This window comes from Spinacia oleracea, chromosome 2 (assembly GCF_020520425.1).
Source record: "Spinacia oleracea cultivar Varoflay chromosome 2, BTI_SOV_V1, whole genome shotgun sequence".
Classification (NCBI taxonomy): domain Eukaryota; kingdom Viridiplantae; phylum Streptophyta; class Magnoliopsida; order Caryophyllales; family Amaranthaceae; genus Spinacia; species Spinacia oleracea.
Window position 1 is genome coordinate 101,599,418 of NC_079488.1, and position 72,089 is coordinate 101,671,506.

The 72,089-nt window shown below is 35.9% G+C and overlaps 6 protein-coding genes and 1 long non-coding RNA gene across 7 annotated transcripts; 2 read left to right on the top strand and 5 right to left on the bottom strand.

Moving 5' to 3' along the window:
• The first annotated feature begins 454 nt into the window (after positions 1–454).
• Positions 455–2,518, top strand: LOC130467678 (uncharacterized). Its single transcript, XM_056836264.1, has 2 exons — positions 455–1,164; positions 1,252–2,518. The coding sequence occupies exons 1-2, from the start codon at positions 455–457 to the stop codon at positions 2,516–2,518; spliced, it is 1,977 nt and encodes a 658-aa protein (XP_056692242.1).
• A 3,196-nt stretch (positions 2,519–5,714) lies between these two features.
• Positions 5,715–8,371, bottom strand: LOC130468050 (uncharacterized). The gene is made up of 2 exons (XM_056837533.1): positions 7,239–8,371; positions 5,715–6,691 (listed from the first exon to the last, which is right to left on the bottom strand). Exons 1-2 carry the CDS (start codon positions 7,572–7,574, stop codon positions 6,377–6,379), a joined length of 651 nt encoding a protein of 216 aa, XP_056693511.1. The 5' UTR covers positions 7,575–8,371; the 3' UTR covers positions 5,715–6,376.
• Positions 8,372–11,102: 2,731 nt separating this feature from the next.
• LOC110798120 (65-kDa microtubule-associated protein 3) lies at positions 11,103–15,901 on the bottom strand. The gene is made up of 13 exons (XM_022003270.2): positions 15,616–15,901; positions 15,396–15,489; positions 14,335–14,541; positions 14,002–14,253; positions 13,597–13,806; positions 13,362–13,517; positions 13,102–13,261; positions 12,817–12,968; positions 12,610–12,697; positions 12,266–12,339; positions 12,104–12,178; positions 11,774–12,011; positions 11,103–11,689 (listed from the first exon to the last, which is right to left on the bottom strand). The coding sequence occupies exons 2-13, from the start codon at positions 15,432–15,434 to the stop codon at positions 11,223–11,225; spliced, it is 2,118 nt and encodes a 705-aa protein (XP_021858962.2). The 5' UTR covers positions 15,435–15,489; positions 15,616–15,901; the 3' UTR covers positions 11,103–11,222.
• Positions 15,902–17,728: 1,827 nt separating this feature from the next.
• Positions 17,729–21,533, bottom strand: LOC130467138 (uncharacterized). The gene is made up of 5 exons (XR_008927298.1): positions 20,943–21,533; positions 20,334–20,394; positions 18,519–18,600; positions 18,294–18,420; positions 17,729–18,003 (listed from the first exon to the last, which is right to left on the bottom strand). It is a non-coding gene; the product is annotated as an uncharacterized lncRNA (long non-coding RNA).
• A 1,783-nt stretch (positions 21,534–23,316) lies between these two features.
• LOC110798111 (uncharacterized) lies at positions 23,317–25,825 on the bottom strand. Its single transcript, XM_022003254.2, has one exon. The coding sequence runs from the start codon at positions 25,520–25,522 to the stop codon at positions 23,564–23,566; it is 1,959 nt and encodes a 652-aa protein (XP_021858946.2). The 5' UTR covers positions 25,523–25,825; the 3' UTR covers positions 23,317–23,563.
• Positions 25,826–27,041: 1,216 nt separating this feature from the next.
• LOC110798099 (LOB domain-containing protein 31) lies at positions 27,042–32,069 on the bottom strand. The gene is made up of 2 exons (XM_022003239.2): positions 31,616–32,069; positions 27,042–27,632 (listed from the first exon to the last, which is right to left on the bottom strand). Exons 1-2 carry the CDS (start codon positions 31,967–31,969, stop codon positions 27,228–27,230), a joined length of 759 nt encoding a protein of 252 aa, XP_021858931.1. The 5' UTR covers positions 31,970–32,069; the 3' UTR covers positions 27,042–27,227.
• Positions 32,070–55,394: 23,325 nt separating this feature from the next.
• Positions 55,395–60,150, top strand: LOC110798098 (LOB domain-containing protein 18). The gene is made up of 2 exons (XM_022003238.2): positions 55,395–56,131; positions 59,446–60,150. The coding sequence occupies exons 1-2, from the start codon at positions 55,784–55,786 to the stop codon at positions 59,848–59,850; spliced, it is 753 nt and encodes a 250-aa protein (XP_021858930.1). The 5' UTR covers positions 55,395–55,783; the 3' UTR covers positions 59,851–60,150.
• Positions 60,151–72,089: the final 11,939 nt, after the last annotated feature.

Below are 72,089 nucleotides of genomic sequence, written 5' to 3' on the forward strand. Positions count from 1 at the left end.
AAGGCTGAAGAGACGTGTGATGAAGATACTCCTATCTTTGTGGGATTCTCTCAACCGATTAGACCGTTGAGAATACTCTATAAAAGGACGAAGATAATGATAAGCAAGCCACGTTCACTCAAGCACCGAAACTCTTAAAGTGATAAACTGTTTCATTATTCATTATTGTACTCGAGATTTTAGTTATCGATTCTCAGAAAGAAAAGCATAAACAATCATATAGAATACTTAGTGGATTGATAGCCTCATAGCTATCCGCGGTTTTTTACCTTGTTCCTGGGTTTTCCGCGTCAACACTCCTCTGTGTCGTGCCTCTTTATTTGTGTCGTTGATTCTTTGCTTAGTTAGTGTCGACCCTAGCCGAAAGTCGCCCCCATACGAATTTTGGCATAAACAGTTTGGCGCCGTCTGTGGGGACATTAACTAGGTTTTACACAAAAGCACCCCTCTCACCATGACTACTGGAGAGATGACGATCGCAGAGATGAAGGCGGCTTACGAGAAAGCCCAAGCCGAACTAGCCCAAGAGAGGGCATCCAATGAAACCCTCCAGAAAGAGCTCGAATCTGTGAAGAGCAACAAACACCAGTCCCGCTACAAAGGTGGGAAGCCAAAAAAGCTAACGTTCGAGATGCCCGATGACTTTGAAGACGTGACCGACGATGAGGAGGAAACCCGTGAGGAAGAAGACAAAGAAGCTCCCGATCCGGTGACCCAACGCCTGAACAAGATGGATGCACGCATGACAAAGCACTATTCCCGCCTGATGAAGTTGATGACCAGGTTCCCCGGGGCACCTACACCGGTGGAGACCGAGCCGACCGACGGATATGCCGCGTCGCCGTTCTGCGAAGCGATCGCTAGAGTGACAGTTCCACACACACTCCGGCTCCCAACCTGGACCACCCTGTACGACGGGACATCCGACCCCTATAGGCACGTCAACTTCTACAAGCAGCGCATGTGGCAGATCGGGATTCCGCACGACCTAGTGGAACCTGTTATGTGCAAATCATTCGGCGGCACCCTCGATGGAGCAGATTTGGAATGGCTCACGAACGTCCCTCCCAGATCCATCTCCTGTCTGTCCGACCTCATCAACGCCTTCTATCAACAATTCGCCAGCAGTCGCCAGTTAGAAAAACAAACCAGTGATCTCTATCGGTTGGTTCAAGGGCCAACCGAGTCGGTACGCGATTATTTTAACCGTTTTAATTGTGAAAAAATTGGTATAAAAAATTGTGATGTCAGGACTGCTATTGAGGCGTTCAAGAGAGGCCTCATCCCCAATTCGGAGCTATACCGGGAAATAACCAAATACCCCTGTGCAACTTTCGAAGAGGTGCGATCAAGGGCCACCGCCCAGATGCGAATCGAAGACGACGAGGTTATCCGAACAGCATCTCAACGATCGACGGGGGGCAGCAGCGACAGAAGATCGTACACCCCAAGGAACAACAATTGGCGACACCAACCGTATGTTCGGCAAAACCAGGTACAAAGTGTCAATCAGTATTATGATACTAACAATGTTTACAGGAACGAGCGGGTCGAACACCCCAACATCTCCGACTACGGCTTCAACGTCGACATTGGAGGTGTGGTGAACGCCCTTCAAAATGTAGGTGGAACAGTCAGATGGCCCCGGAAGAACGACAGACCGGACTCCATGAAGGACATGAGCAAATGGTGCGACTTCCACCGCGACAACGGACACACAACCGAGGAGTGCATCTCCCTCCGAAAGGAAGTCGCATACCTCCTGAAACGGGGGCATCTAAAGGAACTGTTGAGCGACAAGGGAAAAGAAACATTTTCCAAAGAGCAAACCACCCTGCCCGGCCCAGCGACAAGCAGCGAGCGACCAGACCCACCACCGTTCAATAAAGTGGTAAATGTTATTTCCGGTGGTTCAGATATTTGTGGACTAACCTCTTCTGCAGCTAAAAAAATTAACAGGGGAGAATCTGAGACCGTAGAAGAAGGACAAACCGAAGACGAGGTCGCCCTACACAGGTCCCTGACCGCAATGGCTATTACTTTCGACAATTCAGATTCTGTAGATACACAGCGGGAGCACCACGACGGATTGGTAATATCGCTCCCAATAGGAAACGCATTGATCAAAAGGATACTGGTCGACAACGGAAGCTCAGCCAACGTACTGTTCTTGGAAGCACTACAAGAGATGGGATTAGAAGAGAAAAACATAGTAAGAAGATCAACAGTCCTGGTAGGGTTCAGTGGAGAAGCACTACGGACGGTAGGAGAGATATCGCTGCCTACATACGCAGAAGGCGTCAACATGATGACCAAGTTCAACGTCGTCGATTGTCCATCAGCGTACAACGTCATCCTAGGACGACCATGGATCCACAAAATGAAGGCAGTACCATCAACATATCACCAATCAATCAAATTTCCAACCAAGTGGGGGGTCATGGAAATCAAAGGGCAGCAAAGGGATGCGAAGAAATGTTACGAGACAGCACTGAAACCATCCAAGTCACCCATCTAGCAATTACAGCCAGGGTCGACGTCGGACGACCCCGACGACCAACAAATCGACGAGATAGTACTAGACCAGACAAAGCCAGACCAAGTCATAAGGATCGGAGCCTCACTGCCTGACAACATCAAAAGTCAGATAGTGTCGTTTCTAAGAGAAAACTCGGACTGTTTCGCTTGGTCACACGAGGACATGACAGGAATTAGCCCAGACGTGATTACCCACAAGCTCAACGTCGACCCCAGCTTCAAACCGGTAAAACAGAAACGACGTAAGTTCGCACCCGAAAGGAATAAAATCATAGACGAAGAAGTACAAAACCTGATAGATTCAGGGAAGATCAGAGAGGTCAAATATCCAGACTGGTTAGCAAACGTCGTCGTCGTCAGCAAAAAGAACGGAAAATGGAGAGTATGCATCGACTTCACAGATATCAACAAAGCTTGCCCCAAGGACCCATTCCCTCTGCCGCACATCGACGCCCTGGTCGACGCCACAGCCGGACACGAGCTACTCACATTCATGGACGCCTACTCAGGATACAACCAAATCCTTATGCACCCAGACGACCAGGAAAAAACATCTTTTGTAACGGATAGAGGAATTTATTGTTATAAAGTCATGCCTTTTGGTCTTAAAAATGCAGGTGCGACGTACCAAAGATTAGTCAACAAGATGTTTAAAGACCAACTCGGAGACACAATGGAGGTATACATTGACGACATGCTGGTGAAATCGAGGAAGGCTGACGATCACGTGGAACACCTACGACAATCCTTCGACATACTAAAAAAGTACGGTATGAAACTTAACCCGACTAAATGTTCTTTCGGAGTGTCCGCAGGAAAGTTCTTAGGTTACATCGTCACCCAACGAGGAATCGAGGCCAGCCCCGACCAAGTGCGCGCGATCATCAACATTCAATCCCCGCGGAACATAAAAGAGGTACAACGCTTGACATGGAGAGTGGCGGCACTGAACCGTTTTATATCACGGTCGTCGGACAAGTGCCGATTATTTTACGATGTCCTACGCAAAAACAAGGGGTTTAACTGGTCCGACGACCACGAAGCAGCCCTGCAGAACCTCAAAAAATACATGATGTCTCCGCCCCTCTTATCCAAGCCAAAAGAAGGAGAAGTCTTACAACTCTATTTAGCCGTTAGCTCGACGGCAGTGAGCGCGGTCCTAGCTCGAGAAGACGAAGCACAACAACTACCCATTTATTACATCAGTAAGTCACTACTGGAAGCAGAGACCAGGTATTCCTCCCTCGAAAAACTCGTCTTAGCACTCGTTACCGCAGCCAAAAAACTAAGGCATTATTTTGAAACTCACCAAATAGTGGTGATGACTAACTATCCAATCAAGTCTGTGATGCGTAGGCCAGAACTGACAGGTCGAATGGAGAAGTGGACAATGGCACTAGGAAGGTTCGACATCAAGTATCAACCAAGGACGGCTGTAAAGTCGCAGGCTCTAGCAGATTTTGTGGCAGACTTCAGCCCCGACTTAGAGAGAATAGCAGACGACGAAGTCAAACTCATCAACAACATAGAAGAAATATGGACACTCTTCGTCGATGGCTCATCTAACTTTCGTGGTGCAGGTTTAGGCGTCGTACTGAAGTCACCACAAGGGGACATGATAGCACAGGCAATCTGCTGCGACTTCAAGGCAACTAACAACGAAGCAGAATACGAGGCGCTAATCGCCGGAATGACATTAGCTATGGAATTAGGGGCAAGCGGACTCAACATCTTCAGTGACTCACAACTAATCGTCAACCAGATTAACGGCGACTACGAAGCTAAAGACCTAAAAATGACCTTGTATCTCGAGAAAGCAAAAGAGTTAACTTCCAAATTCAAACCCTTCTCCATCAAACAAGTCCCAAGAGACCTAAACACGCAAGCCGACGCTCTTGCCAACCTAGGATCCGCACTCAGAAAATCACCATTCTCGACCATACCTCTAGTGCACCTACTATCGCCCGCCGTCGAAAAAGACATACCACAAGACGCCAGCCTCGTCCTATCAACCTTAAACACAGACAGTTGGACCAAACCCATCTTCGATTACCTAAAGCACGAAACTCTACCCGACGACAAGCTAGACGCCAGAAAGATACTTTTCAAAGCTTCACGATATGTTATTTTGCAGGACGTACTATTTAAGCGATCAGCAAACGGAATGTTGATGCGATGTGCCGAAGAGATCGAGTGGGAAACGCTATTGAAACAATACCACGAAGGAGAATGCGGAGGACACGAAGGGGGACGAAGCTTATCAACCAGAATCAAAAGAAATGGATACTATTGGCCAACAATGCTTAAGGACGCCATGAGGTACGTATCCAAATGCGACAAGTGCCAACGACACGCAGGTATGACACATAAACCATCCGAATTCTTGCATCCAACCCTAACTCCGTGGCCTTTCATGAAATGGGGGATGGACATCGTTGGCAAATTGCCCGTCGCCCCAGGACAAAAGGTCTTCATGTTAGCCCTAACAGATTATTTTTCCAAGTGGATAGAAGCAGGTGCGTTCCAACAAGTAAGGGACAAAGAGGTATGCTCGTTCATATGGACTAACATAATATGCAGGTTCGGAATACCGTCAGAAATCATCTGCGACAACGGATCACAATTCATCAGCGACAAGACAAGAGCTTTCTGCAAAACATGGAACATCGAGCTAAGGACGTCGACGCCCAGATACCCCCAAGCAAACGGACAGGCGGAATCCAGCAACAAAACGATCATCGCGTCGCTGAAAAAGCGGTTGGACGACAAGAAGGGGCGATGGGCAGAAGAATTGCCATCCATCCTATGGGCCAACAGGACGACGCCTAGGACGGCGACGGGGCAGACTCCCTTCTCACTCGTTTACGGGTGCGAAGCGGTACTTCCCCCTGAAGTGACGCTGCCCAGTGCACGATATGGACTCATGACGCCAGAGCAAAACGACGTAGAACTCAGCGAAAACCTCGACAACACAGAAGATCTCAGGGAAGCAGCATTGATAAGGATGGCGTCACAGCAACAAATCGTGGCAAAGTGCTTCAACAAAAATGTCAAAGTGAAAATGTTCAAAGAAGGAGATTGGGTACTGCGCAGAGTATTTCAAAACACGAAAGAATTGAACGCGGGTAAGTTAGCACCAGCTTGGGAAGGACCGTACTTGATCGACAAAATCGTCGGAAAGGGGGCATACAGACACATCACCAAAGATGGCAAGTCGGTCCCCCGAAGCTGGAACGCAACACATCTTAAACTCTACCATTTTTGAAATCTCGTCGTAACCAATTTTATCAGTCGCCGTATCGTCGTCTTTACTTTTCTTTATCGTTTTATTTTAAAAACCATTACTGACTTAGGCATCGGAGGGCCGTTGGCATCCCCAACGGCCAATCCTCCTAGCAACCCCTGTTTTCTTTTGCAGAATGCAAGACGCACGACGAATGACATCCACAAGCAACAACGTACGACTCAGAGCGAGACCGCAAGAGACAACGAAGTAACAACGCAGGTACGATTTTTACACATCAGTCGGTTCAATACTTATTACTTGCAAAGCATCTGCTACACGAAACTAAGACATCAAAACGCAACGGGACAACCATAAAGAAAAACAAACTTAACACACACGACGCGCGACCCCTAAGGCCACGACTTCCGAGATTTCAAACACTAAACATTATCCACACACAGCGTCGCCACTACCGACGACGAATAAAAACATTCCAAACACAAAAACAAAACACAAGTCATCCAAACCACCTCGTCGCCGCCATCGACGACGAGTAAAGAAGTTCACCAACAAAACACAAAAACCAACAGAAAATTCGAAAACTACAAACTATTACATCCCTTCTTCCTGGGTAGAGACCACGACTTCCTGCTCCGGCTCTTGCTCTGGGGGCACGACTGGCACCTCCACCGACGCCACGTCCACCGTCTCGTCTTGAGAAACGACGGCAAGGGCCTCCTCTTCGCACCCAACAGCTAAAACCTCCCCCTCTTGGTCCGAAACAGGCGCACTCACCACCAACAAAGCCGCATCCACCTCCGTCGCCTCAGTACTAGCAGTGTCAGCCGTCTTCGCCAACTCCTCCGAATCCACCACGGGCACCGACAGGTCAGCCATGGTACCGCCATTAGCCAGATAGTCATCCACCTCCTTTTGACACGGCCAAAGGCTAGTCTCCCCAATCAGGCAGGAATACATCATCTGCGCCCGCGTCCTCCATATAGCAAGAGCCTCGACGTCCTTCGCCTCCTCCTGCAGGGCGTCGTACAAGCTCCTCAATCCATCCAACTCCTCTGTCGTCGAGGTCAACTCCTCCTTCACTTTCTCAAGATCTTTAGCCACGTCGGCTAACTGCTTATCCTTACCTTTCAATTGATCACCCTTGGCCTTAATCACCGCAGCAAGATCCACGACCTTCTTCTCAGCATCTTTCCACTTCGCTTCCCACGACGCGGCCGCCTTCTTCGCCGTCGCCGTCAGCTGCCTTGCATTCGTCACCTCGTCGCACAGCAACGAACACTGCCTACGTACAGCCAAGGCAGCCTGCGACGCCTGCGCAAAACCAATGCCAAAACAGATTTACACAACATACATCTTTCACAAACAAAAAAAAAAAAAAAAAAAAAAAAAACTAAATAAAACTCACCCGCAGACTAAGCTCAGCGGCGTCCGACGCGACAGGAAGAGGATCCACCTCGTGGTATCGTCGATACGTCGTAGGCAAGATCAAGCGATCAGCGAAAGGCCATATAACCGACGCCTCTTCATCACCCAAGAAGCTTGGGGGCAAAGTGATAACCGTATCCTCGACAGGATCCGTCTCGACAGGTCGCTTCTTGGCCGACGAAGTAGACACTTTACTGACGTCGACAGCAGCAGACGACGCCTTGAACGGCTGTGGAGGCGACGACGAAGCAATCGGATGAAAGCCTTCGGCTCCTATGACGACAGGCGTCTCGGCCGACGAACCTATCGCAGAAAACCGAGGTACAACCGTCATACCCCTCTGGACAGTCAAAGGCTTCCTCATCCGAACCGGGAATCTTCACTTCCGCCGACGGCGGCAAACCAGCAAGTTCAACAAAAGCCGCCGGATCCACCACAGTAGAATATATCGGGTTAAGGGACTTAACCCGAGTGGAACCCGACTCCCCCTTTCCTCTCGCTACAACCGACTTAGATCTACCCATCTCACCTACAAAAATCTACAAGGAAATCGAAAAAGAAAGCAAATTTTACCTGAAAATCGAACAAACTCAGTGCGAAAATCGACTTCGCTTTCTCCCTCTTCTCTCTCCTGCTTTCGGATCTAGAAATTTTTCGAAAAACTTGGTGTGAGGAACTTTATTGCATGTCGTGAATTGGTATTTATTACTCTAGAATTTTGAACGGTTTTATCCCACGAACTAGGCAGTTGAAGACGGTTTTTTAATTTGAATTGTTTCTTTTGCTTTGTGTGACTCCGCAAATTCACAATTGGGGGCAAACTGTTATCCCACTTTTTGGACTAACGACATAACCGTTCTAACGTTTGGTCATGTCGTGTCAGCCAGGTCATATCGTGTCGCAGGTAAACACAGCTCCAGGGAGACACGTCCGACGTAGCATCATACAACGAGGTACAGCCGACGAAGGACAGGCGACAAAGTACAAGCAACTGAGACGCGTCCTCGAGAAACGGGCTGATAAGTTGACCTAAAGCCCATGATAGGCAGCGCCGTCAAGCTAGCAAGAACGAGTCCAAGACTCACGCGAGAAGCGCGGAAGCAGTTGAAGGCTGAAGAGACGTGTGATGAAGATACTCCTATCTTTGTGGGATTCTCTCAACCGATTAGACCGTTGAGAATACTCTATAAAAGGACGAAGATAATGATAAGCAAGCCACGTTCACTCAAGCACCGAAACTCTTAAAGTGATAAACTGTTTCATTATTCATTATTGTACTCGAGATTTTAGTTATCGATTCTCAGAAAGAAAAGCATAAACAATCATATAGAATACTTAGTGGATTGATAGCCTCATAGCTATCCGCGGTTTTTTACCTTGTTCCTGGGTTTTCCGCGTCAACACTCCTCTGTGTCGTGCCTCTTTATTTGTGTCGTTGATTCTTTGCTTAGTTAGTGTCGACCCTAGCCGAAAGTCGCCCCCATACGAATTTTGGCATAAACAATCACCTCATCCCTTATAAAGGCAACATTTTTGTTATAACTATAAGCAACTAGAGCTGTCAAAACAGGTCATCGGGTCGGGTTTGGGTCGGGTCATCTCGGGTCTCGGGTCATGATCAGGTCGGGTCGTGTCGGGTCAATATTCCATCCGGGTTGACTTCGGGTTCGGTCGGGTTGATTTCAAGTCGGATCATGTCGGGTTTTTTCCTAAACCAGGTTCAGGTCGGGTTCGGGTCGGGTCACATTTCGGCCAGGTTTGATTTCGGGTTCAGGTCTTATCAGGTCGGGTTTAAGTCGGTTTGTAGCAGGTAATTTCGGGTTCGGGTCTTATCGAGTCGGGTTTAAGTCGGTTTGCAACACAGTTATTTTCGGGGTTGGGTCTTGGTTTGGATCGGATAATAATCTTATCAGATAGAATTCAGGTCGGGTCACTCTCGAGGACGGGTCAAACTCGGGTCTGATTATTTTATATTGTAAAAAATATTGTTTAACTTATTTTACAGTTAAAATTTTCAGTATCTACTATCTAGTAATAAATAATTGAAATAAGATTTATCGTTGAGGTTAATATTTGGTCGTGTCAATGACAAGTCGGGTTATCAACAGGTCGGGTAAATGGGGTAGCGGGTTGTCACAGGTTGGGTCAATAGCAGGTTTCATCGAGTTACAATCGGTTTCGGGTTGATATCGGGTCGGGTATCAAATCGGGTTCGGGTCATTGTTCGGTCGGGTCAGTTCGGTTATCGGTTATCTTCGGGTCGGGTGTCGGGTTCGGGTTCGGGTGTTATAACATCGGGTTAAAATCGGTTATCGGTTTTTTCTGGTCGGGTACAGGTCGGTTTTCGGGTTACCTATTTTACCGTAATTTCGGGTCATGATCGGTTACGGGTTCGGTCGGTTCGGGTCGGGTTTTCAGGTCGGGTCAGTTTTTGACAGCTCTATAAGCAACCCCGATGAGGAAAACATGTGTGACCCCCTTAATAGGGACGATGTGGTTGTTAATGATCCTGTTAATAAACCCGTTGTCGCCTCGTTTGAGGTGTTGGACACCAATTCCAACGCTGGAAATGGAAAGTGGGAGGTCCTCCCTGATCCTCCTTTTCCTAATTATAACAATCGACGGATCGAGAGGGTATGAGGTCATGTCCTATACCGTATTCAATGACCTCATATTTTTTGTGTTTGACAAGGTACGTACTTTTAACTCTCTTTCCGTTTAATTAGTCTCTGTTTCAAATTCATCTTTACACTTTCCGTTTCATTGACCTTAATTGTATTAATGTAACAGGATTATCAAAGTTATTACAAGTATGGCCAAGTTGATGTTGATGTTGATGTTGATGTTGATGTTGACGATGACAGATGACGATGACGATGACGATGAAGAAGAAATTGACATTCCTTCGAAAGTGTTGGCGTTTGATCCTAGTTCAAAGCAGTGGGTGACAGATATTGATAAAAAAATTAAGATGGTACATAGACCTTGCTGCCCATTGCACCCAAAACGGTAACAGAATGTTACAATTTATAGACTCATCTTTAAGATGTTTCTTAAATCTTAATGGATCCTCCCGGAAAACAACAAGACTCTTAATTTATCCGTACCTCCATGTTTCTACACCTTTGATTACTCCTCATGGAATCGCTCCGGTGCACGTGCACCACCAGAAGCATTACTAGAATACTCAGCTCCCAGCCGCCTTGTTCTAACCCTCTTCGCATGACACCCTTTCAGTACTTAACTCCTGTTATAGGTTTATCCAACGTCATGAGGGGGCTCTCGTATGGTAGCATCACCGCCACTTCAACTCCTTTTTCATCCCTACATATCACCAGGATGAGGATGCCGACTACTGGACTGTTTGCCTTGTTGCTTTCACCACCCAAGCTCGTGGCTTGTGCTGTCTTGTTGCCACCTTCAAACTTCACCAAATTGCTTGCAATCTTTTTCAAGCCAGGGACGTCATACAACATGTCCAGCATCTAACCAACATTTCCGATCCTTTTTCGGACTCCGCTTTCGCCAAATTTTACAGGTTCTCGTGATCAATCATACTTCATTCAACAAGGACAAGATCCTACAATTACCAAAATTAACCTATATATGCTTTTGCTCTTTCTTTTCCTCCCTTGCTTGTACTACTAGCACTAGTATAAGTGTATAACACAAAAGAAAATCAACAAAGATTTATGTTAGCCAAGTCTACTTTGTTATTTCTTCTCTAATATTTCTTCTATAATATATATACATTTTTCTCTTATCTTACTTTCATTAATTGCACCTTCTTAGTGAATATTATACTAGCATATTCATCTCACGTTCGATCAACGGTTGGACAAACAACATAATTAACTTCAAGAATTGGTGTCAAAATTAAGATGAAATCCTGTACATATCTGTCAAATTTCTATAGCAGATAACATAGTTTTAGCATTGACCATGCACACTATTCAGAAAACCTCCTTACCTACTATTATTATTATAAGTATCAAAATCATTTGATAATCAACTAAAAAACTGGTGAAGCTTCTAGAAATTGCAATGCAGATTTTAGCGTCCTCTGAGGCAGGACATAGCCAGCTCTGATTTCTTCAAAGGAATACTCAAAGTCGCCATCTTTTGCAACATCTTGAACTCTAACAGAAGCAGGAGTGTAGGGAGAAGCAGACTTGTTTGACAGCGTTGATGGACTGACTTTCACAGGAGTTGCTAGCTTCTTTGGAGTGCTCCCATTTTCTCCTTTCCCATCAGATTTTAACTTGGTTGGCGTGCTAATTGGAGTATTTCCAGCAGAAAGTGTTTTTGGTGGTGTCCTATTCTGTTTTTCTGGAGTATTATTTGGGTGGACAGTGGCAGTAACAGGACCTCGAATGAGAGTAAAAGGCTTGCGTCTCTTTGGTGACCCGAGATCATTTGGATTTGTGGCTTTGGCCTGCTTCTTGTGTAGTTGACCAGAAGGTGTGTTGTTTCTCTTGCCTGCATCATAATGAGTTCAGTTCCGGAGTTGATTTCAAGCACAAAAGTAATACCAAGTAGAATTCTACAAGTATAAATAAATACCTCCATCTTGAAATTGGGCTAATTTTTTGATAGGGTGTGAATGAAGAGCACTTCTTTCAGGTTTTAAGTTTTGTCTTTGCAACATTGGGCCACTAACAGAGTATCTCCTGTTAACAGCAGCAGTTGCACCAGCCATTGAATATCTAGGAGCCTTCTTAACACTCTTTGTTGGACTTGGTTTTGAACCGAAAAGTGCCTCCTTCTCTGCTAGAAGTCTTCCCTGAAGTTTCTTTTGATCCTGAACAAATGTTACTTCCATGATAAGTTACTGAATCTACAAACAACTTAATCTCAACTAAAATACAATGGTGGGAAGGGCCAAGGGGTTACTCTTTGTCTCTGACGCTCTTTCTCCTTCTCTTGCCGTAACATGCTGTAATCTTCAAGCATAGAGAGTAGCTGAACCTGAGGATTGAAAGAAAGACAAATTTGTCACAAGCTTAATGGAACCCCGATCCAAATAAAAATTTAGTTATGAAGCTGAATGCAAACCCCGTCATAAAAGAACTCTGCTTCTCTTTCTTCCTCCCATGCCTGGATTTTTGAAGTCAAGGTCTCTACCATTGCTGTTCCAAACACAATTCAAAGTCATGATTTCATATATCAGTAAGGCATTTGAATCTTGTGGCACCTCTTGCCTTGGGAATTTTATATTTTGATCATGAAGCTTTATACTGTACTTCATTTGAATTTGACCAGTTAGTGAAGTCAGGTCCAAATTTGTGAAGCTCAAAAAAATCAAACAATCACGAGGGGAAGTGGGGATCTTTAAGTCAAACAGAACTTTGTGTTTGTGGAGTTGTAGAGCTAAAAATGAGTCAAAGCAGATTGGGTACCAGGAATTTTGTTGACCAGTATACGAGCCTTTTCAGCACGCTTCAAACTCAGATGTCCGCCTCTTCCACCATAATAACGGCATTCATCCTGAGAAGAGAAGCATCAGGTTGAGTAGCCAATGCCCACATTCAGCAATGTGAAGAACAAAAATGTAAACAGAACAAAGAAATTAAGGAAATCAGAAGAGTTGCCAATGCCACACTCACCCTACTGTATTCTTCTAGCCAACATTCCTCTTCACATGCAGCCTTCCATTTCTCAAGTCTTTCGAGTACATCCTTCCTGCTAAAAGCTTCTTCCTTGGCGTTTGAGATTTGAAGTTCCATTTGTTCTAGCATATAGGAAAGGTCAATGGCTCCTGTAAAAAAACAAAATCATGATAACTTCTTATGAGTAAATCATGATAACTTTATTGCAGTTGGAAATAAGTACAGCCATAAGAAACAAGAAGCTGAAATACTGTCATTTATAATTCAAGCTCAAATTATTACCGGAATCTATAGCTTCAACTGCAAAATGCTTCAGACTATGTGATTCTACGACCATATGTGCTTGCCGGCAAATCTCCTCCAATTCAGACTTCTTTTTCAGAATAAGTTCCTTCATTTTGCTCGATTTCAAATTTTCAAGCCTTTTCACTTCAGCCTCGACCTGAGAATATGCAAAAGCTCCCGTATTCAATAATATAAATAACTCTAGAAACGTGTATAAAAAAAGTAAAAACGCACAATATTTCAGAATAACAACATACATAGTTGATGAAATCCATGGAAAGACAGTTGGGCTCAGTAATTTCAGGTTCTGAAGCAGCTATCTTAGAGGTTACATTATGAAACATATGCTGCTCATCTTGTGGAGTATCCATCAAGTTCCATAACTCCAACATCGTACTAGCAAGATATTGAAGCTAGCATATCACTGCACGTTAGTAGTGGCCTAGAAACTTAGAAAGCATAAGGTAGTCAAATCAACCAAAAAATGCTAACCTTTTGTAGCCTTTGTATCTTGTTTTCTCTCAAGTTGTGTCTGGCAGTAGATAGCCTTTGAATTGTCTCATCGCTAATGTTTTTGGACCCTTTAGATTCATCAAGAGTAGGATGTATGTCACGTATCTGGTCCTTGAAGTCCATGCCAAGTACCATGCACAAGGAATTCAAAGTATTCAAGTTGTCAAGAACCTGCTTCAGACGGTCACTCTGCCGAAGACAAAAAAGGTGCTCAAAACTCAGTATAACTTCGAGTTTAATCACTTTTGGTTTAGGAACAGTATCAACTAATCAAGTCATGTAATTCCAATAACAACTAGGTAACACAAAGATAATGGACTAGTCAATCTTAGGTAATTTTCATTGGTAAGTTTGTTAGACAAACAAGAGTGCAAGAGAGGAAACCTTCTCTTTCTGCAGTCCAAGAAGCTGGGAGTGCAGATCTTCTAGTCTCTTCAAACTCAAATCATTCTCATCCACAGCCCTATGGCAAACATTATCAGCCGCAGACCTATAAATCTCGGTCGAGATGATGCTGATTTGATCAAGAACTTCAACAAATTGCTGTTTTCTGTCACTCTTTCTCTTCCTCATTTCCTCCAGAAAAGGAATGATCATGTTCAATTCTTCCTTTAAGCCAAGATCTTTCTGATCAGGCTGAACATCACAAACACTAGTTACAAAAGATGATTGAAAAATATCTTAGTTAATTCATATTTTATGGGAATTTAATCTAACCTGCCTTATATTGATGGGTCTTTCACCCATGGAAGAACAAATCTGTGCAAGCTCTGCATCCGCGTCAGCGATTGCTTGACGTAACTGAGCCCTGCACTTGTATGCTTGATCAACCTTTCTGGTATATACCTCCAAACACTCTTGCTCAATTTCCAAAAGCATAGTGTCCCTTCCACTTTCATCTTCTCCCATTTCATCCCATATTTCCTATTTTGCAAGGAAATAAACAATAACAAACAATTTATGATGACCAATTGACCATTCATCAATTATAGATGCTACTTCAGAGGACAGAACAGCTTTGGAATAAGTTTCTTGAAATAAGGAAATAGAGTAAAGTATTTCATGTAACTATAGTAACACCTAAACAATCACATATAGCCTTAAAATAGTTAGGAATAGTTTTTCGATGGATTTCGGTTCAAGTTATGCAACTAGGACTGTTCATTAAAACCTCAAAAACCCATGTCTAATCCTCAATACTCCGTTCATTAATTTTAGACCAATTCCACTAAGTCTTTTCATAAAATATAGCGGAATCTCACACTTGGACAAGTGAGTACCCAACCCAAGTCCAAGAGTTGTTGATTCAATCAATATGTCTGCTTATTGAAGTCTAGTTCATAAAGTAAAAGAAAGTTGAAAGACCCTAATGCATACAAACAACAACAACAACAACAACAACAACAACAACAACAACAACAACTTTTCATGGATTAATCGGGTAAATCTTGTGTGAGACCGGTGCATTCTATTATTGGCACAACATGTGTCACTCTTATAAGTCAATTAAGTGACTTTTATGAGTTACATTTTACCGAGGTCCAACGACATTTTCATCTGGTACGCGTACGATTGTAATTTTTAGACATCTTCTTCTACAAGACACGATACAAAGAACACTAATCCAGCATTAATCACTACACTGCACTGCACTGAAAATCAAAATTATTAAAATCTAAACACTTTAATATAAAGTTATGAACTTGCATCATAGCATGCAACTACAGTAAACAAAGTAATAGCGAAAATAAAATAGAATTAAAGAAATTAAGGGAAACCTTCAATTCAAAGAGAAGAGATTCGCAAGTGGTTTCCATTCTAAGAAACACGCTACTTTTCCGAATATCTATTGATTAAAAGGCCCAATTTTCTCTGCAAACAAAAAAATATCGATAAAATTATGCCAAGAAATCGAAAATTTCAGTCACGTACCAACGATCAAGTACACAAAAATGAAATTCAAAGAAAATGAAATTATGAAATGATCAAGAAATTTACGTGATTGTGAGACGTCAACGTTGAACTTTGAAGAAATTCGATTGAGGATTTTCAGCGAATTTTTAGGGTTTTGATGAAACCCTAATTTTTGGAAAATGTAAATTTTAAGTAGTGATTTAAGCTACTAGAAATGCAGTAATGGTAGGACAGAGAAAGGGGGATGGAGAGAAGAGCCGTTAGAATATTAGAAAGGAAATAGGAACGCAGAGGTAAGAGGTTTCCGTTATACCCCGTATTTACGTTTTTTTTTTGGGTTTAAGAAAGTTTAGGGAGGGAAAATTAATGTATTTTTGTGTCATTTTAAAATTCAAAATGTTTATAGGATGCGTGATTAACTGATTTTATGTATTTATACGGCTTACGACAAATTTTTTTTTTTTTAATTTATTTTTGCAACTGAGCCACACGGGAAATAATAAGTTACAAGATGGGAGGTGATTTGAACCTGAGACCTATCGTACACAGCTTACGATAATATGAGCAGGTTAACGAGAGAATCTGAGTTTAAATTTCATCTCTGTGGTACGTCTTAATGTTGTATTACTTTTGCGCCTCTTGTTAGACCAAAAGGTCAACATTTTACGGCCATCAGTCCACAAGTCAACATTTGATCCGATCGTTTGCTTATTAGTACTCCCTTCGTATTTTATTAAATTATACATTTTTCATAAACGATTGTATTTTATTAAATGTCACTTCCAATTATATTAATATTTCTCTCTTTTTTGTGGTCCACACTAATTCACGTCATATTTTTACTACAACAAATAATTCACTCACTATCCAACATAGGGATGGCAATGGATCGGACTCGGTTCGGATGTAGTAAACTCTGAATCCGATCCATTTAAATTTCGGACTCCAAAATTGTATTCATATCAAAATTCAGACTCCAAAATTGCATCCATATCCATATCCAATCCATTTCAAATTCGGACTCCAAAATTGCATCCATATCCATATCCAATCCATTTAAAATTCAGACTCCAAATCCGAATCTATATCCATATCCAAATCCGAATCATGCGTTAACTTTACTTGCATAGAACTTGTATTTCTTAATTTTAAAATAAATTAGAAATCTTACTTCTCATTTACCAAAATCTAATCAGTTTCTAATACATTAATAAATTACAAATATATGCGCTTTAATTAAATATATTAGATTAAATTGGGAACTTTCCTTTTAAAAAAGTTATGTACGAAAAATAATACACTTTGAAATAATTTCGGGTCGAATTTGGACTCGGGTCGGATTCGGATTCGGATTCGGTTCGGAGTCTCTGCAGACTCCATATCCGATCCATATCAATTCGGATTCGAATGTTTTTAATCGGATTCGTATTCGGACTTTTTTTCTCGGCTTCGGATCGGATTTTTTTCCTTCGGATCGGATCGGATCGGACTCGGTTCAGATTCGGATGTGATTGTCATCTGTAATCCCACATTCATCTTATTTTAATAAATTCAACACACTCTCCTAAAATTATGTGGCGGTCAAAGTGTATCTTTTAATAAAATACGAATGAAGTATTTTTTGAGTTCCTTTCAAATAAAAATTGAATTTGTGGCTTCCACGTATTTGATTTACTAAGTGACAATCGCTTAATACTGATATTAAGAGTCCGTGTTTAATTTAATATTATTTGATCACCAAAGATGGAAGGTTGCCGATTGTAGTAGGAATGGGTAATAAGTTGAATTATGTGATTTATTGTAAAAAATGCGTTACGAAATGAATAATTTTTTTTTTTGGCAAATGAGCCACTATTCACAAGGGTGAGAATGAGAATCGATCACAGGATCACCTGAAATCGGGATAGAAGCTCTAACAAACTGAGTTATCCATCACTCTCGTTATGAAATAAATTGTAACTAGTTTCATGCCCGTGCGATGCACGAAACTCCTTATTATTTTATAGTTTGAACAACCAAAAATATTAAATGGTGCCTTTGAATTGCTAAAGGTGACACTAAATTTATCACAAAAAAGTTGGTGTATTTGAAGGCGGGTGATGAAAATTATAAAAATAGTTACAGGAGTGGTTTGTGAGTGGTTTGTTTTGAAATTTTTCATTTGATTGATTACTAATTTGTATAAGTTACAGGAGTCTTTATTATGTCTAATAGTTACATGGAAGCTAAATCCTTTGTACAATACAGAAATAAATTTTTAAAATTACATTGTTTTGAAGTTATACCAAACTAATAGATAAAATCAAATTGATTAGTTACAATCTAAAAAGTAATATATCCAATGTGTTTACAACACCTAATATATAAGAAACAAAAATATTTTATCCTTGTGGTGTTGATGTCCTGCATTCCACACCCACGAGCCTATTCCTTTGCCATGTTCTTGATGACTCTTATTCTTTTTCCTTTAATCTGCAACAAAGTGGTATTAGTTTTCCATTTCATACATCAAGCTTTGTCTTGCAAACTCAACATGCATGATTCATATTTCCACCCAAAATCTCTCACATGAACCATTTCGATTTGTGCCTTGCAAGTGTATGTCATTTGTATATCCTGTGGAACGAATATAGTTTATTTCTGGGTTACATAAAGTGTTTTAGAGTCATGTGCAATATTAAAATATCAAATAATTTCCCTTTGAGTGACAACTTATATATGAGATAGAATGAGATTGTAAAAATGAATAAATTCAAAATTACCTGGTTATCTTCTTGTTCCAAATAATTTGTTGGAGTTCTTTTATGCTTTTGCTATTTTTGCTCATTATCTCCATTTTGGCTTTCTGGCTGTGGTATTTGAAATTGTGTAACTTCAGGAATAAGTTCCCTACATTGTAATTAAAAAATAATTTTAATTTTAATGATAATGATGATGATATGGTTTAACAAATTTGCAGCACTTTGTATGTATTAATATTTTCTTACGCCTTTTTGAAATACCCGACTTCTGCAATATTCAAGTTCCTGTAAATTTTTGTTCCACTTGAAGATCCCAACTGGTAGTTTCCTGTACCAAAAAGATATTTGTATTAGTTACCAGTTATATGTTTTTTATCGTTAAAAAATATTAATATAGTAACATAATCATTAAGGACTTCTTCACTAGTTCCTTTACATGTCTTATACTTCAGAAGTGGCTTCCCTAAACCACTCAGAGTGTTAAAACTCAAATAAACAATTTTGATGTGCCAACTTTGCAAAGTTTGTAAAACAGTAGGTACTAAGTCCAACCTTGACCAAGCTGCTAACCTTTTGCATATGAGACTAAACTACCATCATATGTATTCATCACAAGTATCATTGGACCAAATGTATCAAGAAGTCTAAAGAATAAAGTATTCAAATTTCTAAACAGAACAGAAAAAGTGTGAAGGGAAATAACAAAACCTTTACAAACACAGAAATGAAATGCTTATGCAAGCAGGATAGGCCATAAGCTAAAAACAATAGCTAAGTTTTAAAAATAAAAGGATAAGAGGCACACATAGCATGGAGCCAACTAACTGATATACTAACAGACTCAAGGTTCACTTCAACCACAAGAGAAAACACAACACAGAGACCATTACAAACTGGAAATGTGAAATAAATGAACTTCAGAAATAGAAATATGCATACAGAGAAGAAAAACTGATTAAAGAACTTTATTAGCATAAACAATACACTGATGAGCAGTGTCATATGATTTTATCATTCTGCAGAAATTAATCAGATCATTGCATGACCTTTTATTGCTTGTGCTTGGAGTTGATAAACCAGTTGTTAATATGCTTGAGTTGACAAACGCCAACATCTAATTCACCATATTGAGATACACTCAGACAAAAATTAAAATTCTTATGATTTGAGTATTTGACTGATAAGAAAAAAAAGCTCAATAGACAACAACAAATCACTCATTATAATTTATCAATTTATAGTATCCGACAGACTAAATATAAACATCACAATTTATAGGTCAAAGGTGAAAACCTATACCGGTTCAAAATGTTGTTAAGATGACACATGTGACATCAAACTAAAATAGTTAAGGTTCCTCGAAACTTGAAAGTATAAACGTGTCTCACTGTTTTGGCTTTTGGTATTCAACAATCTGAATAATAGGAAAATAGTCTCCCAGTTCCTTCAGTTTGTTGAAGGGGCTTATCATTCATATACCCCCAAGTATGTTCCTAATTGTAGATCAACCATATTTTGGAAAATGCCTAGAACGTTCATAAGCTAATTCAACCAAAAGAACAACTTCCCTCACATTTAGGCTAAGTAAAGACATTATCCATACAAATCCGAATTTACTCGTCAAAGTCATATTCAATAATAATTGTAATAACACTTCATAAAAGTAAATTAAAAATAAACCCATAATATTCAACTATGGAAAAACCTAGTATAACTTGAAAAGGCTATGAGTCTATGACATATTATAATCTCACAAAATTTGACATTTTAGCAGTAATATCCTCAATCACCGGTCGGACGAAAATCATAATACCAAGCCAAAACTAAATTACATACTATATAACACGAATAAAAGGCAGAAGAAATTAAAAATAATATTCATCAAACATGAAAACACTATGCATAAGAGGCAGAGAAGAATTAACATTAATTATCACTCTCTTAATCAAACCTTCCAATAATCTAGATTAAACTTTCCTGCTTTGTCATATACACAATACAACATTCAAGATTGATATTTAAAATAAGAAAATATAACAATTAAAGAACATAAATACTCACATTTTGAGGCAAAATGCCGCAAATTGGTTTACAATGCATGATAGCGAGGAATACCAGTAATCTGTAATCCTTCAACCATAAACACAAATTAGTTTAACCAAAAAACACAAATTAGAACGGAAATTCGAAAATGTAAATTTCAGAAAATCATACCATAATTTTGGCCCAATTGAATAAGAAATTTGGCGAAATTGTTCACAAATTATTGCAAAAGAACTGTGAATTAGCCTCAAAAGCTTTATCAAATGCAGAATTGGAGGAACGCGAGGGGTAGAGAAATAAAATATAGATGTGAAATTGAATTAGGGAAGGGATTAGGAAAAGAGATACTCAGTAATGGAAGTTAAAGCGAAGTTTCATATGAAACAGAAAGTGAACTTTCGTGGGTAAGTAAGGAAAAACTACATTGGAGGCGAAGTGTCGTATGATCAGCGATTGATGATTTAAAAAAAAATTAATAATTAAAAAAAAGAAATGAAAAAGAATTGGATGAATTTCACAACGTTTGAGGCTGACATGATGAAGTCAGTAACCGGCGGGATACACGAAGAGTATGAATATCCAAAATAAATTATGAATAACCTAGAAACAGAATTGGGTAAATCGAACCTCGAATTAACATCACCATCGAAATAGAAGTCGAACATCTATGGAGATGATTCCAACAGAACGCCATGGTTGGTGATGAGCAGCGATGTCAGAGGAGCGAGAATGGCGGAGAAGAAGCGAAGCGACGCGACGAAATCCAAGCAGATTTTTTTTTTTTGAAATTATACTCGTAATTTGAGATAGGTGTTGATGCAGATAATCGACGATCGAATTGATGAATTGATGTTTTAAGCTTGAAAATAATCGCTGTTTGAGCCTTGATTTGATGAATTGATGCAATATGAAGGTTAGAGGAGAGAATTGGAGAAGAAAGTGACGGTTGGATTTTTTTTTCCGGTTTCTTTGTCGCAAGCGTTTCCTTTTTCTTTTCTAAAATAAAAAATGTATTAAAATATTAAAATTCTAGGAGGGGCCCACGTGGCTCTCCAACCTCCCTGCTATTAAATATTAGAATAGATAAGACCTAAAGACCTATGAAATTATGAATAGCAATAAGTTTCAAATGCACCCTTGTAACAATTGGAAGCTTGTGCATTGTTGGTCACAAGGTTTTCTACGAAAAGAGACAATAATCGAAAGTGTCCATCAATTGTAATCAACTCATAGTAGGACCCCGTCAACTTATTGACATCGGAAGCTTCCGAACTAAAAGTTACATATACCCATATACTCCGTATGATTATTGATTAGTTACAATGAAGTTAGATCTTACATGGCTTTGTTTGACGATCAACTATTTTGAGGGTAGGTTTTTCATATTTGGTTAACTTAGCCGCTGTGTGCGGGCAAGAAAAAAATAAGCAAAATAATGTGTACAAATTAAGTTGTTTGGTATCACAACACGTTAATATCATTGAAACATAAAAGTACCATGAAACACAACATAAATACAATTATACTATTAATAATATCATTACAATGTTTTGGATATCGATAAGATATTGATCTAGTGACTAAAACTGAAAGCCTATGAATGATAAGTACCTGATTCAAACCTATGCTTAATGGCATTGATTTCAACGTTACCAAAAGTATCATATTAATGGATCATTTTACTTCATAATGATATTGATTTAAATTTTCAAATAGTAGCACCAAAAGGTAGACGGATCCTATTATTTTGTGCGAGAAGACGAAGACACTATCCCTTTCTTGTGCGAAAAGACGAAACACCCCCCTATAACAGACTTTGGGCTCTATTCTGATCGACTTATTTTGACTTATTTTAGACAAAATAATTTCAAATAAGTTCATATAAATTAAGATAATATAAGTTCAGCAAAAATAAGTTTTTTTCAGACATTTTTACACACAAATAATTTTATTTCAGACAAAATAAGTTTTTATCAGATAAAATAAGTTCAGACAAAATAAGTCGAATAGAACAAAGCCTTGGTCGAAAATAGTGATATTTGAGGCGGTTACAGTGGACCTTCAAGCCGTTTAATCGAAGGATATGGGAAGCTTGACTCAATTACGCCCAGTACCAGTGGTAGGGGGTTCTTCGAGCTCGGCAAGAGGGTGAGTTTTTGGTGCACCTCGTATATTGAATAAAATGTACTCTCTAGGGGTACATTGGTAACTCAGTAAATGATTAAAAGATTAGTAAGAAAATAAGTTTTAAATTACTGTAATATTACCAACTGATATAAACACACTACAAGCACACTGCATACATCAAGACATAACAGTAAGTTACTAGCTTTCTGCAGCACGAATAAGATTAAAAAAATATATAATACCCCAAGACCAAAGCTAATCATGGGCGCAAATTAGATCATGAACAGGGTCTGAGTCATGCTTAAGGAAGTTGGTAGTAGAGTCATTTCGGCTTGAACCCAAGAAAATAAGGCCCCGGTTATACTTGATCAGCTCAGGATTTATCGAAAAATAACCACAGGCTGACAGCTTATTCAAAACAACTACCTGCACACCCATTATTATTATAACAGGAAATGATATCAACATCATCTTCTCAAGACTACATTCTACTCCACTGAGTTCACTCTCAAAGAATAACCACAACACCTTCCTAACTCATCAACAGGAAATGCAGAGTACACTAAACAAGAACTGATCACTGATAATTGGGATATCAAGGTCGATGCCTACCAAACACCTTAACTGAAATACATACCAGCACCACACTAGTCGAGGGCCGCTTCCATAATACAGACAATTGGATACAAAGTTTATAAATGTTCGACAATCTTCAGGCCTCAAAACCAAGCTGTTGCTCCAAAACACATCAGATGGAAAACTTAATGTACATGTATCTGAATGTTTCCAGAAAGCAAGAAAAATACATATGCAATATATACTTGTAGGCAAAAAAGAAATCCATACAACTTCTGAGTACTAACTTGACATGATGTAATCAATTGAAAGGAAGAGGATCATGAATCAATCATATGCAATACCTATAAAACTAAAAGCACCCGAAAATTACAAACAGGGTCAGGAGTAACCAGAACAAGGTATGTGCAGTCATAATTTACATCACTACATTGAACAAGGCACCTAAAATCAAAGTTAAAGGGTCTGGATTTGTCCTTGTGTATACATAAATTACAACCCACCCTCAATTGAGCTAAAACTCACCTCAACAGATGGGAATGAATCTATATAATCTCTCCATGTCGGAATTCACTATCCCCGCAATCTGTACTGGAATCCAATCCACATGGAGAATCATACCATTTCGGATTCTCCGGATAGAAACTATCTACCTGCAGGCTAACAAGACCTACATCATCTAAACAGTCATGCCTCATTGGCTTCGTTAGCTTTGAATCATCGCAACTTAGAATACTCTTTTCATCAAACTCACTGCTGTTTAGCCACTTGTCTGGTTTACAACTCTCACTAATCAAGTCCTTGTCACTCCTACAATCTGTCCTCATTTCATCCCATGGTACAACATCCCCCAATGACCGTCCAAAACTGTCGTCATCTTCCTCAATCAGATCAGTATCCTTCCCATCCCCGTACAACCTGTCATCATGAGGGTCATTCCAATGAGGCAAATCGCCGTCACCAACCAGCATAACATCAGAATTATTATGCTTATCACTGTCCAATCCAACCAACTTTGAAGTTTCATATCCTAACGCCCTAACCTTATTAACAATATGATACAACTCTTGAGAAACCGAATCCAATAACTCCTGAGGGAGTTTCAATATCCGACTTTCCAACAACCCAACTTCTGATTTCAACTCCTGAGCTTGCTGCAGCACAGTGTGACTGAAATCACCTTCATCCCTACCCAGGTAAGAATCACTCTCCAACTCCTCATTCACCCCATATTCTGTCTCTTGATCATTCAAAAACACCCCTTTATGCCCAACAACCCGATGCATAATCCTCGCATTCCCATCCAATGGACCAGGCTCGTGCCCTGTATGAACAGCATACAGCTTAAATACCGCCATTCCTTCCTCTTGATACACAAAACTCTTATCCTTGTCATTATAATTCGCGATAGGGACAATCGCCCTAATCCGAAACCCACACCCACACCTCTTAGATGCATACGGTTCCCTCTTCAAAACCTTTGAGTTTTTCTTACTCGAAGCGGGCTCCCCAGCCCGATGACAAGCATAATCCTTCACCTCAGCCATGAAGGGCTTATACCTAATATACTTCTGCCTAATACAAAGCACCACCTTATGCTTCTTAGCAAGCTGCTGCAACTTGTTAGGCACCTCTTTCGCCGGCACATCAAACGACTCTGTATACTCGAACCGCCTCCGTTTTGTCCTCCCCCCGGAAAACCCCCCTCCTCCGCCATCAGAAACACCAGAACAAACAAGACACGAGGAAATACAAACCCGAATAAAACTCTCGGGAATGCCATAAAACTTAGCCCCAACAGTCCAAACCTGCTTAATTTTATCAACAGTTTCTCTAAGTCCTAAGTGTTTCAAATCACTATCACAATGAGAAGATGTAACAATATCCTGCCACTGACTAACATGAGAAACAAATTGATTTGAATTATTCTTAAAGCAAAGATAACGGACACCGTTACCGTCAACGTGTGCGTTCAGCTTGTCTTGGATACGCTTCCACGCCGTTAAGTAAGCGGTGTCTTCATTCCGGTCCTTCCAAACTGACCGCCACGATTTAAGCACTTCGACTGGAGTGACTGACCGGATCTCCGCCGGAGAAGCAAGACGGTTTTCCAAAAGGCAGGAAATCATTAGGTCATGCGATTCACTGTTAAAGGTGTAAAATTGGGAGGAAATATGGGGCTCCGGATTGATTTTGGGGTCGATTGAAGAAGGATCCGCATCGTTTGAGATGGGTAGGGTTTGGGATTGAGGAATCGGTGGAGGAGGAGAGTCGGAGGAAGAAGGGGAGGAAGATGGGGAAGAGTGATGAAAGAGGAGAGAGAAAGAGGGGTTATTGTGATTGTTATCGTTGTCGATGTGGTTGTTAGTAGTGGTGGTGGTGATGGGGGAGGGTGAGAGAGAGTTGATGATTGGACGGTGGAGATTGAACGGGGGGTGATGGTGGTGGAAGTGGTGGTGGAGGAAGAAGGGATCTGGGTCATCTTCGACTTTGCTGGGATTCATGGGGGGAGGAGGAGGAGAGAGAAAGAGTTAAAGTGGTGTTTGGGTGTTTGGGTGTTTGTAGGGGAAGGAGAGTGGGGTTGATGTTGGTTGAGGAAGAAGAACTGAAGAAGGGTAGTTTCAGTTTGTCGTGGTTTTTGTCTTTTATCTGCTGATATGTAATTTGGTGTCTGACATAAGAGTGGGCCCCATGGGGTGCTTACTTTTGTGAGTCTTTGTTCATGGCTTTTCCACTTTGACTTCTTCCTCCATGACAGTTTTGTTTTTGGATAGGATCACTAGTTCACTACACGAGAGATGATATGAGAAGTGATTCAAGTGATGTACGGGGTTGAGATTATATCCGCTCAACTTGATTAATAAATCAGTTAAACATTATTCCAATCTAAGTCATAAAAGCTTAAGTATATCCAATATAGATAGATTTTATTGCACATCTAAGACTTTAAATATTTTACGATAGAACTCGATTGGTTCTCACGGACACGGGTTTTGTTTCTCTATTGGAGCAGGTTTAAGTCACTAGGTCAATAAAATACAAAGTAGTTGCATTAGTATTTTTTTATTATTTGTACTGTCTTCATTCTTTATCCACTCTGTTCAAAAAATTCAATGATCTCTAACAACGTATACCCTACTTATTTCATCTTAAAAAAATATTCATTAAAATAAAGTTTAATCAATAAACATGAGCTCCAATAAAAAAACGGAGTTAGTAAAAATAAATTCAATTCACCGAAAAACAAGCAAAGGGAATACGTAGTATAATTTACTATTTATCTTATGTAGATGCGAACTAAGTCATACAGTTAAACCTTGGAGTGTTATTCAATAATAAATTGAGAACGAAGTTTTATATAGTTATAACACCTCCCTTACATTTACACCATAAACAAGAGAAATGATTTTGGTACACCCGCTGTGAGAGCAAATCAAATTAAATCTACTTAGTAGGGTGATGATAAAGGTTACAAGTTGTCGCAAACTTATTTATTGGAGTTTAATTGGTACATATAGGTGCCACGTATGCTATGAGTCATCGTAATATTTTACTATCAATGCAATATTTTACTATGAAAATAATGTAAACAAGGTAATCAATCTAAATAAAGGAAACAATTTAATATTTTAAGATTCTCCTACCTTTTTTTGAAACATATATAATATGTTATATAAGTTAAATATTTTAATTTTCAATCTAAATCATGACACATAAGCATGTCATGTCATCGTTGTGACACGGCTTAAAGATTGCATGTTGCGACCTTTATCATTTTCGATCTACTTAAAGGTGTGTAGAAATAAAGAGAAAAAAAACGATTTGCCAAAATTAGTATAATTGTATGAACTTGGTATCATCGTATCAACTATCAAGTTATCAAACCATGTAAAATAGCCAACAAAACACGGGATGAGTCAAAGGCCCATCAGAACCAACATTTATATGGACTTAGAGCAGGATCCAATGGGCCATCAACACAGCCCAAAAGCCAAAATGTGAAACCACTTATTCCAGTCTACATGAACAATTAACAAGGGGGGTTATAATACTTCATTCCGGTAGAACATTTAGATTAGTTTGTGACAACAAAGATACAGGAGACTTAACTACTACCATTACAAAAGATTAGCATAATATGATACCCAAAAAATTTATCAAGATCATTTGCTAATTCTTCATGATCAATAGTGTGTTATTAGCAATAAATTAGTTAGGCTCGGACTTGAACTTGACTCCGGGGAGATACTTGGATACAAATTCACGAGTCAATGTTTGGAGATCACCGTCTTCAAAAATCAGATCGTGGTGTTGAAACTGCTGATAATCACTTATGTTACAATAACTTGCTAATTCTGCTGCGGTTACTGGTGGTGCTGCTGCTAATGACGATAGTGTGGGTTGCGAATGTAATGCAAAGTTGTCGAATAAAGGCATAGAAGAAGTAACTGCGTTAGTAGTGCTAGTATTGATACCAGAAGATGCTGATATTTGATCTAAACAGCAAGGAGTCGTAGGAGTCTGATGGTCTACTGCAGGGTATGTTGCCGGAAGGCGTTGTAAGGTGGAAAGTCTGGCTTGGACAAAGGCTAATTCTGCTTGCATATTCAGTACCTGCCACCAGTAAGAAACACAAATTAAAATACAAAGGACAGTGATATAAACGTAAAGGTACCGGGAATTAATGAGTCTTTGGTACAATTAAATTAAAATACTAGAAATACGTAGTCAAGAAACTAAATTAGCAAGGTAACAGTACTTTACATGAACTCCAAGTCACTCAACTACACCATTCAAATGCAGGTAAGTGATGGGTCTCATTGGCCTACTTAATTTGGAAAAGATTAAGATGCATTTTGACAAAAACAGGTGTTTCTTTTCCTTTTTTTTTTTCAGTTGCTAGAGTGGCATAATATATGGTTAATCGATATGTAGACTAGGTTCGATTCCAAGGTCTTTTATGTGAGCCTCCAACGACTAACTACCTCTTGTACGAAAACAAATTAAAAAAAGGTTGTTTTAGTGGCTTCGCCACTCCACACATTTTAAATTGATAACGAAATATCAACGGAAAAAATACTAATCCCTTTATATCTATTTGTTCTTCTTGTTTTGACTTTTTTTTGTCTCACAAAAGATTTCAAACAGGAACAACAAAAAGAGACGGAGGAAGTACTTCGTATACATATTACGAGTATGCATTACATCAAATCTGCAATATAATAAACATTATGCATTGCAATTTGAGTAAGCAACTACACAACTTTTCCACATTCTAGATCAACGTACATTCTAGTTCGTTCATTCCCCCTTCCTTTTTCTATTCTTTTATATTATTCTTTTGCCTACAATTTTGAAGAACCCAATTATTAATTAAGCAAGTGATTTTGTCAAATTAAACCGCCAAAAGTGAAGTGGCAATTTACCTAATTATAGCGGTAAAGCCTTGTTCTAGACATATACACTCTTATTTATTATAAAGGTCGGCTTGGACGGGCCATGTTATGATAAATACGGAGTACTACTTACGTAGTAGATTAAGCCAAATTAACAAAATTCAAACCAAAATCAAAGCAAAAGATGCACTTAGCTAACAATAGAATAAGCCAAAACAATGCCATAACACATTTCTAATCAAGCTCTTAAAACAATGAATAAACATTGCATAAATTTTTTATTATTGTAAAGGTTAGGACTTAGGAATGTTAAAATGTTTAGTGTTTTCCCTATAAGCTTCGTTTAATAATTTCTTTAGCCCTTTGAATTGCATGCAATTAAGAAAATTAATCGTAAAATTAAGTTAATAAGAAATTGACTAGTTTAGTTTGCGTGTTTAGAATTTAATCGTATAATTCCCTTCATTAGCTCAATGTATTTTGTTATCTTATTAAATAATTTCAGATCTTTTTATAGATTAAAAAAAAATCAGTGACGAGCATGATCCAAAATTAAAGTTAAAAAATACGTAGTACTTGTAAACAACAATTGTCTACAGCCAACAATACACTCGTTTTCCCTAAAATCTTGTTTATGTCAATGAATAAACCAGCATTGGTGTAACAAAGTCAAATTAATTAAACAATTAGTGATGACATTTTAGATTGCACGTAGAATATAATTAATTAACGATTCTCGAGCCACCAAGTTTAGCTTGATACTTCCGGCAAGTAACATATGACCTTTATCATTCATTTTTAAATCCCTAACTTAATACAAATCTAACAATAACATACTCGATCCGATAGAGCCACAAATGACAAATGACAAATGATCGACAAATGATATGGACAGATTTTGATTTAGTAAAAATTAACACAAGAAGAAGAAGATCGTAGACAAGAATGTCAAACGGAGGATTAGTAATTAAGTAGACTTTGCTAATTAAATGTTCTAGGAAACAACAAACGTACCAAACCAAAATTTATGTGCTGTACAAATTAACTAGATTTATCCAATTGCATTAACTTGGATGTTTCATGTTTGACCATGCTATTCAATAACCAAGTACAACCCAGCTAGCTACTCTTACTAGCTAGGGAGAATGGACTACCTCTTAGTTCACTGATCGTTAATGACAAAGACACACTACTCATCTCTTTAATTCGAAGATTGCTACATCTACTTAGTGTACGTTATCCTCTGTCTATTAGATGTGTACAGAATAGTCCTTTAATTCGGAGATTGCTACATCTATCTAGTGTGTGTTATCCTCTTTCTATTAAATGTGTTATGTGTACGGAGTAGTCCTTTAATTCTGAGATTGCTACATCTACTTAGTACGCGTTATCCTCTGCCAATTAGATGTGTACGGAGAAGTCACCTTGGCTCACATTAGCTCATTATTTTAATGAGTCACTGTTTATTCTTTTATTTCAGTAGAACCGAATAGATCAACCCGTTCTCATGTTGCATTGACTTAACTGTTTGGACATTATGCATGGTAAATGAGTAAAAGTTACTGTTCTTCCCTTGCTAACTACCGATTGAAGTGACAAAAAAAGTTTTGCTCGGTCCCGGTTTTCATGAATTATATTAAGCTTTACCGTTTTCGTTAATGACGATACTAATCATTAAATTTAACTTGTTTAGATTAGTAATCATTAGACTTAGGCCAGGAAAAAAAATGGAGAGAATCTTTGAATATTTCCGTTATGGGAATTTTGTAGGACATGTCAAATCTATTGTCTTACTTTGATTCACAATTTTGGTTAAAAATTATTGTCATTCCTAACAACATCACCCTTATCTTCAATTTTGACAGGAAATTTCTTACATTATCATCTGTCATTTCTCATACACTTTATAATAAGAAACAAATGAAATTTTTTATTTTATTATTTTATAAAATACTATGGACCGTTAAAATGCATTTTTATTTTTTTCCTCTTGTTTTTTTGATTAATTAATTATAATCATTTGAGAGAAAATCTATATATTAATGAGCCAATTTGTTTTTTACTAATTAATGAAAAAATGGAATAAAATCATAATTTCCTTCCTAATCCATTTTTTAATTTATATGGATCAACTAACCTATTTAATGATGATCATCAACTTAATTTTAAGAAGAATGGTCAATTATAAGTTCTTAATTCTTACCCTAATATAGTACGGACTAGTAGTGCTTGAATATGTTTGTTTACAAAAGTAATCAAGTGTAATTAATCGCCGGGTATGTTTTGAATGTTATTTTGGAGGACAAACCTCTTGAACTCTCATGTAGAGCTGGCAAAAATTGACCCAACCCACCAACCCAACCCGAACCCAACCCAATAATAAAGGGTTGGGTCAAGATTTTCAACCCGTTTAATTAAATGGGTCAACCCAACCCAACCCGTTTAATTAAATGGGTTGGGTCAGGTTGAAATTTTCAACCCGAAAACAACCCGTCTAACCCGTTTAAGTGCAAGCAAGTATGTAATATATATATGTATAATGTGATTTGAAAGATTTTATTTCTCATTTTCCCTTCAACATTGAATAATTATTTGACGTTTTGATTCATGTCAAATACATATTGAAAAATTACTTTTTGCAATGAGATATGCCATAACAAAATCACCTCGCAATTCTATAGTCAAATCAATTTACAATTAAAAGTGGGAAAAAAAAATTAAACGGGTCAACTTCAGGTCAACCCGTTTATAGTTGGGTTGGGTTGGGTTGAAAATCTCAACCCGTTTAATTAAACAGGTCGGGTTGGGTTGGGAAAATCTCAACCCGTTTATAAATGGGTCGACCTGATTTCGACCCAACCCAACCCGTTGCCAGCTCTACTCTCATGTAAGTATGTAACCTCCTAACTCTTTTTAATTAATTGTACCACGCTTACATTAAAAAAAAAAAAAAAAAAAAAAAAAAAAAAAAAAAAAAAAAAAAAAAAAAAAAAAAAGACAGTAATCAAATGTATTGTAAATTTTTCCGGTACAATTGCCATATTACTAATTCAAATTACACTACAGTATCACCTGCTTACCAAGTACTAAATTGACTTATATTTAGAAATTCATTTTCATAATAATAATAAGGATAAAAAGGTTAATGTAAAAGGGAAAGTGGAAAAGAAGTTTGAAAAGAGGTTAATTAGAAATAAGAACCTGTTGTTGGAGAGTGAATATGTGAGCAACACAGCCATAGACAGGATCACGAACCCTAGACAAAGCCTCAAAACAAAGAGTAACAACGGCGTCGAGACGGCGGTGAGCGGGGATGCGGAGGAGGAGCTTGGAAGCATTACTAGCACCAAACACCTTGTGTACGGCGGCAAAGTGGGCGGTGCCTTGCTCGGAGTCAAAGTAAGGTGCAAACACACAACCTTTTACACATTTCCTTCTTAGGTACTTGCATGCTCCACATGGGCCCCCAAGTCCCCCACCATTATTACTACTTCCTCCACCGCCATCTCCGCCGTGCCATTGGTTGTTGTTGTTTTGTTGTTGGTGGTTGCTCATTTGTGTTGCCCTCTTTAAGTTTGAGGGGTGAAGAAATTAGGAGAGAGATTGGGAGAAAGAGAAATAATGTGGGATGTGAGTTGGTATTTAAAGATAAAATAGAATGGTGGAGAATTTAATTAATTATTTAAAGGGTGTCAAAACTCTCAAAAGGGACTTTTTGTTTAATCACTATAATTTGATTAGCTTGTGATTTTTTTAAATTTTTTTCAATTTTTTTTTTTTTTTTGCAAGGGAAATAAATATTGGTGGTGGGTCATGAAATCATTTGTGGAGTTGTGCTATCCTTTAACAATTCATTTTAGTGTATTTAATTGCAATTTCACTTAAGTATTACGTCAATAATTGATTTCTTGGAGTAGGAGTTGCTTTGGCTACTATGTTTTCTTCAATTCGATTTATTTCTATTGTATTTGATTCCTTTTGTATAAATAAGTTTGGATAAGTTAATATTTCATATTGCTTATAATATTGTCAATTTTAATTTGCTCAACTTAATTGATAAATTTTGGCTATTGTCCTTTTACTTGATTAACTTTGCTCAACTTTGTACTTCATATATCCTAATATTGACAATTCCTGCAAGTGTTTTTGCTTTTTTCTACTTTTTACTTATATAATTTGGTATGATCTGATTTTGATAAGAGTGGGGTTAAAGAACACACTTATGTTTTTTCTCTTCACATGGTATGATCTAATATTTTTAATCCCTTGTATAATTTGATCAGGTTTGGTTTGAATGTTTTTTTTTTAGTCTTTTTTGCCTATTCTAATGTGTTCTGATTTTTCTAGCTTATTCTAGTGATGAGAAATAATAAGCTCAATAGAACAAAATTTTAGTCTGTATGAAGTTTAATCCTTAACCCATTAGTCATTTCCAGTCATTTCACCTTGATTGCTACTCCCTCCGTCTCTTTTTGTTCTTTACGTTTTCCTTTTTGAGTATTTCAAAATGTTTTTTACATTTCCTTTTATATTATCACAAAATGACTTAGTATTCTATCAAAATTTGTGTCCAATTATTATTTTAACCAATTAAATTCATTGGGATACACTTTTCCATTGGGACATTAAATTTTTCTCATTTCCCAATATCAGAATTTTGATAAAAATGAAAACATTATAAATAAACGTAATTTATCTTGTTTAAATAAAAAAATTGAAGAATCTCGATGCAAATTAATTAATCGTTAAAACGCGTGAAAAATACCAAACGTAAAAAAACAAAAAGATACTGAAGGAAGGAGTAGTTACGAATGAATAAAGAAACATCCACAAATGGAGTGATTAGGTTAGGTCTATGGTATTTGGTTGGTCAAGATCAAAATCCCCTTATTAGCAAAAATATAATGAGTCTTTTTGTAAAGCCTTTTACGGTAGTGTCTTTTGAATATCGGGTAATGAAGTGTGCGCACACAAAACAATGGCACAAAATGATGATGGATTATCATGATTTGGCAAATCAAAAAATCAGGAATGTTTTTTTACTTTTCAGTATTTGATCATCATCAATACATAGGCAAGGAGATGACCTAAGAATGATGATCTAGTAATATAAACATTTAATATTTAAAAAAAAAAGGAAATAAAAAAGTTATGGGAGGAAGAAATATGATTGAGAAATGAGGAGAGTTAGCTTATTGGAGTAAACTTTAAAACCACGACAACTTTGAGAGAATATATACACCCTTGGGGGTAACCCTCTTGCGTGAAGCAAACCCCTTTTCTTTTTATTTTTCTATTTCTATTACTGTTCACCTTCTCTTTTATATTCTTTTATTTATTATTATTAATCACAGCTTTTGAATTTATGACAATTATATTGGTAGATTTGTAAGTTATAACAAACTAAGGTTTGAGCATGCCAATTATTACAACTATATAGTTTCATTCGAACTCTTTAATCAAAATTCCCAATTTGAAATGACGATTCAATTAACTAGCTTGTCTTCTTTTTTTTTTTTTTGGGTTAAATGCTACTCTATACTTCCCTTTTTAAATAATTGCACTATTTTAACTTTTGACATTATTAATTTAACTTACTTTGTTCATAACTTCCTTCTAATGAGTAAAAAAACAAATGTTATAGGGTTTATATAAATGTGTATTTAAATATTAAATATCATCTTTTTATACTCTGTAATTTTTACTAATACATAACTATAAATATTATAGGTCAAAATTATGCATTGGCAAACGTCAAAATCAAAGTGATGCAACAATTTTATAACAGAGGAAATACGTAAAGAACTATTTGCATATAATTAATGCATTGTTTTTCATGGTCCCCTAAATCCTAATGCACAGGGGTTATAAACGAGACATGTTAAGTCGAATTCTAACACGTTCAATTTGAGGTACATAAGAATTGTTATACATTGTTAGAGTTATTAGCTGGCGTAATAAGCTCACGCAAAAGAACCTTTAAATTTTATTTGAGCTTAGCCTTTGAAGTGCTCGTTTTGTTTAAGCTAATTTCTTTCTGAACATGTTCATTTATGTTTTAAGTTCAGGATCAAGTTTACGACTTGATTCTCTAGCATGTTCAATTCGAGGTATATAAGAATTGTTATATACTCCGTATTGTTATAACTTCAAAGGAGAGTACTTCGAAAGGAGTATATATTGTTAAAGTTATTAGCTGGCGTAATAAGTTCGAAAGAATATATAAATTTTATCTGGGCTTAGCCTTTGAAGTGCTCTTTTTGTTTAAGCTTTCTTCGTGAAGTGTTTACGACTTGATTCACTAGCGTTGGCCATTGAGCTACCTAATTTCCTTTTTATTTTTGATCATGAGATGAAAATATGGTAAAAATGAACGGTAAAAAGAGGAATATATAGGAGGTACTGTAAATTTTAATTTTAGAGAGGAAGAAATAGACGGTAAGAAATTGTATAAGTAGGGCGAGGACTGAGGAGCGATAAGTTTAGAATGGTGAATGTGGTCAGTGTCCAACTGTCCACGTGCGGGGGCAGCTCAAGTGGGACAAACATCCCATCTCTACGACTCTACTCTTTGATTTCAATTCCCCTTTCTTTTACTTTAATTTGTCCTTCTCTTTTTCCATCACACTCTCTCTCTCTCTCTCTCTTTTGTCACTTCTCTTTTCTTCACAATTTCAATCGCTCTCTTCAAATTGTTATTCATGCTACGGACTTAACCTGTCCCCTGTTACATTTGCCGTTTTAATCCTTTTTTAAATAATTCTCTCTTTTCGTTAATGCTCAATGCCTCTATAGATCATAATTTTATTTTCACCTAAAATATAGCCTAAATTGACTTTATCATCTAAAAAAATTGATAAATTATTTTTAACATCTAAAAAGATAAAAATAAAATAATTATTGTTCTTTTACCACCTCTTAACTGCAAGATGGACGGAAACGTTACGTGACTCTCATTTATATATTATACTAAAAGAGAGGAAATCAACGTGGAGCTGACAAATGTCACTCTCTGATTTGCCTCTCTTATGGATATAAAAAACTTTAAAAAATAAAATATTTTGTTAACATTTTCCTTATAAAGTATTTGATTCTATTTTTCTAAAAAAAGATGTTATTCTATACATGTGGAATATTTTGTAAAATCTTTTCTATATTTTGTTAACAAATATAACCAATATGATTATGTTTTTATAAAACAATTAATCCATTATACGAAGTACGTAGAAGATATTTACAAAAAAAGAGAGTTTAGATTCTTAATTTATACAGAGTACGAAGATTTTATAATCGATCCCAACATGCTAGCAATTTGCTTAATCAGATTCTTCTTATTGTTTTCATGAGATGTTACATTTGTAAAAAACTCCAAAATGTGGATTTTTAGCATGCTTGCTTGGGACTACTCTACCTTGCCACTTTCCGAGGATTATTAATGTTGTCTGCTTTTTTGTTTTTTCCTAGGTTGTACTTGGCTGTTTAGCCTTATTCCTCATATTTGGTTAATAAATCATTCATATCCTTCTGTATGACACAAGACTATTTCATAATACTCCCTCCGTCCCGGAATACTCGACCCGGTTTGACCGGCATAGAGTTTAAGGGACTTGAATTGACTTATTTAATTTAATAGGTAGTAGTTGATAGTGGGGTATTATTTTAATGTAGTTAGTGGGAGGTGGGTTAAGAGGTGGGGTTGGGGGAGAGTAGTGATTGAATTTTTAATTATTTTTTGTATGGAGTAGGGGGTAGGTGGGTTAATAGGGGTGGAGTGAGAAATAATATAATATTGTTAGAATATTTCCATTTTTAGAAACAGGTCAAGTATTAAGGTACGACCCGATAAGGAAAACAGGTCAAGTATTCCGGGACGGAGGGAGTAATGATTTTACAAACAAAATACCCAGGGGTGGTTTTATAAATGTAAGTGTGTAACACCACCATAAAGATAATAATCACCTAATACTCTAATACGCTAAAAAAACTCACTAATAAAATATTTTAATTTAATTTTATGGATTTATGAATACACTAATTAATTGAAGTGCCAAAGTTTATTCGCATAGACAAATATGGATGACAATAGGCCTGATTCGGATTGGGTGGAGCTTCACCCGCATCCACCAGTTTATCAATCTGCTCCGCCCGCATCCATCCGTCGCCCGCTCAATCAATCACCTGCGTCCACCTATCCATCATCCGTAGATGAAACAGGTGGATCAGATAATAATGGATGAATGGTTTATTTTTATTTTTTAAAATACATTAACTTTAATATATAGTCATTTTAATTAATAAAAAATTATTTTATATAAAAAATAACAACAAATGCTTTGAAAAAGATAATTTCCAACAAGAATTAAAAATATTTTCTTTAATACGGTTATTGCTTACATATTGTAATATTTTTTTTATTTACTCAATTACTCTAATCATCCAAATGTATTGCAAAGACTCTAAAATAGAGTTTTAAAATTCAAAATTCTCTTATATAAAAAAAATTGAGTCTACGGGCGGGTTTGAGGCTGGTGAGGATACACGGGAGGGGGGGGGTGATGAAGAGGGGATGAATTTTATTTTGCACTTCTCAAGACGGGGATTAGGAGGGGTGGGTATCGTTCTTATCGTAGATAGAGGGGGTGAAGAGGAGAATTGTAGGAGGTTAAGGGTGTGTTGCCCCTGTCCGTCTTAAAGTTATCTCTAATTGAATAAAGTAAATGGTGTAGGTAGGTGTTAAGTGATTGGGTAATTAATGATATTCATGAGGCGATTGTGCGAGTTTTAAGGGGTATTACTACGAAATATCAAAATGAAGGGTGGGTCTTGACACATGTGGTGAATGAGAATAAAAATTAATAATTTTGTTTATGTACCTTATTTGTTTTAATTGTTTTAATAAATAAGACACCGAATGAGCTGAGCAATAACAAATCTATCCATTATTAACTTTAATGGGAGAATATCAATAAACTCTAATTTAATGATATTTATCTTTCATATTTCATATTTCATATAAATTTATATTTAGATTAGAAGTCGTGCATCGCACGGGTTTTATACTAGTTTTTTACGTAAATCAAATGTAAAATCATATTTTAAAACAACTTAATTCTCGTTTGCGAATTAGGAAAAGAATCATGTCTCTGTCAATTTGAGAAATGTTACCAAATTATGTGAATTAATGGGAAGTAAGGAAAAATGGTAGAAGAGAAGGAAATGAAAAATATAATTGTTGAAACGGGCACGAATAACGTTTATGTCCATCTTTCCGGTTAAGAGAGGTGGTAAAAACCAATTTTATTTTATTTTTAGGTGGTAAAATACAATTTCTATTTTCTTGGGTGGTAAAACACACTTATCCAATTTTTTTAAGCGGTAAAAGTCAAATTTTCCTAAAATATATTTGGTCTCAAAATTTTTGCTCTTTTCAATTTCACGCAATCAATTCTAAAGAAAAAACCACTTTTGATGCATGTGGCAAACAATAAGAGATGGATGGAGTATTTTTTAAGAGCATTTTGGATTGTACGTACCACGGAGCAAATTTTTTTTTTTAAGAACAATTTGGACTGTACTAAATCTTCTTTTTCATATTATAGAAGTATTAGAAACGGATTTTGAGAAATATACTATAAACATCTCAAATTTAAGAAAGATTACTAAAATACTGACTCTGAATTAATATTGTGATGAAATTGTATATGGAGTTTCAAATTTTTTGTATCAAAATTTGTAATGGATTTGTCAAAATTCTGCCTCAAATTTTTGAGACGCCTTATTTTCGTCTCAAATCTGTCTCTAATCATCATTTTGCGACGGATTGGAATTATTAAGCTCCGTTCTATTGAACTTATTTTGACTGACTTTATATTCTCCGAACTTGTATAAACTTAACTGAACTTATCTGAACTTATTTTGTATGAAATAAGTCAAAATAAGTCGAACAGAACAGTCTTAGAGACAAAATTCCTCATATGTATAAAATTATTATTTTGTAGTGTTAGTCTCATACGTCAGACATACAAATTTACTATCTTCGTTTCATAAAGATCTTTACAGTTACTATTTGCACAAATATTAAGATAAAAGTAGAAAAGTTAGTTGAATAATAACATTATGAAACGGAACGACTAAAATGAAAAGAGTAAAGATCATTTTGATCGAAACGGGTATAGTACAACGTAAGTATGGAACAACCCACGTGTCAGCGGAATCCTTACACTGAAGAATGGAAAAAAGATTTAAAAAAAATGACTTTATAAGTTACTCTTCATATTGTCATACGCAATTTAGAAGGTGGACCATGGTGTACACAGAGCATGGTGCCCCTTAAGAACATTAGTATATAATTAAAAGAACATCTGGTTACGTAAAAAGAACATGAACATATATTTTTTATATTTTTAATAAATTGTGATTTTTTATAACAAAAAAGTAAAACATTATATCGCATGTTCTTTTGTCGTGGTGTCATGTTCTTTTGTTTATGCACATGTGTTATTTTGGTGCACATGGTGCACCATGCTCACTGTGCACCATGGTCCATAGTCCACGGATTAATTGTCATATAGTAGCATTAAGATGGTTAAAACCTAATTTGAACAGGTAAGTAGTGTAAATCTACTGCGAATTTCTCATTAACTAACGGATGCAAAAGCAAGCTAGCTATAATGGACAGCATATATAGAACAAACAACATTACAAAAGGTAGATGACATCCATGACTATAATAATTATTAGTCCTTTTCTTGAAATCATAAGAAATTAAAAGAAGGGACAGACGAATTAATTGATAGTTTAACAGCAAGTTCCAAATACATTTTACCAAATTGAGGAAATAACTAGCTTTTTTCAGACAAAGATTTCCTCAATTAGAAGTTTCTACTGGGTGTTAGGTCAGGCAATATATTTGAAACTGTGTGCAAAATTAAGTTTAATTAATTTGAAGATAAAGGTTAGTAATGGGTTGTTTTCCAAGCAAATAATAATGGAGTACTTGTATAAGATAATAATAAAAAATAACGTGTTAAAAAAGGTCACTTTCCCTTAATCCGTAATACTAGAAAAAGGAGTTTGATTGGATACAAACAACCACATGCTTATTTTTAGGATTCTACCGTTTTCACGGGTCGTCCTCATTTAACTAGCTTATGGTTCAACTACATTTTTACAGGACTACTTGAATTCTTTTTTAACAATATTGCTTCTTTTTTTTCCATCCCTCGTTTCATACACTCAATTGGCACTATATTTCTAAAAAAATTACCCGATTAGGTAGAGAACATGAACATGAACATGAACATGAACATGAATATGAACATAGCCGTGAATACGTGATCGGTCTATATTATACTTCCTCCATTCTTATTTATATGACACAATTATTTAGACACGTTTGCCAATGCACGATTTTAAACACAAATATCGTCAATTATAGATACGAAAAAATTACAAGAAGTTGATATTTAAAAAATATTTATTGAGACGAATCTAACAAAACCCCACACGACTATGTTTTTTCTTAAGTATAAATCACAAAACGAAGTCAAAGGATCATTTGTGAATAGTGTCTAAAACTCAATTGTGTCATATAAATAAGAATGGAGGAAGTAGTATTATACACTTGTAACATTAACGACGGGAAATCCCGTCGCTGAAAGCCAATAATCATTGATTAATGACGAGATTTCCCGTCGCGAATCTGTCATAAAAGGGGGCCGTCGTTAATGGAAAATTCCGTCGTTAACCAGTCGTAAAAGACATCTGCGGCGGTTGTTCCCGTCTTTGTTTGGTTGTTAGCCCTGTCGCAAAAGGCTTTTGCGACGAAATTTTTGACCCGTCGTAATTAGGTTGTCGTTAAAGATACAAATTTTTGTAGTGTATATACGTTTCTAAAAATAGATAATTAAACTTACTCCGGCCGTAGTCTGGTAAAATAATTAGTAAGATTGGAAAAGAATGTTAGTTATCCTATTCATTATTTAGGACTATTATACCCGGTACTTTTATAATTATCTCATGTATTAGCACGGCACAAACTTAGATAAAAAAAATATGTTATATGATACATTATATGATACATTTGGGGGAAATATTTTTGGTGCATGCTCTCATACCAACTGTTAAGTGCGGATTTGAGTTGCACCCGTAATTAAGAGAGAGAATCCACTTTAAAATCATATGACAATAAAAGTAGTTGTCTTTTTGCCTCATTAATTAAGTATTTAATTCTCATCTTCTATCAATATGTGACATGCACTTACGTCTTGTTTTTTCGGAAAGCCTATACTTCAACAACATCGTAAAACATCGGTGAAGCTAGAATTTTTTTGTCACTGGGGCCAACATATGTGAAACATGCACAAATTCTACTTTATTAGTTTTATAGATTTGTCTACTCTAATTAAGTGTTGACCTATCTGCAGGATTTGAAAATGTAAATGAGAACATCAATCTTGGTGCGTCTACTGGGGGAGCGAAATTTCGGCATGCTGTGATGTACATCACATGGCATTTTGTGTACCATTCATTAAAAAAAAATACCATTACGATAAAAACATATATCATTACGATAAAAACATGTACCATTACGATTAAAACATGTACCATTAAAATTCAACTTATTTACAGAAATGCCCCTGTAATGTGTTTTGAAACACATCACAGCATGTCTAAATGACTTCCTCGTCTACTGGGTACATAAAATAATTGCAGATCCACGATCAAATACTTAAATTTGATAGGAGTAAGAAGTAAGATACATATATCTTGTTGGGTTAAGAATCTCCAATCTCCAATCTCCAACTAACACAACGAAGGTAGATGTACAAAGCATTACTCCACGATCAATCCAAAGTATACCTAGACGAACTAGTACGTTAGATAAGAACCCTAACCATACATTGAAACAGTAGACACCTTATTCGCAATACAAGTAGGTAGAGTTAGCTAGAGAGAGATAGTAAGCTAGCTACACCAATGAAGAGCTGAGCTGAGCTGAGGTTACTTACCTTCAACAATCTACATGATTGAGTACGTGTACGTCTATTATATATTTCCATCCATCCATCAAATTATTGCATTTTATCATTATTTTTTTACTAGCTACTAGTACGGCCTGATTTGATTTAGATTTAGATTTAGATTTAGATTTGTAACACGTACCAATATCCTTTAATTAAATTTTTATATTTTATTACGGAGTACTCCCTCATGATCCGTCCCTTAATACTCGCACCGTTTTGACTTTTTGCACTATTCACATAATTTACTTTGACCCTATTTTATTTATAGTATGTGAACATAAATGTTAGTATATAATATATTGTTGGCTTCATCTTAATATATATTTTCAAAATATTAATTTTTTATAAGTTTTTATAATATGTAGTTAAAGATATTAATGGTCAAAGTTGTGCATTGACATGCGTGTCCAATCAAAACGGTGCGAGTATTAAGGGACGAAGGGAGTACTATAGTAAAGTTTAAAAATAGTAAGTTCGTACACTATTTATAGTAGGGAAATAGGGTTTTTAAGGAACATGCATGCCATGGGAGCCGAGATGTAATAATGTGATGGAGTGACTTAGTCAGTCAGTCAGTCAAGCCCACACTGACTATCACGAAATTCTAAGCCAAAATTACTGCCCCCCCCCCCTGTCTGTCCTTCCCCTTGCTTGACACGTGTCTTTGTCCAACCCCTTTTTCCTTTTGTTTTTGCCTTGTGTTTTAAGCTAATAATCCACTTTATTTTCCAAGGGAGGAGCAGTCAGTTCAACAGTATTGCTTCCATCTTCCTAATCTTTGTACGGACTAATTAATTAATTAATTAATTACGAGGACTCATGACATTACCATTTCACATGATATTGTGGAATGTGGTTATGTGGATCACCTACACTCTTCCTAATCTCACTTCATAACTTTCCACAGACATCTTCGATTCTTCATATACCCTTAACTGTGTTTACGACTAAAAGGTTGTCTCCTTCTATAAGTAAATTCTTGATTTGCAGATGAATTGCTTCTTGAATATCTTTATGGAGAGCGAGTGTTTCTGCCATGTGGACTTGGGAGTTGCCGAGGTTAACTTGACACCATTATTAAAGATATCAAAGACCTGCTCTCTCAACACTTTGACTTTTGGGAGATCTCACACATCTATAGAGAAGCTAATCAGGCGTCAGATTGGATTGCTAATGTCGGTCATCTGATTCCAAGTACTACGTATATTGATCCGGGAATTAGCCTCATTTTATCTTCTATTGTTACTAACGATTACTTAGGAGTTACCCACGTGCCGAGGACCTCCTAATGTACTTCTTCTTACCTTTCAAAAAAAAAAAAAAAAACATCGATTCTTCAGCCTTAGAATTCCCATGAATTGGACTCCAACTTCATTCTACAGCTACACAAATCGACACATTTGTATGACTGAAAACGTTACTACTTGATTTCAAAAAAAAATTATGTTTTTAGAAGGTGCTAAAATTAAATTACCCTATTTCTAAGAAGGACGTTATTAGAGAGAAATAAAATGGTTAGAATTTGGGACGGTTAGTTGTAGACTTGGTAGTCTTAGGTAAGTTTTAGAATGCTTTGTGGCTTTAAAGGCCCAGATATAACTCAAATGGCAGAATGGAGTAATTGGGCCTAAATTGGATGAGATGGGTTTGATCGGTCTGTTAGATTGATAAGGCCCACTTAAATTGAATAATTGCTTCATCTGCATTTGTAATTTTGTATTTATGCATGTAGTGGACAGATGATTACCTTAGTTATTTGTTGTGAAAGCCCAATATTAGCTATCGGGCCTAGATTTGGTCCATTATTATAAGGCTTATCCCATTCGGCCCATTTTAATTTAATGCATAAAGTTCTATAAATACACATTTTTCATGACAAAAAGTATAATTCAATAGCAAAAGAAATCAACATTTTTTCTACGTTTTGATGGTAGTACTAGGTTTGTTTTGGTTGATAATATTGATTGGATATTTTGATTTGTATGATGCAAGTCCTTGTCAATATAAATGTTTATACTAATATTGATTGGACCATTTTCATATTCCAACATTGGAATTTCTTCTTCGACATTTTCGTAATTAGATTTACAAATTTAAATGCAATGCCAACCAAGAGCTAGAATTTTTTTTAAAAGCCAAAAGTGAAGTAAAAGACAAAAATATTTTGGATGTTGTACACCACATCTGCAATCAATCCATCGTCATTAGGGATGGCAATGGGTAGGGTCTGGGTAGGGTCTAGTAATAACCGGACCCGGACCCTAACTTTTTGACATATATCCATACCCTACCCTTACTCTATAGGGTCTAAAATTATAAGACCCTTACCCGGACCCTATGGGTCCGACAGGGTATGGGTAGGGTCTAGGGTCTTATGCGGGTCCGCGTAAAACTATAACTTTTATTTCCTTTTTTGTATGCAATTATATGTAATACGCAAAAATAATACAAGAACAACGATTAATAAGGCATTTTAAAACAAATAAATAGCTAGTCTTCAAAAATTATCCTTGTCTTTCCTTAAACACAATACATTTTAAAGTACGAAGCTCATAAATTACAAAATCCCACATTCTTAACTACACAACATTAATGTTAATAAATAGGTATCCATTCAGTACTTTAGTAGCAGTTATCGTCAATATCATCATCTACTTCATCATCAAGATCCAACCAAAAAAGTGAAGTACATAAAAATAACAAAATTTAAGCGGGTCTAAATATAGGGTATGGGTAGGGTATGGGTCTTAAGGGTCCGCGGGTAGGGTATGGGTAGGGTACGGGTCTGAAAAATTAAGACCCTTACCCTACCCTAAAAAAATAGCATATGCCCATACCCTACCCTTATCCTATAGGGTCTAAAAAATAAAGATCCATACCCTAATTTTAGGGTAAGGTCTGACAAGGTCCGTGTAGGGTCCTGGACCCGCTGCCATCCCTAATCTTTATAAGTGGTGAACTGGTGGTAGTGGATCACTCTAGATACTCCGTAGTTAGCTACTCCTTACTTGGATATAAAGTGCTAGTTTTTTAGCTGAATCGAATGGAAATGAATAAATAATAAATATTTTATAATAAATAATAAATGATAAATTATTATTATTGAAATAATAACATTAATACTAATGTTGCGGCTGCTGATGTTGATGATAATAATAATAATAATAATAATAATAATAATAATAAATAACTACAAAAAAAATTATCCTAAACAATAGTAATTACTAATAATATTAATCTAATATAATATATATATATATATATATATATATATATATATATATATATATATATATATATATATATATATATATATATAGGAGGAATATTCGCTGAAATATTAGAGCGCCACTTAGGATTACTATGGGTTTTGGCCAATGAAAAAGAAGATTTCTAATTTATTTTTGAATTAATTAAAAAAATTGGGTGCCACATAGATAATTAAGTAGGTGCAACGTGGGTATATTTAAATGCAAACCAAACAAGTTTTGATAAAAAAAAGACTCAGATCTAACCTAAATTTATCATATAGGTAGTACCCCGTGTGATGCACGAATTCTAATAAATTGTTAACTTAAAATAAAAAAAATTATATATACCAACTGCTATATTTATATACTACCTCCGTTTCAGAAAGTTATTTACAGTTACTATTTGCACGGACTCCAATGTAATACTTAACTACTAATATATCCAATTTCGTATGTAGAAAAATTATAAAAAGTTGATATTCAGAAAATACATATCATGACCAATCTAACAAGATCTTACATGTAACGTTATGATATATATAATAGTGAGAATTTACGGTCAAAGTTTTCATATTTTGGACACATATTTCAAAGCGTAAAGAACTTTCAGAAACGGAGGAAGTATTAGATTAGATTGTTTTTTATTTTGGATTTTCATTTTAGATTTATTTTTTAATTATTAGAGTGTTTGATTTTGGATGAAATTGTATATGGGTAATATTAATAATTAATTAATAAAAATATCTACGTGGCACTCGACTTTTTAATTCGACTTTTTAATTCAAAATAAGTTCAAAATATTATTTTTCATTGGACGAAATCATTAGATTTCCTACGTGGCGCTCTAATATTGGATTAGTGTTTGATTTTAGATTGAATTTTATTTTAGATTAGTGTTTGATTTTGGATGACTTTTATTTATATTTCCGGAACGGAGGAAGTATATTAGAGTAGATTAGTGTTTGATTTTAGATTGAATTTCATTTTAGATTTATATTTTAATTATTAGACTGTTTGATTTTGGATTAAATTGTATATGCGTAGTATTAATAATTAATTAAAAAAATATCTATGTGGCGCCTAATTATTTATCACGTGGCACTCGACTTTTTTAATTCAAAAATAATAATATACTTCATCTGTTCGTTTTTACTTGTAACGTTTGAACTATTTACACGTTTCATATATTCTACTTTGATTATTGTTGGTGATTTCATCTCCACTAAGCAAGTAAACTTGATGTTTGAGTTTTTGGGGATAAATTCAAGTAATATACGTACTCCGGTATTTTTCATCCTCCATCATCTACCACAAGCTACTCTTACCATTCTAATATGTGCAACATCTAGTATTGAGGCAATCCAAGAATGAGCAAGGTAAGATTTTGTATTTTTCACCTTATTATTATTGCTTATTAGATCATATCAGAAAAATTAGACAATGTCAGACCATATCAAAAATAAAAAAAAAATATATACACATAGAAATATTCATACCTGACGAGACCATCAGACCATACAAAAAAAATCAGATTAGAACAGGTGAATGGAGAAAAAAAAGGATTAAAAATTAATAAAGTGGGTATACCAAATAGGCTTTCATGATAGATTGGTCCAAAAGCTGATATCGAACTTTGACTACCTTTTTTCGTACTTCATAATCATCTTAATTGCAACCTTTTTTCGTACCAAATAGGCTTTCATGATAGTAGTAGAAGTTGCTTACTTCTTAAACACCCCCACTTTTTCGCTAATTATACATTATTAACAGCCCCCCTTGTCGTGTCACAGGGTGACATCTTGTTGTTTAACATCCTAATTAACCTTACTCATACGATTAGCAATCATAATAATCCAATCTAGTATCTCTTCATAATAATATAAAAACAATATAATACTACGTATGATGTTTAAAGTCCAAATATATTGTTACATGATTACATATCATGGTTGCATATTACTAGCTAGTAGCAAGCAAATGTCTTAGAAGAAGGAAATTCTGTCTCCTAGTTTTTGACCGCACGAGTGGTCATATTCCTGAGAATAGCCTTTATTATTTTTTAATCTAAATAATACTTTCTTCGTTCTGCAAAGGATGAATCATTTCTATTTGTACGCATGCCAATACGCTTTTTTGAACATTAATATCTCTAAATGCGTATAAGTAAACACGATAAAAAGTTGATATTTGGAATCCTTCCATTAATATGAATTTAACAAGATCTCACTTGACTTTGTTTTTTCTTACACAACAGTGAAAAAATAATTGTCAAAGTTAATTGATGAATAGTGCGCAAATGAGAAACGATGCATCTATTATGGAACGGAAGAAGTATCATATTCCCTCCGTTTCTTTTTGTTCTTTACGTGTTTTTTGGATGTTTTAAAATATTTTTTACATTTCGACCATGTTTGGTTAGGAGTTGTTAGCTGATAACTGGTTTGACTAGTTGTAAGCAGTTAGTTGTTTGCATTATCTGATATGACTAGCTGGTTGCGTTAGCTATTTGTGTAAAAGTGTTTGATAAATTAGCTGATAGTTTTAGCTGTTTAATATGAAAATGACCATTAAGGACATTGACATACTTTGTTTCTTATTAATATTAGACAAATAGTTTATTGTGTTAATTTTTTTTTCTCTTTATATTTTTCTAATAAACACATTGACTAAATAAAATTAATTTATTTTTTTTAAAAAATTATTCTTAATTTAATTTTTTTAATAATATATATTTTTCAATTAGAGAGATATTAGTAGTGATATTTTATGATTGCAATATACTTCAATTGCTTAAAAGTACTAATATAAAATTTATTACAACAAAAAACGAATCTAGTAAATAGGTGAAATGAAAAAGAAAGTGTGAGTAATATTACAACAAATGTATGATTGCAATATACTTCAATTGCTTAAAAGTACTAATATCCATTTTCCTTTATTCGCTCAACTTTTTTCCTTTTTTAACTTTGTCAATATTCTTATTTTTGTGTTTGTTAGCTTGTTATGTAATTTTTTATTTGAATTTATTTTTTAGCAACTAATTTTTCTCATTTATAATACTTTGTACATACAGTGTCTCAATTATTTTAAATATTTATTTGTATTAGCTATGTCCTTTAATCCTTTACAAGGTAATTAAGTTTTACGCTGAGTACGTAGTATTTGACTTTTAGTACTCAGTTCTAATCGATGTAACTATATGTGAGCGAAAAAAATGCTTATTTGATGGACTATGGGTCTATAAGTTTTAAAATAAATATCAAATTTAATGATGACAAAATTAACTGATACTTTTATATGCTCAAAATGATCTTTTATTTAAAATAATAAAAAAAATATCTCTTTATTCATATTAATTATCTTGTACGGGGTAATTAAGTAAGTATTTATCTTACTGAAATATTAGAAGAGATCGACCAAAACAAGATTTTGAATTCTAGGATCCTGCAAAGGAGATATAATAATTTTTTATTGATTTGAATCCAACAATATAATGGATTTAACAAAAAAATTATATTATTTCAGTTTAAATGTATTATTTCGGAAAGGGCCCTAATCCAATATTTCGCCTAGGGCCTTCAAAATGTCAGAACCGGGGCTGGTTAGACTCCAAAAGGTGAAAAATAAAAACTAGACCCCAAACGTTGAAAATCATGATAACTTGGACCCTTTTTGTTTCCTTAACTCTCACTTACATTGTATTTCATCTGTTATTTTTAAATGACACAATTATTTAGGCACGTTTGCCAATGCATGATTTCAAACATTAATATCTCCAATTACGGATAAGAAAAAATTATAAAAAGTTGATATTTAAAAAATATTTATTGAAACGAATCTAATAAGACCCCACACGACTATGTTTTTTCTTAAGTATAAATCACAAAAGGAAGTCAAAGGAATTTGTGTGAATAGTGTCAAAAATCCAAGTGTATCATGTAAATAAGAACAGAGGAAGTATTGTTTAGAAACTTATGATTGTTTTTAATCGGTGTTCTTGCGATACAATTTGTACGTATTGTTATCTATTTAATCGATTTTGTTACTAATTAGGACGCGACTTATTTATTTTATCTTATGCGCTATTTGCGACACTTTTTATTTTTTTAGTCTAAATGAATGGCTTGTTTTTAGATGTTAAACCTTGAATGACATTTCTAATATTGTGAGACCTTTAATGGATTTTTTTTAAGGCCTAAATCGAAAATTTATCAATTGTTTTGAGGTTAAGTTATTTTATGGGTATTATTCCCTAAGGAGAGATACATGCCGCACCCAGCTTTTGTTTAGGTGTATCTTTTGAAACTATTGTCGTGGGAGAGCTTAGTAAGGAGCATTTCTTCCCAGTAGTACTAGATTCGGGGTATGACCATACTTAGTCTAGGGCGAATATGTCCGATAGAGGATCTTCTCGATAATTTTCACGCGATGACCGTATTTTGCGAATTACTTTCGTTTCGGTTTCGTTCTTACCCCACTCTTCTACTATTATTCATATGTCATTTTTAGGTTTTGGATCCTCTAGAGTTTTAAAATAACTCTTCAATGTAGAGTTTGATGATATCAACCATTGAATAAAAAATCAATGGTTCATATATTATCTTTCCAAAATTCTTCCTATTTTTTCTCATCATATGAGCCATTGATTTTAAAATGTATGGTTTAGATACAACTCTACCTTGTAGAGTTTTATTAAAACTCTAGAGGATCCGGACTCCCATTTTTAATATGGATTTTATTTATGTCGTGTTGCACGTGTTATTTAATCTCTATTGGTTGTGTTTCTCTCATTTAAAAATTAAAATGAAAACAAGACCTAATACAAAGATAAAGACCGCTTTTATAGTCATTTACTAGTATAGTACCCGTGCGATGCACAAGTTATGATATGAATATTAAATTTGCATATCTAAACTACAGTTATAGACAACTATCATTAACATAGAGCTTATCTATAATCTTGTTATTAAAATAATAATATATAGATATGTTACTGCCCCATTTCGTGTGTTATTTATTTAAAAATTTGAAAAAAAATACGAGTACGTAAATAAATTTACTTTCAATTCTTCGATCCCCTTCCATGACCTGTTTCAAACATAAAATTATTCTCATACGTTCTTTACTTCAATAGTCATCGCCACTTAATATTCTCCCACGCATCATCTACATCACTATCCGATAATTTAACACTTACCCCCACCATTTACTTTATTCAACTATATATATTAGGGTAATCGAGTAAACAAAATTTTTTTATAATACGTAGGTTAATATTGATAAAAATGTTGACATATCCACAATCAATTAGATGAATGATAGGTGGAGGGCATATCCAGTATATCTAAAATCTATCAATAGATGGGGGCTCCAAAAATCCCGACCCACATACAATCTTTCCCTATATTTGGTCAAAATCGATCTCACCTTTCAGCTAAACTTTGAGTAATTTGACAAACATTTATTATTAAAATTGAATTTATTATTAGCACCAATAACCATATTATTGATAAAAAATATATTTAAATGCGACTATACATTTTTAGGATGAGGTAAGTGTTCCAAATCCAAAAAATCCAAACCCGTTCTATGACATAGGTGGGTACATGTTATTCTTATATCCGCCCACCAACACCATATATTTATTAGTCAATCATCTATTTTTATCCTTTTCTTTTTCTTGGATAAATTAATAATAATACTTTAGTACCCGTGCGATGCACGACTTTCATAATATGAATATCAAATATGCATGACATCTAAACTATTATTACAGACAATTACCATCAAAATGGAGCTAGATAGATCAGCTTGTGTCTTATTTTTTTTCTTCATTATTTTAGAAAAGAGAACATAGATAGATTTATTTTCTTCACTTTTATCAAGTGTCAAGCACAAAATTTTCTCACCCGCCCTATACTTCAATAGTCATACCCACGTAAGACTCGCCCACCATCTACATCATTTCCTAATTACTTAACACTACCCCCATCATATACTTTATTCGGTTAGAGATTGATAACTTTGAGTCAGGTTGGGGCTAGTGTGGAGGATGGTCCCTCCACCCCTGTACCCGCTTAAAATTCTCATCCTCGTCCTATTCATCACAATAGGTACAATCCTCATCCCGCTCCCCACCTAATAACATTTATTCCCACCCCGTCACCCACCCGTGAATCCACATCCGCCTCATACTTATCCCTAGAGACGATATTTTTTTGGGTAAGAAAGAAGCTGATTTGTAAAACTTTATTCTAGAGTATTTGACAATTGGTTTGTCTAATTAGGGTGATCGAATGAATTTTTTTTTTATAATATATAGGTTAATAGTGATAAAAAATGTTGATATATCCACAATCAATTAGATGAAGGATACATGAAGGGCATGTCCAGTACATCTAAAATCTATCATAATCTCTCCATCACCCGAGGCAGATATATAGAATAATTTATACTCTATCACCAAACACTTTTCGCCATTCCCCCCCACTTGGTTGGGCCGGAGTTGGTAGGGGAGACGTCTCCCAAAAGCTCTACCCATTAACAATATGATATCCCTTTATTTGGTTAAAACCGACTTTACCTTTTAGCTAACTCTTGATTTTGAATATATATAATGACATAAATTTATAATTAAAATTGATTTTATTATTAACCACAATATTGATAAAAGTTCTATAAATGTTCTTTACACTTTTCTTTTTCCATTTAGGCATATAAATGTTATATAAATTTTATATTTATACCCTCATCATTTTTCCCACTACAACATACAACTTACAATATTTTATTATAGGAGTCAAGCACAACTTATTTACTCACAATATCTTAACATTACTTTTCAGTTTTCAGCCACTTGCATTGTTGGACAATTTAGGCTTAGTCTTATTCGACTTTTTTTGTCTAAACTTATATTCTCTGAATTTATCTGAACTTATTCGTGGTAGAAGTAGGATATTTATTATTAACAGAATCGTTAAGAGAAGTGAATAATATTATCATGGTGCATATTTTTCCTTAAATAAGATAAAGTTAATTTAGATTAATTATTTTAATTATTTTTTAAATTAAAAGAGAGATAAATCAATGAGTGACACTTGTCATCACCACATTGATTTCCTCTCTTTTAGTATAATATATAGATAGTCAAATACTCCGAAAAATAGTATAATACGAAGTACTAAGCATATTACCAATCCGAAAAATACCCTTTTAGATACGAAGAACTCCGTACGTAAGAGGGGAAGTAGTGGCGGAATTAGGAGGGCTGGCGGGGGCTATGTCCCCTGATATGTTTAATTATTAAATATGCACTATAAAAGCACATATAGTATACTTGGTTTGATTCTTAGCTCCCTCAATTTTATACTTGGTTTTCTTATTTTATTTCCGTTTTTAAATGTTATAAAAATTATATGTTAAAATTTAGCCCTCCTATGTATAATTTATGGTTCCGCCCCTAAAAATAAAGACACATTTTATTGATAAGACATAAATATACAACTGATATAAGTATTATATTCACTTATTCAGAGCATCTCCCACAAGACCAACTAACAACTACTCAGATACGAATAGTTAATTACCGATAAGGATCGTGTTTCCATTTCACTATTTGTTGACTTGTCAAAAATTGACCCGATCTGAACCCGATCTGAAAATTCTGAGTCTTGAACAAGATTTTGTTACCCACAACCCGATTTTATCCTAACCCGAGCAACCCAAAAAGTAACGGGTTAGAATCAGATCGAACCCGTTTTGGACCCGACCGATTGAAAATCATTGTATTTGTAGTAATAAATGAGATTATGAAAAAAATATAAGCATAATAAACACGTTGTTTTTACTATTGTTGTGTGTAATATGATTTTAATTTGACTTATACGCCATCTTATGGTTGAATTTGTCTAAATATAAACTTGTAGGAAAATTTGTTAATTTGTGCCCATATTTTATATATTTATCACCTAAATTAATGAAAATATAATACGCGTTTTAAAATCTCTCAACCCTTTGGGTCGAGCCGAACCCAAAAGTTCTGAATATTGAACAAACATTTGTAAATCCGAACCCGAAAGTAACCGACCCTTTTTAACCCGACCCGACCGACCCGTTTGATAGATCTAGTTGCAAATGAATCACAAGGAAAAAAAAAAATCTATTTGGGCTATAAGTTGAACAGTCTAGTGCCTAGAATAAGGAATATGAAACCAAAATTAGAATTCACACAAATCCAGATGAAGCTATTTGTTTAGCCAATACTCAATAGCCAGAGGGTATATGTACAACTAACAAACATGCCCATGCATGTGATTCTTGCGAATGGTAACGTTTCATGCATCCACCGCATAGGAAATGGAAATGGAAATGGAAATGGAAATGGAAATGAAAATAAATTAAAATAAAAAATTAGAAGAAGACGTCACCTAATTAGTACTACGTACGTATGATACTTTTAAATGTTTTGGGTGTTGTGTTCTGTTGATTGAGAAAATTCCATCTGAATTTAATCTATGACGCATGCTTTAAATGGTAAGATACTTGAATTTAAGTGACAACACACCATTTTACCACTTTCATGTATCTACATTTTGCACTTATTAAGGGTCTCACATTTTCTCATAAATCATTTTACAACACGGAATTTCTTATTCATTCAATATGTGCGTTGTAACCTCTATTACTTCGAAAACCAAAATATGTAATTCAAGACAAGCATTTGTATTCGATGGGTGCATGAATTGTTTCCCCTACGGCTTTATTTATATCGTCACCGGTCTAACTTTTTGTAAAGTTCTTTTCACTTTTTGTTTCATCACTTTATTGTACTTAAACTTAGCCCTATTCTTAATTTTGAACTTGTTTTATAGTACGTTCATATTAATACATCATGATTTTTACTCATTCAACGCTAAACGGTAATAAATGTTGAATGAAAACCGCTAACACGAGTAACCGATGGTCTAAAATAACTTGTGGGCGTTCAGCGATACCGCCGATAAACACACTTAAAACACGAGTTAGACGATCAACTAATTGATATATCCACTAATCAATTAGCTAGAAGCTTTTCAGTTATACATCTTAATTAAAGGAATTAATTGAATAGTGATCATACTAATTACGGAGTAAAATCTAATAAGATTATACTACACATTAAGAGAAAGATGAGTCCTTTTCAACTAACACATAGGGAAATCAAATATTATAACCTTAATTACTCGATCCCCTATTATGATCTTCTTACTTTTCGTTCAATTTGCATCTTTTGCCATGCCATAAGAAAATTGAAGCAACTACAAACATGCAGGCAAGGGAGGCAAGTACCCTAAAGGACACGTTGTACACCCTCTCCTTACTATTCCACTTTCCTTCCAAAAAAAAAAAAACATAAAGTGAATAGTAGTAAGTTAGTAACAGGTCTCTTCTAACAAACCTAGCCACAAACCCATTCAATTTTTTAAGCTAAAGGTTTTTTCTGTGACATATCATGATATCACTTTTCCTGTTACATATGTAGTACTACGTACTACTTAGATCGTTTGACAACATTAATTAGTTATTACGGAGTGCACGTACTGGTTTACAACGATTGGGATCATATATATGCTTGTACAATAAACATGTTTATTGAGCGCCCGATGAATATACTCTTTACACCCTGTACATAAGTGGAATACCCGGGTGTTTAAAACACATATTATATTGTTGATTTACTACTAACACTACACAAATTTGTATCTTTTATTACAACCTAATAACGACGGGTAAAAATTCCGTCCCAACAAAGACGGGAACAACCGTCGCAAACGTTTTTTTACGACGGGATTTTTCATTAACGACGGCCGGTTAACGACAGAAAATCCCGTCGTTAATCAATAATTATTGGCCTTTAACGACGGGATTTTCCATCGTTAATCAATAATTATTGGCCTTTAACGACGGGATTTTCCATCATTAATAGTACAATTTCTTGTAGTGTAAAGGTCTAAAGCTAGAAGTATATATAACATTTCGATTTATTTAGGAGAAAAAGAGCTAGTTCATTATCAAGGGATAACAATTCATGAGTATATGAGGAGATCTCTGATTCTCTAGACGACAATGATTCTCCCAAAAGTGTTCAAAATTAAATAAAGCTAGCAAATACAGAGTATACGTCATTTAATAGAATTAACCGGTTACAGTGTTTAAATCAATAAACCGTTAAAATATTTATACAAAAACTTATACTATATGACGAACGTCGACCGGTCTTATATATAAGATCAACTTTTTACCAACTAGTTATACATTGTGATTAAATAGTTATTTCAATAACTATAATCAACCAAATTATTGTACTTTATAATCAAATAGTTACACTTTGTCATTATATAGTTATACTTTTAAATGATGACATCAACAATCTTATGCGTATGACTGTTTCATAGAAAATACACTCAAATAATTATCAAAACATAGTTAAAATTAAAATGAGGGATAATAATGTATCCACCCGATACGGTAATTAAATGAAGCAAAAAACCTTCACTTTTCTCGTGTTAAACAAAAAAGTAGATATTGAACATGATGATAAAATTGTCACGTGGTATTACAGTAACGGAAAACGTGTGTAAGACCTACACACACAACATAAGATATATAGATCGATCACACTCACGAGTAGAACGAAGAAGGCACAAGTATATATATATACATAGTGTGGTGCGTTGGGTTAAGCTAAGCTAGACGGGCTTATCTCATGTTTGCTTCACGTAAGCAGCTACATATATTGTGTCTTTGCTTTTTCGCGTGGCTTTAAAGATTTGTCCTCCTACTTTCTTCTTCTTCTTCGTCTCCTCCTCTTTCTCTCTCCTCTTCTTCTCCTTCATCATCTTCTCCATTTCTCACAACCCCCCAATAAAAATAAAAATAAAAATAAAATCATCCCTAGAAAAACAAACCAACCCAATGAAACACTCACCTACTTTTACACCCGCCTCCTCACTTATATCACCCCTCAAAAAAATCATATAAGAACAACCCTAACAAATTCCTTTAAAAAAAATAAAAAATAAAAAGTTTGGTGTGATCATATTTCATATATCATAATGAGTTGTGCAAACCCTGGTGGTGGTAGTAGTAGTAGTAGTGGAGGAGGAGGGAGTGGTGTTGGTAGCGGTGGCGGTGGCGGGGGACCGTGTGGTGCTTGTAAGTTTTTGCGTAGGAAGTGTGTGGTTGGGTGTATATTTGCCCCGTATTTCGATTCGGAGCAAGGTGCGGCCCATTTTGCAGCGGTGCATAAGGTGTTTGGAGCAAGTAATGTGTCAAAGTTGTTGTTACACATTCCTGCTCATAAGAGGCTTGATGCTGTTGTTACAATTTGTTATGAGGCTCAAGCTAGGCTTCGTGACCCCGTTTATGGTTGTGTTGCTCATATCTTTGCTCTTCAACAACAGGTACCCCTCGTATTTCACCTATACTTCCTCTGTTCTTTAATACTTTTTTATACATATATATCTCATGAAATTAAACACAAAAAATTTAACGTGTTATGCTGATTTTGTAAAATTTGTTTCCTTTTTACATAAATCGATCAACCTAGCTAAATTGATTGAAATTCGAGTTATTTCGATGAATTAAGGTCATTCGTAGTACTACGTATTATCTTTGTTGTTTCATTCAAGCTTCATATGGGTTCAAAACTCGTTTTCATATAAGTTTATAACTCATTTGTGCACATTTATTAATTAGTTTAGCTGGTAAAATCTCGTGAGTTAACACACCATCACTTGAAATTTCACTTCAAAATTTTCTATGAATAAAAATATTAATTGTCGATGTTGCATGTATTAATGTTCAGTTGTCAAGAGAAAATGTGGCATTCACATTCAACCGACTAGTTTGTTCGACTTTGTTGAGATTTATGGTGGATTTATGTTTAGAAGATATATTCTTTTTCATTCTTATAATTTGATTTCTTGCTTGTTGAGATTATATTTCATTCTTAATTTTGAGGGAATTGTAATTAGAATTGAGATTCAACTTATTATAATCGAAATCCTAATTAATTATATATGTCCTTTTCTTCATACATTAAAACCTTAGAATAATTAAAAATGAGTGTATTGTCCTTGTTATTTTAGGTGACACACAGGTCACATTATGTTGAGGTTCATCTAACATATATCTTCGAATTAAATGCAACTTAAATATCACTTATAAGATATATCTATAAATATATATAAAACATTGAATAAGGAAAATGCACATAGAATGAATGACCAATTATATGGTCTTAATTATAATTATATTTCATATCAAGCATAATTTAGGTGTTCCACATAGTACCATTATTAAATGAGGAATAAACTACACTAAGTAACTTCTAAGCAACCTATACCTAGCTAGCTTAGCTATAGTTCAAACTATATATATTAATTATAAGTATACAAGTTCAATTCTAGTTAACCTTGACAATTAAGAGAATCATTAACTTAAGACTTAACCATAGAGGGAAATAATAAACTTCCACAATTCGAACATGTAATCAATATTACTTGCCCCGCTAAGCTAAACTTTCTATAACGAGGGATATTTTAATTGTTTAATTTAATTTCAAAAACATCGTGTAATTTGGTGACGGGAATTTACTGTAATGAGGGTAACGCTGTCAAAACGTGTTACCTCGAGGGAAGAGGAGATCGAGGGAATAATAATAATAATAATGATTGTGGTTAAAGGAAACAAGTATTCAACTGCGTTACTGAAATTGAGGGTACATTTGGATTGCCATAAAACAAAGGAAAATACAAGTAGTATGTTTGGAGGATCGAAAACTGCAGCTAGCAGCATTAGTAATATTTGTCTGGGATTCTGGTGTTAAAGGTTGGTTAGCCAATTTTTTTGTGCTACGTGAATTTAGCAGGGATTAAGGAATTGGTCGGTTTCTTCCTTCTTTTTTTTCTTCTTTTTATTTTTCTAATTTATGTTTTATAAATATTATTAATCTTATTAGTTTTGTTGGAAAAAGAGGTAACCTTAACCTTGTTTTATATATTTATACATTTTTTTTTAATGTTTGTTGGCTTACCAATTATCCCCCCCACATGCTTCATCAATGGTAAGTATGTAGGGACATTATGTGTCCATTTGACTACTAACTCAAAATTTTTCATCCCCAATTTTCTTGGTCTTGAGTATGAACTAAGGTAAGTAATTACCTTGATTTTATAAAATAATTCAATATTATTTTGTAATACTAGTATGGACTAGTTGATTTCTTTTATCGATAGATCAATCCAGAATAGATTATGGCCTTGTTCTGTTCACTGTATTTCAGTTATTTTATGACTAGTAAGGATAATTAGTTAAGATAATTGCTGATACGGGATAGATAAATTCAATTTGATATAAGGTTTATAGTAAGTTCATGTGAACATAATACGTAGTACAACCGTATTACTTTCTCCGTTCCTTGAATATTGCACCATTGTTGATTTTAATTACGCTTACGTGCATACTTTGACTCTTAATATATTGAATTATGTATAAGTAAAATTTATTAAAGAAATTATATTTAAAAAATATATATCGATATGAATCTAACAAGATCTCACATGACTACAATTTTTCTTAGGTAGGAATCACAAAAATGAACAAATGTCTAATGTGAATTGTGTAAAAAATAAGATGTTGCGATATTTATGGAACGGGGAAAGTATTAAAATTAGCATATTCTAGAAAAATATATAGGTTTAAATATGATAAGTTTATGAAAAATAAGTGTTACCCACGTGCAATTTACAAGTAGAATAAGTTTGATAAATTCTATGAGTAATAAGTTCAAATAAGTAAAAACAAAGTGAAAAAACGCGCTCCTTTAGCCTGTTCAATTGATCTAATACTTGTGCTTGTAGCAAATATTATAAATGTATGAGAGTAATTTTATATCGAACGAATAAGTTCAATTCAACACAGTTATATACTTCGTGTTAAAAAAATAAAAATGTTCATAATGGTTGTACTATTGTATCATTATATGAATATGCATACATGTTGCTTTTATCTATCAACTTTATATTGTTTCCCATAAGAGGTGGATCGATGATCAATTTGTTTAAGGGATCAAAGTACAATGTTAGCGTATTTATGCGTCCAAGTTAAAATAAATAATTTGTATAGATTTTCCGCAAAGTAATTGAGAAAGAGATTGAAAACAAAACATGTATCATATGATTAACTTGGAAGTATACTCCAACTAGAGTTTTTATCAAGATTCTATTTTAATTAATCAAGAATTGGATGCACATACTGACCTACATAACTCCTTGTCTGAATTAGCTATCCAGCTTATCATACATCAAAATTAACGTGGTTGAGAGTTTCTTCAAACACGTTGGCCTCATACAGTCTAGTCATACTTGTAAAGTTAGTTGTCGCATTATTCCAAATCCTAGTAATAAAGAAAATATAAAATCCCCTTAATTTATGAAAGTTTTTACTTTTTTTTCCGCGTCATTCTATATAATAATAAGTTGGGTTTAATCGTGAAATATAGTATTCTAACATTTCAATCCCTAAAATTAAAAATCTAACATTTCGAAAATGATTTACTTTGTATAAATGTTGCTTTTACTAGATTGGAGAAGTAAAATATTTGTGAAACTTATATTATATACAGCTTAGATAGTTTCTCTAGATTCTAATAGTCATGGTTATACTAAGTTTGTTATTCCGTAATAATTAATGTTTGTCTCTCCTTATATACAAGGTTGTAAATTTACAAGCGGAGCTCTCATACTTACAAGCACATCTCGTAAGCCTAGAAGTCCCAACACCACCGCCGCCACCACCCCAACCACTAATGCCGCCACCGCAACTATCAATCTCCGACCTTCCGTCAGCATCAACCGTGCCCGCCACCTATGACTTATCCTCACTATTTGACCCAATGGTTCAACCACTATGGGCAATGCAGCAGCAACAACAACAGCAACGAGGCCCAATGGACCAACGCCCATATGGATCGGGTGATAGAGGCCCAAACATTGGTCCTACCTCTAACATTGGAGGGGTTGATCTTCAAGCAGTGGCACGTGAGCTGCTTCATAGACATGGATCTCCAACTTATGGGCACATGCATGATCCATCACCTTCATCATCCATGTCTAAATGAGATAAATTGACTCCCATAATTAACAACAAGTACTTGACCCGAAACCGTTTTGAGATGGTTCAGATTAGAGAATTTGGGTTTACATCAGTACAATTTGGATAACTGATCTGCCCTTTGTCGTAATTATTATTGTTACTATTAATTTCTTTTCTTTATTTATCTTTTCTCTTGCCTTACTGAATATTTTGTTATATAAACGCTAGAAAAATCAATTTTTCGTTAATTGTATCATTTATATGTAGGTTTAATAGCAAACTTTAGTGCGGAGTATATTTTATGTTGTCTATCTTCTTTGAACAAGTTGATTTGGCCTTACTTTCATGATTTTTTTTTTAATTATTGTGGTTTCGTTTTAAAAATATTATAATATAAAAATACTATTCAATTTTACAATTGCTACATATATTAAACCTGTAGCCACTACAATCTTTGAATCGTGACCGTTTATTTTTAACATTAAATTTGGTGAGAACCTTCCTTAATATAAGAACCTCCTTATAATGAGAATCTTTGATAGTCGTTAAATTAAAACAAAATGGACAACTTAGATTACATCTGGCGAATTAAATGAATCTCCCTCCTGATTGAACTAGATGCGGTTCCCTCACTCCCTCCTTGTTGAACTGACAATTTCTCTCTCCTTATCTCCCTCCTCAACGAATTTGCTTGAAATGCACTTGAAAAACCGCAAATTATGTCATAATTTCGCGAAGATTGTAGAGATTTTGATGTATTTTACATTCTACTTTCGATTTCTTTTGATTTTGTTCCTTTAATTGATTTTTTTGTTGAATTTGCTTGAAAATAAACTCAGTTGTCTGCGAATTTGGCTCAAATTTCTACAAATTACTCACTCTTCGTTTTGCAATTTCTTACTCTTCATTTTGCTTCATAATTTTATAAATTTAGTCTCAAATTTGATATTTTTGTCAATATTAAGTAACAAATTCAGTCTGCAAAATCGAATTATGCGGCGGCGTTGAATTCTTCATGATTTGAGAAGTTGATCTCGGACGCATGTATTACTTGCTAATTTGATTGAATTAGATTTCTAGGTTTTTAGTTTCTCTAATTTATAAATTTGCTTTGATCTTTGCATATTTATTGAATCAATTTTCGGCTTGAAGTTGTAAATTCAGTCCAAATTAAGCATGGATACGTTTCTTAATTTGGTTAGTTTACTCCCAATTTCTTAAAGTAAACCAAAAACTACATTATTCCTATCATCTGGATATTAGTAGAGAGGAGGACGACACATCATGGATAACTCTTCATCAGAGCTTTCAATCTGGTCAATTTGCCAGGGAATCTGTACTTGATCACGTCCTAAGGCGAATTAATATGGCAAGCAGCGCAAATGCAGTCTTGACAGCCATGCTATTTGAAGAGCTTATTAAGAAATTCCTCTATACAAAGTTTGTTGAGTTCCTCTTTGGTTACGTTTAATTATATTTACTTGTACCTTATAATCTGCATATTGTGTTAGTTAAGTTCTAAAACAGGCCATAATTTGTGCAGCATATTGCTAACCGTGCTGGAAACAAGAATTGGTGCTTCTGCTTCCTGTTTTTATTGCCATTATTAAACTACTTGTTACAGAGACTAAAAATGTGTTAAAGTAAATAAAAATTGAACAAATGTAACCCTAATATCTCTTAAAGTAAACTAATTGTTACAGAGGCTTGTTCTAGCTCCTGCTTGTTGTAGTCATTTGAGAGTGATTAGGGCTGCAAATGAGCCGAGCCGAGTCGAGTAATAACCTTATCGAGCTAAGCTTGTTAAGGAACATTGGTATTCGAGCAGGCTCGAGCTTGAACGAGCTTTAATTTTTTTTGTTCGAGCCAGGCTCGTTTAATAAAATACTTTCTCGGGCTCGGCTTGAGCTTGCTCGTTTGTATTTCGAGCTCGAGCTCAAATCTTAACGAGCTTTAAACGGGTTTTAGTAAATGATCGAAAACCTATTCAATTCAAGGGTACTTATAGTGGCCATAAAGATTGACGAAATATGAAGAAGTAGCTAATTTGGAAGTCCAGCAAAATTCTTGTTGATTGTCGTGATTGAGAAGACTAAAAGAGGAAGCAGGAAATATGAATGTATAATTGACAAAATTCAAGCAAATATGCATTGACTATTGAGTTTCTAGATATATAATTCCTAAAATTTGTTTACTTTTTACCATATTAAATTTAGACTTTACCATTATACAAAATAATACATATTCTATATTTAAATTTGTATTATTCTATTAAAATATTTTACAAGCTATAACGGAGTTATAAACGGGCTACTAACGAGTTACAAAAGAGATATAAACGGGCTGTTCGTGAACAATAACGAGCCGAACGGGATGTTGTTCGAGTAAAGCTCGTTTAACAAACGAGCCTTAAATATTTGCTCGAGCTCGTTCAATTGCTTAATGAACGAGCTTTGACCGAGCTTTGACCGAGCTTGTTCGCGAGTTGTTCACGAACGTCCTAGCTGAAGGAAATAATGCCCTTGGTCCAAGTATGCATTCTATGTTAAGTCTAATAAATGCGGTTCAGTATTAATTAACAAGTTAATAATTCAGTGAGATCAAGTGAGCTGAATGCCTAGCTAGAGGCCGCTTCAGTTCAAGTGGAATTAATGATATTAATCCACAGCTTACTCTTGACTGAACCCGTAGGGTCACACAAATAGTACGTAAACGGATCAAGTATTTAATGGCATTAAATACTCCATCTATGAATATTCGGAACCGACGGATCTTGGTTTCAGTGGGAGCTAAGATCGTCACAGGCAAGAAATGAATACTCCGGAAACGATGATATTGCCGGAAACGGAAATATGGATCGTATCGGAAATATGAATATTATCCAAGTCGTAGATGTTGCCGGAAACGGAAACATGGTACGTATCGGAAAATATTGTTGGAAATGGAAATATTACCAGAATCGGAAATATTACCGGAAACGGAAATATTGTCAGAATCGGAAATATTACCGGAATCGGAAAATAATTCCGGAAACGGAAATATTAAATATTTGTTCGAAACGGAAATTAATTCCGGAATCGGAAATATTAAATATTGTTCGTATCGGAAATAGATTCCGGAAATGGAAATTTAATCGGAAGCGTATCGTACGAATTAGCATCGGACGAGGCCTGCCGGACGAAGGCCCAGCACGAAGCCAGGCCATCGCCCAGCAAGCACGCACGCCACAGCCCAGCGCGCACAAGGCCGCGCATGCGTGGGCCGCGCTGCGTGGGCTGCTGCTCGCATGCGTGGGCAGCCCTTGTGGCTGCCGTGTGTGTGTGAGTTTGAGCTCATGCGAGATTCCTGAATCTGCAAGAGTCAGTGTATGATTAAATGTCTATTCCTATTGGATAAATTGATTAAGTAGAATTCATGTAGAATTCTAATTCCAATTAATTCGCATCCTACTAGGATTACGATTCCTTTTCCATAACTCTATAAATAAAGGCCTAGGGGTCATAATTTATATACAAGTTTCAAAGTATTCAAAAGTGAGTTTTTTGAGAGAAAATTAAAACCCATCTTGCCCCAAAAGTGCCGAATTTTCTGAGTACCTTAAGGGCGATTCTAGTTGGTCAATCTTAAGGCGGATCCGGACGTGCTGTGGACTTTCTACGGAGGGACGACACTTGGAGTCCTAAAAGACTTGTTCTTGTTCGGTTCGGGCGCAGCTAGGGAAGGCACGCAACAAAGAGTATGCATCTAAACTATGCTAAATGATTATGTGTAAATAATATGTTTCCTGGGTTAATGGTTGTTTCCGCATGATTTATGTAAATGTCATATGTATCATAACCTAACAGTGGTATCACGAGCCCCTTATTATTTTCATAATCTAAATTGCATGAACATGGTTAAATATTACAAATTTGCAAGAATTAAAAGGGGTGATTAATTTTCGTAATTGTTAATTAATTGCAAATTGCGTTTATTTAATTATATGTACGCAGTTTTTCGGCAGTTTCTTCATTACTCATCCGAATTGAGTGATTTTTGTGTCAATTCCGCATGTAAAAGGCATTCTAAAATTTTGACAAAAATAGTATTTTTCTGCCGAACCCAGAATTCTCAAATTCGAAGCCTAACTATGACTTTTCGAAGGTTTTAGTTTTTCGGATGCAAAATTTCGTAAATTTAAGATGTTAAATTAAATATTTGCGATTCTTGTTGATAAATCTTGAATTTTTGATTGACCTACTGCATATGTTTAACAAGTTTGAATGCCTAGTCTTGTTAATTATGCAATCTAATTTGTAATTATGATTAATTTGTTGAAAATTAGAATAATTTAGAATTAATTTGATTTTCATAATTAATTGTAATTTAATTAGAAACCTATGATTAAAAACCACCATAAAAATTGTAAATTTACGATAAATTTTAAATTTTTATGACCTAGACTTGAATCCATATCAATCGGAAATCAATTGGATAATAAATTTTCGATTTTTTCGCCCTAAAATTATGAAATTAATATTATTTATTAATTTGTCATTAATTTTAAATATAAATTTTAAATTTTTATGCGATTCGTTCAAATAACTTGCACGCACGAAGCAATGGACGCTTCGTGTTACCCTTAAGGGGTGTTGTATAATGCGGGCATGCGACGACGAGCAAGGGAGCTCGTCGCCCGTGCGGCACGAATGCAATGAGCAAGGGCGTAGTGCACGAGCGCAAGGCAGCAGCCCTGCCTTGTGTCGTGTGCCACGAGCAATGAACGGATGGGCATGGGCGAGGGGCGAGCCAAGGCAGTCGCGTGTGGGCAGCAAGCGAGCTGCGCCACAGCGCGCGCTGCCTCGCACAACAGCGCGCAACCTCGTGCGCAGCGAGCGCAAGCTCGCGTGCCACGAGCGCTGCGCACAGCATCACTCGCGCGCACAGCGCGCGACGTCGCCCGCCCAGCGAGCGATGTCGCGCACCAGCGAGCGATGGCTCGCGCGCGCGCAGCGAGCGATCTCGCGCGCCAGCGAGCGATGGCTCGCGCGCACCAGCGAGCGATGCAGCGCCCCAGCGAGCGATGGCTCGCGCGCACCAGCGAGCGATCTCGCGCACCAGCGAGCGCGGTAACGCGCGCGCGCTGCGAGCGATAGCTCGCGTGCGGTGGGCGCTGTGCGGAGGCTTGCGTATGGGACAGCAGCAGCTATGCAACGAGCGCATGGGCTGCGCGCACATGGCCAGCAATGGCTGTGTGCGTACAGCCCATGGGCGTGCAACGCATAGGATGTTTGCGTTTCGATTAGATCGTTTTTGAATGTTTAATTTGAAAATTTCAGTTCACGTAATTTTAATTGATTTTAAAATTAATAATTTGAATTAATTTCTTGTATTTTAATTTTGAATATTATAATTATAATAAATGGCATTTATTCTAATTATTTTACTAAAATTAAAATCATAAATTAATTTAAATGTGACTGAAATTAAAATTAAATTTTTGGATTCAATTATAAATTTATATGAGCTTTAAATTTTAATTAAATTTGTATGTTTCCGGTTAGACTAGAAATACAATTTTATGTTTAAAATTAGTAAAGCATATGAATTTATTGGTTTGAGTGGGAGTGCTTTTAGTCATAAACTCTTGATTAGGTCTACAAATCCTTAAGGTTAAAACAACTCGATTAGAATTAATAAGGACTGAATAATTGGTAGATTATTGGTGACCTTGATTAATTGCTGCAAATGTTTACGTGATGCATAATGTGTTTTAACTAACCAGCTATGTGGGCCATTCATGATAATGAATGGGTGAATGGTATATATTGTATATGTACTGTTTTGCAGGTTATGAAGTGACTAGTATGGCCCAAATAGGATAGAAAATATGGTCTGCGTACCATTAATTTGAATGTAATTGGTCTAAAGCACCAAAGTTATTTTTCAATTCAAATATGGTCTGCGTACCATCAAATAGTTGTAATTAGTTATAACTTATCCTATTTGAAGAAAATGGTGCCTCCCACGGAGATTTTCAAGACGGACTTTGAAGTCAAAGCTTCAAGATGAAGTCGGGCCATACTAGATCACAAATATCTTATGCATGTTTTAAGTTATTTATTGCTTTAAATATGTCTTAAAATGCATGAGATCAAAAGCTTGATTATGTTGCATGATTAAGGATTTTAGTTCACTTAAAATCTAACCAACATAGTAAGAGCCTTAAGTTCCAAACTTAAAAATTGAGTTAAAAGGTGCCATGCCAAAATATACACTTGCTTGGATATCCTTTACATCAATCTAGTAATAGTTTTCGCTCAGCGAGGTGTTACTTATTGGTCCTAAAGGGGCAAGGTACACAAATAATTGTGAGTACATGTTAGTTTTGGTGAAACTCAACGATATAAGTAAGGAGTCCTTTTATGTCGTGGCAAATTCGATAGGTTTACCTAATAAGTTCTTAGACGTACCTATCAACCAAGAATAGTTTCTAGACTATTAGCAAAAGGCTTTTGCTTACCTAAGATGTTCTAGGATTAAGTCGACAAACTGTGCTTAGTTCTTCAATGATTTTAGGATCTTGGAATCATTTTATTCACACCTGCCGGAACACATAACTTGAATAAAATGCTTAATAAACATTGAATTATGCATGTATGCTAGAATTTAAGTTTATTAAGAGAAACTGTGAATGGTTATTTATTTGTTTATTCTTTTCAATTGTAGTTTTAATATGGCAAACAACAATCAAAACATCATCATGGGTTCTGAGCTTATGGTCAAGCTGAACCTGACAAATTTTCTTGAATGGGAAGCTAAGCTAGTTGAAATAGTCAAACTCAATGGACTTGAGTATGTACTATCACATCCCATGCCAAGCTACTATGCCAGAGACATGACCCCTGAGAGATTTTACGCCTGGGATGCGGATCTCAAAAAGGTTATGAGTCTCATGCTGAACAATATCCCTGATGATTGGGCTAGAAGGTTTGTAGCCTATGAACCTTTTACGCTCATCAAGAATCTGAGGGATATCTGTCGTGGAAGTACGGAGGACAGGGACCTGAACGTCCATGAGTTGATTGAATCAATGTCTGGGCTAAAGGTTAGTTCTCCCAACAGGTGTTATAGGATGGAGGTCCAAGAAACACATGTTCAGCTCCTTCGCACTAAACAGAGGGTAGGCGTCCCACTGAGGTTCCATGTGGATCTTATGTGTTCATATTTTGATCGCCTAAGTCTACTAGGAACACCAATAAGCGAAAGGATGGCAGTCTCTGTCTTGCTCAATTCACTACACAGTGGGTTTGGTCGCTTCAAGCAACAATACCTAAGTGAACCAAGAGAAGAAACAGTTGCAGAATTTATTCACCTTGTCAGAAAGGCTGAAATAGTACTGGACTGTGAAGCCAAAGATTTACTCAAGGCTAGAAAGAGACCATTCAAGAAAGGTGGAAAGTCCAAGGGCAATGCTAAATCAAAGCAGGACAAGTCCACATCAAGCTGTCTTTATTGTGATGGAATAGGCCATTACAAAAGAGAATGTCCAAAGCTAAAGGAAGATCAGAAGAACGGAACAGTCGTTCCATCTTCAGGTATTTTCGTTATAGACTGTATACTTGCTAATTCAACTTCTTGGGTATTAGATACAGGTTGTGGCTCACACTTATGTTCCAATCCACAGGGACTAAGAAGAAGTAGAAAGTTAAGCAAGGGAGAAGTCGACCTACGAGTGGGAAATGGAGCACGGATTGCTGCATTAGCCGTAGGAACTTACTATTTGTCGTTGCCCTCCGGGCTAGTTTTGGAACTGGAAGAATGTTTCCATGTTCCAAGTCTTACTAAAAACATCATTTCAGTTTCTTGCTTAGATGCTAAGGGATTTTCCTTTATAATAAAAGACAATAGTTGTTCGTTTTATTTTAAAGAGATGTTTTATGGATCTGCTAGATTAGTCAATGGACTTTATTTATTAGATCACGACAAACAAGTATATAACATAAATACCAAAAAGGCCAAAAAGGATGATTCAGATCTCACCTATCTGTGGCATTGTCGATTAGGCCATATAAACTTGAAACGCTTAGAAAGACTTCAAAGGGAAGGAATTCTAGAACCATTTGACTTAGAGGATTATGGTAAATGCGAATCATGTTTACTTGGCAAAATGACAAAGCAACCTTTCTCTAAAGTTGGAGAAAGAGCAAATGAACTATTGGGTTTAATCCATACAGATGTATGTGGACCAATGAGTACAAATGCTAGAGGTGGTTTCAGCTACTTTATCACTTTCACTGATGACTTCAGTAGGTATGGTTATGTCTACCTAATGAAGCATAAGTCTGAATCCTTTGACAAATTCAAGGAATTTCAGAGTGAAGTAGAAAATCAATTAGGCAAGAAGATCAAGGCACTGCGGTCTGATAGAGGCGGTGAATATCTGAGCTATGAATTTGATGACCATCTGAAAGAATGTGGAATTCTATCAGAATTGACTCCTCCTGGAACACCACAATGGAACGGTGTGTCAGAACGGAGGAACAGAACCTTGCTAAACATGGTCAGGTCAATGATGGGTCAGGCCGAACTTCCATTAGAATTTTGGGGACATGCACTAAATACAGCTGCACTCACTATAAATAGAGCTCCGTCTAAAGCTGTCGAAAAGACTCCATACGAATTATGGTTTGGAAAGCCTCCAAATGTGTCTTTTCTTAAGATTTGGGGATGTGAAGTATACGTCAAACGATTAATTTCAGACAAACTTCATCCAAAATCTGACAAATGTATCCTTGTGGGCTATCCAAAGGAAACAAAGGGGTATTACTTCTACAATACATCTGAGAACAAAGTGTTTGTTGCTCGAGATGGTGTCTTTTTGGAGAAAGATCACATTTCCAAAATGACAAGTGGGAGAAAAGTAGACCTCGAAGAAATTCGAGTCGAACAACAAACTCTAGAGAATGCTCAAGATGACATTCAGGATGAAACTCAGAGATCTTTAGAAGAATCTGGTGAGAATCATGGTCAATCTAGAAATGTTACCCCGCGTAGATCGCAAAGATATAGATCTCAACCGGAAAGGTACTTAGGTATTTTGACGAACGAGAGCTATGACGTTCTATTACTTGAAAGTGATGAACCTGCGACTTACAAGCAAGCTATGACGAGCCCTAGCTCCAAGCAGTGGCAAGAAGCCATGCAATCTGAATTAGACTCCATGTCTGAAAACCAAGTATGGGATTTGGTCGATTTGCCAGATGGCTACCAAGCCATTGGAAGCAAATGGGTTTTCAAACTGAAAAAGGACAAGGATGGGAAACTTGAAGTTTTCAAAGCTAGATTGGTTGCAAAAGGTTACAGGCAAGTCCACGGTGTGGATTACGATGAAACCTTTTCACCAGTTGCAATGCTAAAGTCTATTCGAATAATGTTAGCAATCGCTGCATATTACGATTACGAAATATGGCAGATGGATGTCAAAACTGCTTTCTTAAACGGCGTTTTAACAGAAACTGTGTTTATGACACAGCCTGAAGGTTTTGAGGATCCAAAGAATGCTAAAAAGGTATGCAAGCTAAAGAAGTCAATCTACGGATTGAAGCAGGCATCCAGGAGCTGGAATATACGTTTTGATGAAGCAGTCAGTGACTTTGGTTTCATCAAGAACGCGGACGAATCTTGTGTATACAAGAAGGTCAGTGGGAGCAAAATTGCTTTCCTAGTATTATATGTCGACGACATATTGCTTATCGGAAATGACATTCCTATGTTGAACTCTGTCAAGATTTGGCTTGGGAAATGTTTTTCGATGAAGGATCTAGGAGAAGCACAGTACATATTGGGCATCAAGATTTACAGAGATAGATCTAAAAAGATGATTGGACTTAGTCAAAGCACTTATATCAATAAGGTGCTTGATAGGTTCAAGATGGCGGACTCCAAGCGAGGCTACCTACCCATGTCTCATGGAATGACTCTAAGCAAGACTCAGTGCCCAAAAACACTTGATGAGCATAGACGAATGAATGGGATTCCATATGCATCATTGATTGGTTCAATAATGTATGCTATGATATGTACACGCCCGGATGTTGCGTACGCACTCAGTGCTACGAGCAGATACCAGTCAGACCCAGGAGAGGCGCATTGGACTGCTGCCAAGAATATTCTGAAGTACCTGAAAAGGCACAAAGATGACTTCCTGGTCTATGGTGGAGATGATGAATTAATTGTTAAAGGCTATACGGACGCAAGTTTCCAAACCGACAAAGATGATTTCAGATCACAGTCTGGGTTTGTCTTCTGCCTCAACGGAGGAGCAGTAAGCTGGAAAAGTGCTAAGCAAAGCACCATTGCGGATTCTACAACTGAAGCGGAGTACATTGCTGCACATGAAGCAGCAAAGGAAGCTATATGGCTAAGGAAGTTCATAGGAGAACTTGGTGTAGTCCCCTCCATTAAAGGACCAATAGCCCTGTATTGTGATAATAACGGAGCTATTGCACAGACAAAAGAGCCTAGACACCACCAGAGAGTCAAGCATGTACTTCGTAGATTTCACCTTCTACGAGAGTTCGTTGAAAGAAAAGAAGTCGAGATAAGCAAAATTGGAACTGATGACAACATATCAGATCCATTAACTAAACCTCTGCCGCAAGCGAAGCACAACTCGCACACTGCAGCTATGGGAATCAAGCATATTGGAGAATGGCTTTGATGTCTCTGTTTAATGTTTTAAAGTTTTAGAGTTTAAATCTTTGTAAAACATTATTGGTTAATCATTCACAATAAATGAAAGGAATTCATTTTTCCATTTAATTTGTGGTTTATTAAATGATGAGTCCCTTCAACTTGACGATATATTCAAGATAGACTGTCAGGACCAGTCCTGTGACTAAGAAATGTCTATCAAGTGAACTTGAATGTCAAAGGTTGAAAATGGTCCCTAGTCGGAGTTTTCTATAAAATTGGACGCATAGAAAACGTTAGACGATTAGAATGCAAGATGACTAGTAGTTCTGTTTCTTGAACTATGTGGACATGGCAATGTCATAATCATTTGCATAGATACTTACTTTGGGAAGACTAGTATCGGACAAGACCTATGAAACTTTACTGTAAGAGATGAAAGTCTGTCATAAGTAAATTTCATTAAATTATTAGACACTAAATCCTCAATACCTGAGTGATTTGAGATTACTTGTTTGAGAACTGGTTGCTTTGACGTTGACCAACCGTCGCACCGTAAAAGGAGGCTATAAAGGCAACGCTCAGGTAATCACCTATCAAACGAAGTCTAATCTCAAGATCGCAAGATTGGGATTGTCCTCCCATAAATCGGGATGAGATGCTTAAAAGTTGTACAAGGCCACTCGGAGAGCTAGAAACTGTGAAATGCATGGCCGTGCTCGGATGAATCATAGGCTATGATTATCTGTTTATTTGATCAGTTGAACTCTGAAACCGAGGAACACCTCTGGACATAATAAGGATGACAACTCTTACCTTATGTTCAAGAGCAAGCATCGAGCGACAAAGGAATTAGGAAATGCACACTTGTCCCTAAGGACAAGTGGGAGACTGAAGGAAATAATGCCCTTGGTCCAAGTATGCATTCTATGTTAAGTCTAATAAATGCGGTTCAGTATTAATTAACAAGTTAATAATTCAGTGAGATCAAGTGAGCTGAATGCCTAGCTAGAGGCCGCTTCAGTTCAAGTGGAATTAATGATATTAATCCACAGCTTACTCTTGACTGAACCCGTAGGGTCACACAAATAGTACGTAAACGGATCAAGTATTTAATGGCATTAAATACTCCATCTATGAATATTCGGAACCGACGGATCTTGGTTTCAGTGGGAGCTAAGATCGTCACAGGCAAGAAATGAATACTCCGGAAACGATGATATTGCCGGAAACGGAAATATGGATCGTATCGGAAATATGAATATTATCCAAGTCGTAGATGTTGCCGGAAACGGAAACATGGTACGTATCGGAAAATATTGTTGGAAATGGAAATATTACCAGAATCGGAAATATTACCGGAAACGGAAATATTGTCAGAATCGGAAATATTACCGGAATCGGAAAATAATTCCGGAAACGGAAATATTAAATATTTGTTCGAAACGGAAATTAATTCCGGAATCGGAAATATTAAATATTGTTCGTATCGGAAATAGATTCCGGAAATGGAAATTTAATCGGAAGCGTATCGTACGAATTAGCATCGGACGAGGCCTGCCGGACGAAGGCCCAGCACGAAGCCAGGCC

Coding starts and splice junctions, on each gene's coding strand:
- LOC130467678 (XM_056836264.1), top strand. CDS start 455: ATGACTACTGGAGAGATGACGATCGCAGAGATGAAGGCGGCTTACGAG. Junction 1,165..1,251: donor CAAACCAGTGATCTCTATCG/GTTGGTTCAAGG, acceptor TTGTGATGTCAG/GACTGCTATTGAGGCGTTCA.
- LOC130468050 (XM_056837533.1), bottom strand. CDS start 7,574: ATGAGGAAGCCTTTGACTGTCCAGAGGGGTATGACGGTTGTACCTCGG. Junction 6,692..7,238: donor CGTATCGACGATACCACGAG/GTGGATCCTCTT, acceptor TGTCAAAAGGAG/GTGGATGACTATCTGGCTAA.
- LOC110798120 (XM_022003270.2), bottom strand. CDS start 15,434: ATGGAAACCACTTGCGAATCTCTTCTCTTTGAATTGAAG. Junction 13,518..13,596: donor AGATACAAAGGCTACAAAAG/GTTAGCATTTTT, acceptor GTGATATGCTAG/CTTCAATATCTTGCTAGTAC. Junction 12,012..12,103: donor AAGAGCGTCAGAGACAAAGA/GTAACCCCTTGG, acceptor ACATTTGTTCAG/GATCAAAAGAAACTTCAGGG.
- LOC110798111 (XM_022003254.2), bottom strand. CDS start 25,522: ATGAATCCCAGCAAAGTCGAAGATGACCCAGATCCCTTCTTCCTCCAC.
- LOC110798099 (XM_022003239.2), bottom strand. CDS start 31,969: ATGAGCAACCACCAACAACAAAACAACAACAACCAATGGCACGGCGGA. Junction 27,633..31,615: donor TATTCACTCTCCAACAACAG/GTTCTTATTTCT, acceptor TACTGGTGGCAG/GTACTGAATATGCAAGCAGA.
- LOC110798098 (XM_022003238.2), top strand. CDS start 55,784: ATGAGTTGTGCAAACCCTGGTGGTGGTAGTAGTAGTAGTAGTGGAGGA. Junction 56,132..59,445: donor TCTTTGCTCTTCAACAACAG/GTACCCCTCGTA, acceptor CTTATATACAAG/GTTGTAAATTTACAAGCGGA.